The sequence below is a fragment of the Armigeres subalbatus genome, chromosome 3 (genome assembly GCF_024139115.2).
Source record: "Armigeres subalbatus isolate Guangzhou_Male chromosome 3, GZ_Asu_2, whole genome shotgun sequence".
Taxonomy (NCBI): Eukaryota; Metazoa; Arthropoda; class Insecta; order Diptera; family Culicidae; genus Armigeres; species Armigeres subalbatus.
Window position 1 is genome coordinate 121,426,039 of NC_085141.1, and position 71,701 is coordinate 121,497,739.

Here is a 71,701-nt window from a genome sequence, read left to right on the forward strand (position 1 = left end):
ACTACTTTACATTCCGTGGAAGCTTCTACAAACAAACGAAGGGTGCACCTATGGAAATCCGCTATCACCGTTTTTGTGCGAATTATTCATGGCGAATTTGGAGGACAACCTAGAGGAACAAGGAGTACTACCAGAGAAGTGGTGGAGATACGTGGACGACATTTTCAGCATCATCAACCGGAAAGATCTACCCAGGATTTTGGAAGCGATAAACAACGTGCATAAAGACATCAAATTCACCCACGAGGAGGAAAAGGAAGGTAAATTACCTTTCTTGGATCTACTGGTTATCAAGGGAACAAATGCAACATTAGACTTCGAAATCTACAGGAAGCCCACCAACACCATGAGAGTCATCCCATACACATCAAATCATTCGTATCAGCACAAAATGGCAGCTTTTCATCACATGATCCACAGGATGCAGACGATTCCCTGAGCGAAGAAGGAAAAACGAAGGAGCTACAACACATCTTGGAAACAGCGAGGATCAATGGATACAAGGAAAGAACAATACAAGCAATCATCAACAAGAAGCAGAGGAACCTACGGAAAAACGAACTGACAACACTAACACCGATCGATGAACCGCTGAAGAGGGTATCGGTCCCCTATGATCGACACATCACCCACCAGCTACGCCATCGACTGAGGAAATTCGGCATCGATTTAGTATTCTCCAGCAGAAGCAATCAACTGAAGACACTGTTGGGCTCCACAAAGGATAGAGTAGAAATGTTAAATAAGGCCGGGGTTTATCAAATTAATTGTTCACAGTGTGATAAATTATATGTAGGTCAAACAAAAGATCGTTAGATGTAAGGTTCAAAGAACATATTGCAGAAGTAAGTAAGGCTAAGAGGGAAACTGATAAGGGATTAAATTATGAGTTTAGGTCTAAGGTAGCTGAACATGTATATCAGGAAAATCATTCAATTACGACATCAAACATTAAAATTTTAAGAAATGTCTCTTCTCCGTGGAAACTTGATGTTGCTGAGAGCTTGGAAATCTACCGACAGGTACAAACGCGGTTGTTGAATAAAGATCAAGGAAATGGTAGCTCCTGGCTCTTCAAGTTTATACCTAAGCATTAAGCGCATCAAGCGAGTAGAAATAAGCACCGTAGTAAGATAAGTACCTAGATAAATTATTATACCTACGCATAGTATAAATAGTGTAAGCTGCGATCATTTTCTTCAAGTCGAGTCAAGTACAAGACACTGAAGACGGCCTTACTGTTGAGGTCGAAATACGTATCTGTCAGGATACAATTAAGTGGTGGAATTCAATGGGATTGTTTAAACTCGTCTTATGACAGGTAAGATTGATTGATTGAGATAGAGATAGAGATTGATCGATTGATATTGATTAGGATTGATTACTTGATGGATTTAGTGATATTATTTGATTGAGATTGATTGAATGCTTTTGCTTGATTGATTGATTGAGATTGACTGATTGAATGATTTTATTGATTGAAACTGATATATTAATATTAAATGCTTGATTAGTTGATTGATTGATTGACTGAGCTTGATTGAATGATTGACTGATTGATTGAAATTGATTTATTGATTGATTAAGGTTGATTGATTGAGACAGAGGTTTATTTGTTTTATTGAGATTGATTGATTGATTTATTGATTGTGATGGATTGAATAATTGAGATTGATTAATTGGTTTTATTCATTGATTGAGATTCATTGATTGATCGATTGAGATTGATTATGGTTGATTGAGTGATAATGTTGGATTGAGATTGATTGATTCATTGATTTAGATTGATTGAATTATTAAGATTAATTGATTGATCTATTGAGATTGATTAATACTGATTGATTGGCTGATCGATTAAGATTGATTTTTTGATCGATTGAGATTGATTAAGATTGATTGGTTGAGTGCTATTGTTTTATTGAGATTGATTGATTAAGATTGATTAGTTGAGTTTTTTTTAAGCTTTATTAATGTGTTTTAGATTAGTTGATTGCTTTTGTTTTATTGAGATTGATTGGTTGATTCATTGATTGAGATTGATTAATTGAGGTTGATTTATTGAGAATAATGGATTGCTTTTAAATTTATTTATTAAGATTGATTGATTGATTATTTAGTTGATTAACTGAGCTTGGTTGAATGATTGATGGATTGAGATTGATTGATTGTTTGATTGATGGATTGCGATTGATTGATTAAGATTAATTGATTGGTGAGGATTGTTTGATTGCTTGATTGAGATTGATTAATCGAGATTAATTGATTATTTGAGATTGATTGACTTATGGATTAATTGAGATTGATCTCAAGATTAATTGATTGGTTGAGATTGTTTTTTTTAATATGATTAATTGATTTTAATGAATGAGATTGATGGATTGAGAATGATTAATTGATTTTTTTATTGATTTAGATTGATTGTCTGAGCTTGATTGAATCATTGAGATTAATTGATTTTCGGAATTCATTGACTGAGCTTGATTGAATGATTGAGATTTATCGAGTGTGTTTGATTGATAGATTGAGATTGATTGAATAAGATTTATTTTATTTTATTTATTTTTTATTATCTTTATTACGGAGACTTCCAGCAATCATTGGGTGAAGTTGGTGCCCTCGAAGAACAATTCATTTTCAAAGCTGACCCCTGCCGGTGAAGACAATCGGTAGTCAGAGTCCTTACCGCCAAGATGAGTGTCATCGGCTGCAGACTTTGAAGATGCTATCATCGATTGACAGGATTGACACATCAATAGTACCGCCACCAAGAATGATAAACATAACGTTTTACTCGCTGGTGGTCTTTTCATCCAGATTGTGGACAACGGCAGCTGCTATTAGTTCATCAAAAAGAAGATGTGACTGACTCTGACTTTGCAGGTCATTGGAAGTGAAAGGCAGCATCGAGGGCAGCATCATCCTAACACAACGGCGTTGGACACCGTTTTTAACAAGTGCTTCATGTTCGCCTCGTATCTAAAAAGTCAAACTTGCGATAGACAGGCACTTGATGTTGCGATGTGAGCGATGTTACGATCCAACCGCGGGGAGATGTTACGATCCAACCGCGGTCTGTGCAGTTGATGTTTCTGTTACCGCTGCTGTGTAGCTTATGCTCATCGAAATAATACGAATTCAGGTGTGGGTTTATGTCAGACCAGGAGTACCAAATATGGCGATTCGATCCCGAAAGTTTTGATGACGAGAAGCGTGTTTTCTCTCCGAGTCGATTGATACATGAATGAGGTATCCGGTGCTGGGAATACTGTTGTTGAGATGCGGAATGATCTCGATTATGCTGAGGTTGTTGTACAGGCCACTGTAAATAAAGGATGAAATGTATCAGTTTGTTTGTAATATTTCTGGGGAAACAACAATATCTTATAAATCACGAATACTTACCGCTTTTCGAAACTAGGACTGCCGATTGTCTACTGTACTATCCGGCTGCTGTCGTAGCAGAACGTATTCCCTAAATTTCACCAGAAGACTCATCCTCGTCGTCAATTCTGGTCTTTTCATATTCGAATCCCGGGATGTCGGGCATCTGGTACGAAAAATTGTTTATTTTCAACAGCTCTTGGTTGAGTATTTACTTCTCCAAATGAATAAAGTGTGCGTGATTCCGCTGATTCCGCAGTATTCCTCTCAAAGTGGTTGTGATAGTTTTGCTGCAACTGGATTATCACCCACTTTTGCTTTACACATCCTATACAGTATCATTAGTGTTTGTGATTCCGGTTTTGGAGAAGTCTTTCGGTTGTTTGCTGGATGTTCGGTTGGACCCAATGGCAATGATGAAATCGTCCTCCACTTACTTTATTATCCGATGAGACGACATAAACAACCGGCCATTGTGATTGACCTTTAGTGTCATTGACGTCATTGTTGATGTGACAAAAGACACCATCTATAATTTGAATTAACTAGTAATAAAATAAAAGACTTACCACAAAACAATTAATTTCACCTTATGAAATCTATGAAATGTATTGAACCATCCAGACTATCCCGAAAGCTATCGTTTTTTTATTAATCATTAATTATTTACCAATAAGATTTAAGTTTAAGAATTTAAGAATTAAGATTTTAGGTTTTGGAAATTTTGTCTTGACTTGTGAGAAGAATCAAATGATTTTGTTGTTGCAGTTTGGATTTGACAGTTGGCCCGAAAGTGTGAGAGCGAAACAAACAGACAAAATGTCAAAAGATTGGGAGGGGTCAGTCAATTCGTTGGTGAAATTAAATGTAATTCGTCAACCACGAGGGGTATTTTTCTCAAAATGAAGAAGAAGACATGGTGCCCGAATTTAAAATGATTTGTACCGGACATTGCGGTCTATGTATTAGTCTATGCTTACACTGCGCGGTACAGCGAGCAGACAGGCAGTGTTGAATGCCACCCGGTAGCATTCCTAAAAAGTAACCCATTTCATCTGCAGATAAAACTGGTATCTCGTATACTCTCTTCACAGTCGACCAGAACTATGATGTAAAACTTCACTCTAAAAGTCAACGCCTGTAATCCGTGAGGTGAACCACATTTTATTCCGGAATGGTTTGTACGGCACAAACCATCGTTCGGTTTCGGATTGCGGCCGCTTTGCTTCCATTTATTTTGTCCTTTTTTCTACTGCTGCTGCGGCCGTTGGTGTACATTTCGGCCGGAACTGTAGCCTGATATATTGCCCCGGTAGTTCCAGATGCCGAAGAACCAGTTGATTCAAAGATCACTTTTGTAATTAAAATTCATTTAATGATTCAGCGGACCAAAACCGAGAAGAAAAACACAACTTGAGCAGCGAAACAAAACAAACGGCTTTTTGAATGTTGAGTGTTGACATCGTCAACTTGTCAACATTGACAAACTGTCAAAGCGTCAGAGGGGTGAGCAAAGCATGCAACAAGTCGAATGTAATCTTATGTAATTCGTCACCCACGAGGGGTATTTTTCTCAGAAGGAAGAAGAAGACATGGTGCCCGAATTTAAAATTATTTGTACCGGACATTTCGGTCTATGTATTGGTCTATGGCACCACTTCCGATGTTAGGTTTAACGTACGAATTGTGAGAAAAATCCAACTTTGTTAGCGGCTATAATTCGGATTTGCACTGAATTGATAATAATAAAAATTGTACCGAGTATGCCAGACGTGACATCACATTCGGTGGCCTTCGGCAATCTAGCTGAGAGTTTCTATCTCAACACGCTAACTTTCGCCTACTCAGTGACTGAATAAAATTGTATTGCTCTCTCTTTTTATCCCACGGAAATTTTACTCAATTTCCGTCAAAAGCAGTATTGTCTATCCGGAATAAATTTATAACGCTTTTTATACCGAAGTTGGATTTTTCTCCGGATACAGGCAACTTTCCCAACTTCGGAAGTAGTGCGCTGGATTCGCCTAAAGATGCGCTAAACAACGCATCAATTAGTTTGACAGATAAAACTTCGGAAGAAAGTTCGGTTCGGAAGTCCCGACTTCCGAATTCTAACTTGGTGCTACGCCGACAATACAACTCAATGCTATGAGTAATCCTGCTTTTAACGGAAATTGAGTAAAATTTCAGTGAGAAGAAAAGAGACGGCAATACAATTTTACTCAGTCACTGAGTAGGTGAAAGTTAGAGTGAAAAGAGCGAATTTTCGTTGAACAAATACTACTTTAGGGTTTGGCCCACAGCTGTAGTAAGCACATCGGACCGCACGCGATGCCCGCATAATAAAAAACAACATGTTATATGGTCAGAATCATTATTACGATGTAAGATATAGCTTCACAGTTTACGTTGCGGTTATCGTATACTTTTCGATCGATTCAACCATAACTGCTCGACAACATCACTAAATGTCAACATATAACATGCTGTCTCTAAAATGTTCTTTATTTCCTGCATTATATGTCAACATTTTATCATACTGTTGAGCGAAAATTTTGCACGCGAAAACAGACGATTTTTTATGGTGACATAACTTAACAACCCATTCAACATATTGTTATTTGTCAAATAACCGTACCACAAACTGTTAAAACTTTATATGAGATTGTTCATTTACAGTTGTCAACAGTAAAGGATACTGTTGTCGACCGCACGGGAAAATATCCATGTACAGTTTGTAATTATGCGGGTGTGCTTTACTACAGGTGTGGGCCAAACCCTAAAATAGTATTTGATCAACGAAAATTCGCTCTTTTGAGAGAGAAACTCTCGGCTAGATTGCCGAATATGTCCGAAGGCGACCGAATGTGACGTCACCTCTGGCATACTCATTACAATTTTTATAACAGACGTGACATTTACCTCCGTCCGCCCACTGTGGGTGGCGTTGTTTTCATCATTTTTCAAAATTCAAAATTCAAAAATCCGTGTAAAAAAGTTTTATAATTTCTCGACGAATCATGGCAAATGGAGCAACTTTGCAAAAATTTTGAATGGGATTTTTTTTACACGGCCGTGTAAAAACAGAATCGGGTGTACAGACATAGAGGACTTTGACCCTCACCTTTACTGAAGCACATCGGACCGCACGGAACTGAAGGAAGGCCCAAAACAAAATCAACTGTGGTAATTGTTATTGTCTCGTTCGCCTAACTTTTTATGTGCGTAAACAAATACATTATTTGTTTTTAGAAAATTGGAGTGCTTGTATTAATTAAAATATAGTGGATTTGCTGCCGGAATTGTACATTTTTATAATTTCATTTCCACCGGTTCGGATAACAGTGAATGAAGTAAAATCTCGATCGATTCCTGTTCAATCCTGTCAGCAATCGGTAAGTACTCTATATACTATAATGTCACTTTCTAAAACGCATTAGTTAAATATTCAAATATATTCGGTTGTGTTTCCGGTTTCTATTGCCCATAATCGTAAACAAAGTTCGGTACATCTATCACCTTTGCTGGCGAAGTAATCGAATTTGTCGTAAGAAAATTATGTTCCCGTTAAAGGTACCATACTGGAGTGGTGTTAGCAAACTCCTGACTTTTGTCTCGCGGAACGTTACCCGGATTCCTGTAAAGACGTATGAAATAGTTTTGAATCCATCGGTGACATCCGCTTCGGCTGTAATGGGAATCAACGCTAGCCGCTCCTCAAAGCTTCATACATCTGCTTCCAGCAGACAAGGTGGGCATTGCTTTAATTCAATACCTGTAGGTATGTGTGGTTCAGTTTTACGCTTCAATGCACAACATCAATCAGTATAATACGAAATGTTGAGATTCAAATCAATGGGACAGAGTAGAATAACTTATTACCTCTTATTACATAATATGTATAGGCTATGTTGGATCAGTTTCATTTGTATCATAGGTGATGGTTTCCATTTATTTCCAATCATTATTAAATTTATTAATTAATATTATTTTTTAAACGAAATTCACTAGGTAATTGTTTTATTAAAAATTCATTCAATGGATGATGTCGATGAGGTCGATGCCGTCCGCAAAGCCATATGAGGCCATCCAACCAGTCGGGAGGCAGTTCTTCATCCTCCTATATTTTCTGGATAATGTGGATCGATTGATGCAGCTGCTCACTTGCGTGTTTGAGAAGCTCGACCGGGATCTAATCCTTTCCAGCAGCTTTACTGTTTTCAGCTTGTTTAGAGCCTTCTTTACCTCTTTCAGCTTTGGTGGTTCCGTCGCCAGCTCCTTAATGGTTCTATGACACTAACCCGAAAGGTCACTACCCCGAATATGTACCCCACTACCCAGAAAAGTCATTACCCCGAAAATCATTCAAATATATCACGCAATAATTTTAATTATTACTTTTGCATATGCTAACAATTATCCTAGGGGCTGTCCATATACCAACCACGTGGACAGGTTTTGGTCAGTTTAAGATACCCCCCTCCCCCAGCATGGACAATTGTTCATGTATTTTTTTAAAAATTTGTGTGAACCGTGCACATTTACCATACCCCCTCCCTTCTTAACTGTCCACGTGGTATATGGACAGCTCCCTAATATTATCTACCCGGAACAAAGTTAGAACGCTTTTTATACCGAAGTTGGATTTTTCTCCAGATACATGCAACTTTCACAACTTCGGAAGTAGTGCGCTGGATTCGCCTAAAGATGCGCTAAACAACGCATCAATTAGTTATGCGTGGCGCCGGGAGTGGGTGGGACATGTCCTACGCATGAATTTGCCATATGAAGTCGTTGACTGGCAAGAATCTGTGTGTTACCAAATGGTGGTTTCAAAGGTTATTGGAGTTAATCATAGGATTTAATCATAGAGTACTGACTGTTCTTCAGAACTTTAGGCACTTTATAATCCTGATAGTGCTCAGGATGTCCAGAGCAAGTATGTTTTTGATTATTTAGTAATCTAGGCTCGATCTTCTTTTAGTTTGTCGATATTCCACAGGCTAAACTTCAAAATGTGTCGTACGCTGAACTTTCAGCGTGAATGTTTTGTCATGCTTTGAATTCAACTAATAACGAAGTTAAAGCGCTAGTTGCAGTAGCTTATAAAAGATGATAAGCAAATATCAATCATTTAGTTTTATTTGCTGCAACTAGTGCAAACAACGAACAAAGTAGTAGAAAACCTTCGCACTAGAAGCTCACGATACTACAGATTTTGGAATTCAGCCTCTGGAATGAGTAATTGACAAACTACTAAATGATGGTCTACTGGTCTAAAAATTTTCCAGGGGTAAAAAAATAGTTGCTGAAATCAGCAAATGCGATTAATTAAAAATTTAAAAACCCATGATAAATAAAGTAAGTTTAAATGGATTATTAGAAGCCTGAAACTGAAGAGCCATACACGTCATCAATTCTGAGCTTTCATAAAGATTCTTAGACAATCATACGATTTATTGGATGTTTGCTTGAATCGGTAGTTCCATTACCATTTCTGATAAATTGATTGAACCCATTGAATATTCATACAAATTTCTGTGATCAATGACTTGTACTGGAAGCTGGTAAAAATGTTCGATAATCGTAAGAATTATAAGATGTATGCCATGCTTCGAAGCAATCCTTAAACAATATTGGAAAAAATATTTGACCTGAAAATCGTAAAAAATTTCTCAAATTATTCTGTTCGTAAAGATCTTTTCAAGTCCTTATAATTTTTAGAACTGGTTAAGTTGCTGCCGCAAGCATATCTGTATCATATTGATATGGATGGATGGATATGGCACAGTAACTGTCATGCTTTTAGTGTCAATATTGGCAAAATGTGCATCGATTTCGGAGACATACTCAGTGATCTAGTCTATAAGCAGGAGGTTGTGAGTTCGATCGCAATCTCGTTCGTTTCCAAATCTGTATGTTTGTATGTCTAAACCTCCCGTGGCACCAAAGTTCAGGCTTGTAACACCCACGAATTATGCGAATAGATAATGATAATACCAGAAATCGACATTTCCTATTTGTCCTACCCACGACTTGGAACGTGGATACGCCTCTGAGTTTGACAGATAAAACTTCGGAAGAAAGTTCGGTTCGGAAGTCCCGACTTGCAAATTCTAAGTTGGTGCTACGCCGACAATATTTGAGCCTGGGAGCGCTCGGGATAATGCGAATTCCAGAGACGGTGCTTAAATAGAGACCAGCGGAGAGAATGAAAGCAAGTCTGGCTTCACGAGAAATTTGTTAAAACGTGATGTGACTTTCAGTATAAGCAATTATTTCTTTTACTTTAATACATGTCCTGGCCATGAAACGGATATCCAGCTTTCCACGCTCGGTAATGGCGGCTTGTCGGTGTGTAAAAATCAATCAGTCACTGTACTTTTTGACACTAGCTGGAGGAAAACTCACTGGCGAAAAGGCCTTTTTTCCCTTCCCCTCACCCAGAAACGCCAGTGAGCTTTCCTCCAGCTAGTGTCAAACAGTACAGTGACTGATTGATTTTTACACAGCAGCAAGCCGCCATTACCGAGCGTGGAAAGCTGGATACATATCTTCAGCAATAAATAATGTCAATGCGCTAAATACAATACACGCACTTACCCGGGACAAGGCGAGAGAGTAAATTATTGGTTTCTTTCAAATTATGCACTTACCCGGAATAGGATTAGAGTGTAAATGTCACCTTCTTGTAAAGCGTGCTTGCCCAGAATAATGCGAGGGATTGAATGCCTCCTTCATTTGAAGCACGCATCTGCCCGGAAAAAGGAGGGAGAATGAATGACACCTTCTTTGAAAGCACGCGCTTGCCTGGAATAATGCGAAAGAATGTATTTCTCCTTCTTTTAAAGCACGCATCTGCCCGGAATACGGTGGGAGAGTAAATGACTCCCTTTAAAACACGTACAAGCCCAGAATAAAGAGGCCGGCACATGGGGTACGCTTGCGTTGCGTTTGGCGCATTTCCCATGGGGAAGCTGTCAAACGTAACGCAAACGAATTCTATGTGCGGGCCTCTTAATGTCTCCTCCTTTTAAAGCACACATTTGCCCGAACTAATGCAAAAGAGTAAATGACACCTTCTTTTATTTAAAGCATCCGCTAATGCTTCCTTCTTTTAAAGCACGCACTGTAGCATTCAGTAATTTTGTATATAGTTTTGTAAATAGATTTTGTAAATAAATTAGATTGTAAATATACAAATCTTTCAATCGCCAATAAACTTAGATATAATTTTCCCTTGACATAGGCAAGCGAGCATTAATCAAACAGCCAAGCTCTCCAAGGCCGAGGCCATTTGTTTTCTGGATAAGGTGGGAAAGGGATAGCAGCGCGACTATATTGTCTAGATATCAATCGTGCCGATAAAGTCCCGATTGTACACAAAGGGGTCGGGAAATGACGATTCACAGACACGATCATTTCGTCCGTGATTCTCCAAGGAGTTGGAAGTACGCGTTTGTTGTTAGTGTTTCGTTTGTTACAAGTATGAATATTTCAAGTGGCGTTAAATATAGTTAATTTAACAAATTATTTTGTTCGTTTCGTAGTTACTGTAGCCAAGTAAAGTGTGCGTGTAATTTGTGTGCGGTTGTGACCAAAAAAGCTAGATCAAAAGGTAAAATGTGCGTGCTCTAAATGTGTTGAATTATGCCTGTGCTCACCATGTGTCCGTCTAGCCAGATTGGCTTTAATTTCCCATCCGCAGCGAATTCCGCGCACCCAAGCGCGCACTTCATCCCCTACGGACGGAATTTTCCTGGCATTCGCCAACCGGCCAGAAGCGGACGATCCGTCATCATATCGGTCCGAGGAGGCCGGGGACCTCTAAGTGGACGGAGTCCACCAGCCGGTCGTCAAGCTACCGGCCATAGCGATTCATCGACACGCTTCATTGACCTCGCCCAACGGTCATCGACAGTAAGTCTTATCGAACGGTGAGTCAAGCCTTTTTTGTACGGAATGCGGCGTCCAAGGAGGGCGAAGCGGAGGAATTTGTTGTCCAGTCGTAGACTGAAGGATGTGTCGCTAAAGCCATCACGCCGTTTTTTCTTTGTCGCGAATTGAAAACCCATCGACAATAATTGAGTCCGCCATCACGGCCCCGTGAACACGCGTGCGTGAGCCTTTTTTTGCCACCACCGAAAGTTACGTTGCGTAACGGGAGCGCAGTCCCGCCAAGAGCGGGAATATGTAGTGGTGACGTCATCGACCAGTATTAGCCACTTCGACTGTCATCGCAATACGAGCTGTTACCCGGAGCGCAGATCGTTAAGGAGATGCGCTTCAATAAATCGTGACGTCACGTTAGAAGTTTAGAGCACAGAGCACGAACGATTATAGATAGGAGATAGGAAAAAACCGCACACAGCTAGGGAAAGAGAGACAAACGAACACCAATACCCAATTACAGTCCCCTGCGACTATGCCCCAATCAACATGTATTCCCATAAGCATTAAGGAATAAATGTGTTTCGCTTAATAAAATCGTCCTTTATGTAGTCCCTAGCCAATTTGTTAATTTGATTGTATTTTTCGACACATCGCGTTAATGAAAGCTTCTAGTCCCGTCCTCTGTGTCTATTGCGTTTGATTGGGTATGTTGCATGCTTCCAACTCTTTGTAGAAGAGCAGGCGAGCGGAGAGAGTCTGCCGATGATGATAGGCGCACTCACGCTTAGAGTGTATTAGGTGTGGTGGGCTCTCACCGTCTCTCTGAGTGGCTTCGTGGCTGTAAAACATGTTGTGATAGATAGGGTGATATCGTTTGGCAAGATTTAGTTCGTAGCCAGTTGGAACGATCCGTAAATCTTATCTGGGAAATGAATGGACTCGCCCTTTGGGAGTCTCATCCGGGCAAATTAACTTGGGCCGTGGTCTCCTTAATGGGGTGGCGCTTAATCCACGTGCTTTTTAAGACGAATCGCTCCGTGCCGGCTGTAGCACTTGCCCGGATTAATGCGAAAGAGTGAATACCTCTTGAATGAAATTTGTATGTGAATGTAAATTTTTCCTTCTTTTAAACAACGCGGTAGCCCGGAATAAGACGAGTGAGTAAATGACTCATACTTTAATTATTTTGAATATGCCACTTTTGACTGATTAGTTTCTATTTTCAACTTCATTGTTGAAACACAATCTAATAAAGATAGCAAGAAAGTGACACTGAGGAAAATGGACGTATGACTTTCAATCAAACGCCTTATAAAAATTTGCCACAAGGAATCGGTATGAATTTCAATATGTTGCCTTATGAATGACGATTTTCATATAAAAAAAGTAAAGTGCGGCAGACTGGGTTCGAATCATGGACGTCGGAGTCGGCAGGCCGATATGTAGACCACACACCCATCGACGCTTGATTACTCGGGAAGTTAACTGCGTATAAGAATCACTGCTGGTGGAATAATTGGTCGAAGATTCATAAGGCGCCAGTTATGAATTTCGTTCGTCCAGTTCGCTAAGTGGAGTACATGTTTTTTTATTTTAATTTTTGGCAAATTCGGAGTAATGGTCATTCGGAGTAGTGACCATTCGGAGTAACGGGTTATTCGGGGCAATAGCCTTTCGGGGTACTGGCGTTCGGGTTAGTGACATTCTAGGCAGAATCCTCCTTAATACACACCATAGTCTTGTTTGTCAGCAAATTCCCCTCTCGGTCATTGCACATGGCAGGCACTGGCGCAGTCTTATGTCGCGCGCCATTGACAGTTGCGTAAAACCTCCGCATATCGTTTCTGTCCATGTTCACCTGCGCTTCAGTTATCACACTGTCTTCGTGTTGACTTTTTCTGCAGTGGATTCGTTTCTCTTCTGCGCTTGCTACACTGTACCTGTTAGAACGGGTACGAGCCACTAGCTTTCGACTCCTAGTAGCATTTTTTTTGTCCATCATTCGCTAGCACTCCTCATCAAACCAACCATTTCATTGGCGTCGCTGTGCAGTACCTAACACTTCCTGCGCTGTTGTAGTCACAGCTTTGTGGATATTTTCCCACAATCTGTTGACGTCGCCAGATCCGGTAGCATCTCCTATCTGCTCATCCAGATTTTCGTGGTACTGTACAGCAACTCCTTCAACTGACAAGCGTTGGATATTGAAACGGATCGTGCGGATGTTTCGTGAGTTCGTGAAAAAGTCGCGCCGAATCAGGCTTATCATTTGTTGGGAGTTGGAATACGCGTTTAAGAGTTATACCCATTTATTAAGTAGTCCCAGAAAGAAAAGCGTATTTTGTACTAATTGTTAAGTATTTTGTGTGGTAGTTATCCGTTCATCTAATGGACGAAAGCAGGGCCCTCATTGCGCAATGAGCTAGACTTTACTAAGGGGGCGTAGATCAGCGCTGCGTGTCACCAGTTCTCTCTTTTACTCTCCCGCTGATCTTATGCAACGCAAATAGTGACGTCACTATTTGCGTTGCATAAGAACAACGGGAGAGAGAAAGAGACAACTAGTGGCGACGCATTCGACGGGGAATCTTATATAAATATTGTTTCGCCTTGGAAATCGACCAGATCGGAACAAAATGAATACACCACTAGGTGGTGGTGGATTTTAGTATGGAAGAGCCAGCGAGTTTGTTTACGTTTTGCACTGGAAATGATTTTTTCACCAGAAATTTGGCAGATTGGAACACCTAGTAGTGTCTTCTTCTTCTTCTTCTTCTTCTTCTTATTGGCATTACATCCCCACACTGGGACAGAGCCGCCTCGCAGCTTAGTGTTCATTAAGTGTTCATTAAGTTCATTAAGCAGCTTAGTGTTCAATTTCCAATCCGAAAATTGCCTAGACCGGCATCGGGAATCGAACCCAGCCACCCTCAGCATGGTCTTGCTTTGTAGCCGCGCGTCTTACCGCACGGCTAAGGAGGTAGTGTATTCACCTTGGATCGGACTGTGGGCTCAAAAGCAAAATCGCAAAATACTTGTTTTTATATTGCAAACAAGAAAGGCGATATTGCCACTAGATGGATTGATTGTGTTTTTGAAGATTTATCCTTCAATAATATTTAGCACTAGCAGACCCGACAAACATCGTTTCGCCTGAAATTGATTTATTTTCTGATTAGTTCTTGAGTTATGCCGAAATTTATTATTCATTTGTATGGGAGCCCCCCTTTCCAAAGAAAGGAGGGGTCTTAAATGCTAAGAACGTTCCCCTGCCCTAAAAACCTCTGCATACAAATTTTTACGCCGATCGGTTCAGTCGTTTCTAAGTCTGTAAGGGTAAGACAGACAGAAATTCACTTTATGTAGATTAGCATTCCGCAATAACTTCAGCATGTAATAACTGATAAAAGTCAATTTTCAATCTCCTAAATTCATTTATTTTGATACGATGAGTATGGAGTATGATAACACACAATTCTCCGGACGTTTCTACCAAAATTTTGTTTTTAGTGCACCAACAAGGCAAACATATGATGAAGAACCATAACAATCGTGGGTCATCACACATCTCGGCCTTGCGATAAACTGTTTCGCGGCGTTGAATGGAAACGTGTGCACTCTTCACCAATGCGCATCAGAGCGGTTCTCGCGCTCTCGTTGCTCATCAAACATATGCGTCCAATGCTACTACCACTGACTGACCACATGCGGTCAATCAGTACTCAATCGAAAGCCGTCGCGTGAGCAGTGCGCGTCCCTTAACAGGTAGCCGGTTTGGTGCCCTATCCGAGCGTCGTTTGGTTGCGTCTCGCGTCTTGCGAATTTCATGATCAAGTGTGTTTTTTCTCCTTCGTCGTAACGTGCGAGATTCTGAAGGAATCTAAAAATATCTTGTTGAGGAAACCACAACACCACCCGCCAGTCAGCATTGCTTTGTGAGGCGTGGGATTCAGTGTAAGTTCGGTGTCGTAAACATCATCGTGAGAATCTACATCTGTCTCTTAATGTTGCTTGTGTTGAAAACATGTCCTAATTTAGTATAGTGACTTTAGGTTCAGGTTAGCAAGGGTATCCGAACTGCACAACGCAACCGTTTTTTTTTCTTTCGATATTCGTGTTCCTTTTACGGATCTGCTAGGTGCCTACTCAAGGTGCCGCGGTAGACTGTGTGTTAATTGGATTATGCTTGAGACGGATATGTCGGATATAGTGTGTGTACTAAAGCGAAATACAATCAGTAAACCAATAAAAGAACTGTCGAAATCTATCCGTTGGCAAACGGGAAAGTGAAAGAAGAAGTTGCGTGTTTCGCATATATTACTTCTCATTGGAGATTTGCGATTATTCGGTGGAGTCGACTGCGGCAGTTTCATTGTAGCTATACGACAATATACAGCTGAAACCTGCAAAATAGCCGTTGATAGTATACATACCTATATTAAGTGTGTCATCGGTGCTGCTAAATTTAAAACAATCCGAATATTTGGCGCTATGTACTTATTCGTTTTCATTTTGCGCGCGGCTGCATACTTCCGTTTAGATTGTTGGCAGCTAAGGTACATCACTTCTACACGCGCCGTCAATTATAGCCAAAGGGTCAACGACAGTATTATAAAATATTATTGTCGAACAGTTTTATGTTATAAAATAGAAGATATAAGCAATGTTTTATTTAATGATTCACCAGCAGACAACAAATGTCGATTAGGTCCTTCTTCATCTGGAATATTAAACTTAGCCACATAAATAAAAGTCTTGCTACTGCATATATATACACCCAACCAGCGGATGGCTGATTTTAATACAGTTCTGCATAAGAACCTTACAGAAACTGTATAATAATTGGGCATATACAATTTCGGAAGATTTTAATACAATTGTTGTATTGAAATAATACAGATTTGTATTATTTTAATACAATATTTGTATAAAAAGCTTAAAGATTTGTATATGCCCAGATTTTATACAATATTTGTCAGATTTGTTTTTTGGGTGTAGCAAGTTTGATTGAAAATTTACAAAAATCACAAATCAGAAAATCGGTGGTCCCAGATAGCTGCCTCGCGGTATTCTTGAAGTTGTTAGAAAAATGTCATCCATCTGGCATTCAATGGTGTGCGGATTTGTGATGTGCGGCGGCTCCAGGACAGTTACACTGTTGTAATTTAAAATTGTATAAAACACGTTGACCTAATATGGAATATCTTTTCTGTCAGGGAATCAGTTGGCACCAAACCACCAAAATAGTACTTCATTCATTGAGGAGTTTATCGATAGGCTGAAAGATACGTGTAAATGTGATTAAATAAAGGGCTCAGAATGCTACCAGAAGAGTGATTAACCCGTAAAAGCCCAGGACGAACTTATAATTTTGAAAACCATGTATCTCGGAGGTTTTTGTTTAGAATTTTCACTAGAATCAAAAGGAATAATTTTACTTTTATGTATATGCAAATCCAACCCTCCACACCCTCCCCCTTTTTATATTTCTGAACAATTATTTTTATAGAGCATCAAAACCAGCGTGTCCTGATAAGATCGTGAAGACCTTGTGAATGCTTCACCATTCAAATAAATCCAATGCATATGTTCTAGGGTCTCCAAATTGTCCGGAAGTTAAGTTCAATTGATCTACCAGGTCAACTACGCCTGACATCAAACCGATAGCAACCCAGCGTGTCCATATACAGCGATTCCACGGGAAAAGAATAGAGTTGAAAAAAAAGTTGTCCAATTTTGCTCAAAATCGCTTGATATGTTCTTCATCGAAAATAATTAGAACCGTATTTTTTTTAAATTAGGGTGACCATGTTCGATATATGGTTTCCAGAAAAATTGCTATATTTCGCGTTTTTTTATTTTTTAAAAATCATAATTTTTGAACCACTGGATCGATTTGCAATGTTCGCCTTTATCTTCCGATGGATTTTTGAGATTTATATATCAATCGATTCGGAAATTCTCTACCAATTTAACAATTATATTGAAACTTTGGGTTATGAATGTTAAAATAGGGTATCGGATCATTTTGGCAGCACCCTCTTTTCTTGTCCGCAAGATTCTCGTTACGGCCGTCGCCGTTCAGTGCGGTTGGCTTTTGGACTCTCCTTTTTGTGCGGTGTTTCGCACAAAAAGTAGAACAATGGAGCCGGACCAGTGACCGCGGTCGAAACAAATGTAACAAAATGCGTAATGTAGTGCATGGTGTATAAAAAGTGATCCAGATAGGGGCATGTTTTTGCAGGCATGAGACGATCAATTGTTATCAATGCCAATGCCCTTGTTAGTAATGCAATCAATTTATATTAAAAACGACTTTGGAAAATGTATTTTTTTGCAAACTGAAAACTAATAAGGCCGTTACACATATTTATTAAAAATTATGGTCTCCGCAAAGTCAAGGGGGAGGAGGTAATCTTCTTTTTCTTCTACTGAATCGAGCGGCATGAAAATTTGAATGCAGAGGTTTTTGGGGCCGGGGAAGGTTCTTAAGATGGTTAGAGACCCCTCTCCTCTTTGAAACCTGGCTCATATACAAATGAAACACCAATTTCATCATAACTCGAGATCAAGCAAATGGAAACAAATCTGGCGTGTGGAGGTTTTGGAAGAGAAGACATGTTTCTGTGGCGGTTTGCAACGCCTCCCCCTTCTGGAAAGGGGGGCTCCCATACAAATGAACCAAAAATTTCTGCATAACTCGAGAATTAATCAGAGAATAAAGCAATTCTTTATTGAAAGTTCTCAAAATTTACCGGAATTTTTTTTTTTGTTGCTCCTGAAGTTGTTATTTTTGAGCAAAATAACAATGTGGGTGAGACATATTTAAAAAATATTTATATCGACCTAATAATATTTTGTCCAATTAAATGCCCGCCTGAATCAGAAGGATTTAACTTTGATTCAGGAAGTGTGAATGCACTTAAGATATTTTTATAATACGTGGATGCAATAATGCGGTACTTATTGTACACGACAAAAGCTTCGGAACGCATACGTTCTTGAAACAGGCTATATGAGATACAATAGAGCTATCACCTTCTTGTTCCCTGATTCAAAAGTCTTGCAATGATATTAATAAAATGTTTGCACGAATATGTTATCCATAATGGTAGAATCATACTCATATCTGAAACATCGAGGTTTCATGCACGAGCTAACTCGCCTGCGATTCTGTAGGGGAAGCATCGCGCTTGAGTTTTTCAGGCAGAATCGCATCGCTTCGCTCACTCACCGAAAAATGATTTCGTTCTTAAAAGCGTCGAAACGCAATCGAGACGTATGTTTTGTTTATATATAATTATTAGCCATTGTTTTAGACGAAAAATAGTTAATTCAATGCATTCAACAATGAAGAACACGTAAATATCATGCAATGATGAAAATTGCGATTCAAATCATGAGCAAATCTCTCGGTCATAATTCTGATGGGATTTGACTCACGCATGGTTTGAATCGCCGATGAGATTTAAGATTTTGAGATTTTACCAACACTGCCTGACAGTAGGAGTTAGAATGTAATAACACACACACTATCTTTTCCCGTCCGCAACGTTTACTACTCGCGCGCACCACAACCAAATTAATTGGGTTTTGGTACATGATTGACATTTTATGATTTCTCGTGATGCACGGAAAACAAGATATGCCTATGATTGGAATGTTTCTGAATAATAAATGTTGCAAACGGAAAAGAGAATGCTTCCCTAGGGCTTCTTCTATTGAAATATTTCATCAAATGCTTCAAAACCCAAATGTAGGCAATTCGGATCCAAGAAAGGCATCATTACCACTGAGGACTGAATTTGGGTTTTCATAGTAAATTTTTTAAACAATTGTCGTATCCAACAATTTTCATATCTTAAGATACGCTAGTTTTGTTGGAAACCAGTGACATAAGTAATCAAATGAATTTTCTAAAAATATTCATGCATGATGGCACTACAATCCTCAATGAACAAAACTGCCTTACGTAGTTTACGTTGGGCGGTTGTGTCTTGTACATAACACTTCTGATTTTTTTAGGATAGAAAGCTTATTACTTCTAGTTCTTATTATTTTTTTTATTTGGTAAACTCAAATTTGCTAAAATGGTCAAAATATTCGTTTTTTAAGATTTTTGATATGTTGGACCACAGCGACTATATATTTTTATATTTTTCTAATGAAAATTCAAACATTTTTACATAACATATCAAAAAATTAGAGGCCATCTGCGAGTTGTGGCCTAGGATGTGGTGGGGTTTGACAGTGGGCCCTGTTAAACCTCTATAAAAAGCTGCATGAATCCGCAAGTAGGCTCCGCCAAAGCGACCGTGTGCCGCTCAAAGCGCACAAGCCCAAGTCCTGGTGTAAGGTGGGACGCTAAACAGCCCTGACACGACGGCCCTCCGACGAGACAGGAGGTTTGCGCAGGCCCAATTAGCCGCCTTTAAAAACAACTATTATAAACGACATAGAAGATAATTCGACTCGATACAATCGGCAACGACCTAGGCGACGAATAAAGGATCACGATTGGAAGCTTGGAACATGGAACTGCAAGTCGCTAGGCTTCGCAAGTTGCGACAGGATAATCTATGATGAATTACATCCCCGCAACTTCGATGTCGTAGCGCTGCAGGAAATCTGCTGGACAGGACAGAAAGTGTGGAAAAGCGGGCATCGAGCGGCTACCTTCTACCAAAGCTGTGGCACCACCAACGAGCTGGGAACCGGCTTCATAGTGCTGGGAAAGATGCGCCAACGCGTGATTGGGTGCCAGCCAATCAACGCAAGGATGTGCAAGCTGAGGATAAAAGGCCGTTTCTTCAACTATAGCATCATCAACGTGCACTGCCCACACGAAGGGAGATCCGACGACGAGAAAGAAGTGTTCTATGCGCAGCTGGAGCAGACATACGATGGATGCCCACTGCGGGACGTCAAAATCGTCATCGGTGACATGAACGCTCAGGTAGGAAGGGAGGAAATATATAGACCGGTCATCGGACCGGATAGTCTGCATACCGTATCGAACGACAACGGCCAACGATGCATAAACTTTGCAGCCTCCCGCGGAATGGTAGTCCGAAGCACTTTCTTCCCCCACAAGAATATCCACAAGGCCACATGGAAATCACCTAATCAAGTAACAGAAAACCAAATCGACCACGTTCTAATCGACGGTAAATTCTTCTCCGACATCACGAACGTACGCACTTACCGCAGTGCGAATATTGAATCCGACCACTACCTCGTTGCAGTATGTCTGCGCTCAAAACTCTCGAAGGTGATCAACACGCGTCGGAGTCGTCCACCGCGGCTAAACATTGGGCGGGTACAAGACGGTAGACTAGCCCAAGACTACGCGCAGCAGCTGGAAGTGGCACTCCCAACGGAAGAGCAGCATCTCTTGAAGATGGCTGCAAAGAGCACCTGAATGGCGATATGGCAGACAACGGTGGCGGTATGGTAATGAACCTAGGAGCACGCGCGCAGAACATGCGACTTCCGGCTCCAAATCTCCAGGAAATCCAGGAGGAGATCGGCCGGCTGAAAAACAACAAAGCCCCTGGAGTTGACCAACTACCAGGAGAGCTATTTAAACACGGTGGTGAGGCACTGGCTAGAGCGCTGCACTGGGTGATTACCAAAGTTTGGGAGGATGGAGGTTCTGCCGCAGGAGTGGATGGAAGGTGTCGTGTGTCCCATCTACAAAAAGGGCGATAAGCTGGATTGTAGCAACATTGCTGAACGCCGCCTACAAGATACGCTCCCAAATTTTATGCCGCCGACTAACACCAATTGCAAGAGAGTTCGTGGGGCAGTACCAGGCGGGATTTATGGGTGAACGCTCTACCACAGACCAGGAGTTCGCCATACGTCATGTATTGCAGAAATGCCGCGAATACAACGTGCCAACACATCATCTATTTATCGACTTCAAAGCCGCATATGATACAATCGATCGGGACCAGCTAATGCACGAAAACGGATTTCCGGATAAACTGATACGGTTGATCAAGGCGACGATGGATCGGGTGATGTGCGTAGTTCGAGTTTCAGGGGCATTCTCGAGTCCCTTCGAAATGCGTAGAGGGTTACGGCAAGGTGATGGTCTCTCGTGTCTGCTATTCAACATCGCTTTGGAGGGGGTAATACGAAGGGCAGGGATTGACACGAGTGGTACGATTTTCACGAAGTCCGTCCAGTTATTTGGTTTCGCCGACGACATTGATATCATGGCACGTAACTTTGAGAGGATGGAGGAAGCCTACATCAGACTGAAAAGCGAAGCTAAACGGATTGGACTAGTCATCAACACGTCGAAGACGAAGTACATGATAGGAAGAGGCTTAAGGGAGGACAATGTACACACTTAAAATAAATCGCCGAATTTGGTAAAATTTTACCGAAATCTCAACAGCAGAACTGTTCGGTAAATAATTTAACCGATTTTCGGTGATTTTGACAGTTGAGCAATGGAAAAAATTACAAAAAATCTGTAAAATAAATTACCGAACAGTTCTGCTGTTGAGATTTCGGTAAAATTTACCGAATACGGTGAAATGAGTTAAGTGTGTAAGCCACCCATCACGAGTTTCTATCGGTGGTGACGAAATCGAGGTGGTTGAAGAATTCGTGTACTTGGGCTTACTGGTGACCGCCGATAACGATACCAGCAGAGAAATTCGGAGGCGCATAGTGGCTGGAAATCGTACGTACTTTGGACGCTCTGATCGAATAGAGTTCGTTGCCGTACCAAACTGACTATCTACAAAACGCTTATAAGACCGGTAGTTCTCTACGGACACGAGACCTGGACGATGCTCGTGGAGGACCAACGCGCACTGGGAGTTTTTGAAAGGAAAGTGTTGCGTACCATCTATGGTGGTGTGCAGATGGCGGACGGCACGTGGAGGAGGCGAATGAACCACGAGTTGCGTCAGCTGTTGGGAGAACCATCCATCGTTCACACCGCGAAAATCGGAAGACTGCGGTGGGCCGGGCACGTAGCCAGAATGTCGGACAGTAATCCGGTGAAAATGGTTCTCGACAACGATCCGACGGGAACAAGAAGGCGAGGTGCACATCGGGCAAGGTAGATCGATCAGGTGGAGGACGATTTGCGGACCTTCCGCAGACTGCGTGGTTGGCGAAGTGCAGCCATGGACCGAGCTGAATGGAGAAGACTTTTATGTGCAGCACAGGCCACTCCGGCCTTAGTCTGAATAAATAATAATAATAAATCGTCAAATATGGCCAGTTCTAAATAGAGGTGTACGCTGCCGCCGCCGACAGTTTTCGGCACGCCGCCGCCGTCGACATTTTTGCATCTGCGCGCCGCCATTTCAAATTTGTCACGCCGGTGGTCTATAATTTTCCACGCCGATTCAAATTTGAAGAAGTCCACAGAATTTCCCGTTGAAATTCTGAAGATTCAGCGGAATTTTCGTAGATTTTCCCAATTAATCCCTAGAATTCCAGAGATTTTTTTATGGAAATACCAATGATTTCCTTAAACATTCCATACAATTTCCCTTCGAAATTTAGAAAATCTCTTCGTAAAAACTAAGAAAAAATTCGAGTGTAGATTTTGATAGATTTCCCGATGAAATAAAAAAAAATCTCGTTGCAATAGAATTTTTGAACGGAGAAAGCCATTTTGCCGAAGGCCACAACCCAACAAACATTGGAGATACTGATACTGAGGGTCGTGGGTTCGAGTCCCATCGAAGGGAAAGTGATTACCTCCAATACATTTTTCAAATCAATATCTTCCACATACTCACATATGAGTTTTCAGAACATTGTAAATTAATGTCCAAGTCGGGTAGTTCAACCCCCGGATTATACGCATTAACTTTGATTGAACTGATTGGAGATAAATAAAGCGCTTATATGACCAAAAATAGTCCTCTAGCTTATATAGCTAAAATTGTTTGTTGGTAAGGCTGAAAGTTGTTTTACCTAATATGTGCTGAAGCAGTTTCCTTTGGCTGAAAAAATAACAGTTGGCCGAAATGAACAGCATTTTCGGTCAAATGACTTTTCCGGCCAGCCGACCATTTTGGTCAAATGATTGATAGGGTAAACAACCTTTTCGTTCAAATTACTAGTTCGGCTGAATGTGCCTTTATGCTGAATTCGGCTAATATTTTTTCGGACAAACGTTTAATTCGGCCTAATGGAATTTGACGAAATGACTTTCGGCCTACCGTGTTATTCAATCAAGTGGCATTCGAATAAATGGTTTTTTGCTTGGTTTTTTGCCGAATCACATTTGGCTAAACGACAGGTAGGGTCATTTGGTCAACAGCCACAGGGCCGAAAGGTGTTTGGCCGAGCAAACCATTAGGCCAAAATCTATCTGACGACAATTTTATTTAGCTAAAATGGACAAATGGCCGAAAATGTCGTTCTGCAGACAGGCCACTTGGCCGAAAATGTCGTTCTTCCGACAGGCCATTGGGCCGAAATGGTCGTTTGGCCATTTAGTCCATTTGGTCGAAAATGTTATTTGGTCAAACGGGTGGATATTTTTGACCATATTACTCCTTCAGTCATTAACATTTGACCGTTGGACCAAATGACAGTTTCAGCGAAATTATTCTTTCTGTCAAACAACCATTTCGTACAAACGACATTACCGGCCTTATCACCTATTCGGCCAAACGACCATTTCAGCAAAACAACGTGTTAGGAAAGAGTGCTTTTTCGGCCAAACTACAAATTTGCGGTTCAAATTCAAAACAATCTCCTGCGGAAAATCAGAAAAAAAATCTGTGTAAATTTCGAAAAGTACTCAACACAAACTTTCCGTACATTTCCCGAACACTTCCTGCGAAACAATTTTTAAAATTCTGAAGAATTTCCCACGGCAATACCAATTTTTTTATTCTTTATGAAAAATTCTTCCTTTATAATTGCAATTTTTGCATTTATAAGAACTAAAATGTTTTCTGGATTTTTTTTCATTGCTTATTTTGCATTATTTATGAAAATATTATAATTGTTTATTGCTTACTTTTTTGGGAATTTCCTAGTTTTTATATGGAAATTTTTTATTTCTTTATCGGAATATAATGTTGCCATATTTCAAAGTAGTTGCCATGGGAAAACCGAAAATAATTTTCAAATTAATATTTTCGAAAAGCTCAGAGAATTTTCTGGAAAAGTTCATCAGATTTGCAGAAACAAATTTGACAAACGCCGGCCACCGCTTATTCTTGGACCGGTACACACCTCTAGTTCTATATCATTGCCTAAAATTGTACTTTTGGGTCATCTAGTTTTTAGAACCATAAAAAGGGGGAGGGTGCGGAGGGGGGGGTTTGCATGTACATTAAAGTATGACTATTCCCATTGATTCTAGTGAAAATTCTAAATAAAAACCTCCGAGATACATGGTTTTTAAAATTAACGGGTTAATTCATAGATTTTTTCAACATTTCAGATAATTCGAAATTTTGGATAGCTCGTTCCAACATTTTCAGCTGGCTACGAAATATGTTTCGGGTGCGTCAAAGTGAAGGCGAGCTTATCCGTAGGCACACATATTGAATACAGGTGGGGTAAGATTGGTCACGGGCGTAAGATGGGTCAGGGTCGTTTTTGAACAGCGTACACATTTAAACGCAAAGTTTATACCTTTGTTAGGAGAATATTTTGGTACTACATATTCTACAAACAAAGAAAACTTACGCATTCAAACAGATTATGGTCCAGTTTGTCCGCATCTCTTAAAAGACGATATCCAACAAATGTTTCCATGCCACTCTAATTAACATTAAATCAATGGAGCGTATACTTCAGAGAGGTTTTACTTTTTGGTGTGTTGTCATATCATGTCCAATGTGACTTGTCACTGGGGCACTTCAATTTCTACAAATCTTGCTCACGATATAAAAGAAAGCGTGATTTATGATCTGTGGAATGCGAAGCCGGAAATACTCTTATGCCGTACGCCCCCTCGTACATAGCACTCACTGACTAACCGTGCCGTAGCCATAGTTTGGTCCAGCTTATTTACTCTTAATTAAAAAAACCAAAACAATTCACATCAACCAATCAACTTATCAACGCAATCAACCAATGAACTTATCCTAGACCTACAAACACACCATCTATTTGCTTCAAAAGTGCAGCTGGCCGTTAAATAGATCCAACAGTGTGCATTAACCATTGATGGAGTGGAGCAGCATATCTACCTTTCAATACCTACCCAGCCAGAAACGAATTGAAGAATAAATCACCATCATTGGAAGGTGTGTGGGCCCTCAATTGGAACATCAATCAATTATGCTGGCTAAACGAGCCGGGCAATCCGTCTGTCAGATATTAAACTTCTGAATGAATAACCTACAAGCCAACAAACAGCGTGGTTGCATTGCTTCTGCATTTATTTTGTAGTTTTTTATACCGTGAAGCACCCTAATTTCGCGCACTTAAGATCTGACAAAGTTAAAACGTTCATTAAAAAACATATAGTGGCCTTTTGGAAACATTTGCTACTGCATCACGTAGTAGAAAGATTCTAGGTTCTCAAAAAAATGTGACTTGCAAATTTTGCTGCTATTAAAAAAAAAGGGATATGAATCCGAGACCGTTGTATGCTCCTTATATCGCGCAAAAAAATAGGATAGTTCCTAATTTCGCGCAAAAGTGTTCCTAACTTCGCTCACGTTTGGAATTGAAAATCGTTATTGATTTGATGAAATATAATCAATTAACCAATAGAAGCATGCATCCATTGATCAAAATATGCAGATAACGGTATCAGACAGCCGTCAGTGACCTATTTTTTAGTCGAAATGGTATGTGCCTATATTTCGACCCTGGAGCTTTGCTCTGATTTTACTTCATGAATTTTAGTTGACACAAGTCATAATTCCTAAAATATCGTTTTCTTCTGAAATATAAACCATATAAAGGCATTGTATGAGCAATGTTTACTGCCCCTATTCGCATAAGCGTCCCATGTCAGTTTTCTTCAACTTGAGAAATATGCCGTTGAACTTTTCAAACCCGTTTTACACGGAGAAATTAAAAAATTCTAATTAATCGATAAAACCAGCAATCTTTCTGAAAATTTGGCATGATATTCTTTATCTGTATACATTGCTATGGAACTATTAAATGGATCATAATTACATTGATGTTTTGTGCGAGAGTGTATCAAAATCTAGAATGTGACTGTTATGCGAATAAATAGCAAGATGGGACAACACAAGCGGTTTAGATTTTCAAATTTCTAGAACAAAGCCTATTATTTTATCAGCTTTTCTTAAAGATAAGTTCATTTACAGCTTATTTCTGAAATAAAATCAAAATCGCCCAAAATCGACATGGGACTCTTATGCGAATCGCGGCAGTTTAGCTGGTGTCTAAAAAAGTTTAAATTTTCGAGACGTCATGAAAGAAAGTCTTAAATTCCGCTATCTCTTACATAGGACATCTTCAAATATGTGTTTTATACAAGGCAACTTCAATATTATATACATTATCGAAAATGCTGCTGTAGTTTTATCTTAAGTTTAGCATCATTTTACACATCGCACATTTTAGCATCATTTTACACATCGGCTTTGATAGCTATTGCAGGCACTGATCTATAAGATTTTTCAAGTCAACATTAGTCGATGTCGGTGGTTATCCGCCTGAAAATTAGATAAAAAGCGTATGGGAATGAACTCTTCGGTTTCTTCGGTTCTTCTAGTGTAAAACTGTTCTGTGTATTATTATTGCTTTTGTTTCATTAGAATGTTGCTAATGAAACTACGCAACAACAATAAACGAAATTAGGCACCATAATTACTCTCATATACCGTCAACTGGGGGGAAGATGATCATTTTTAAGACAAAACATGCAATAACAATGTGTGTTTACATTTTAAATCGAAACAAATATTTTCAAAACATGTACTGCTATACGTTGCAATAATCAACAACTTTAGTTTTCTGAAATGCGTTCGCATTTATTAAAATAAATTAAATTATCACACATTTTTGAATAATCTGGTTTGGGGTGAAGTTGATCAAGACAGCTCTACTAAAACCATTATGACCTAGTAGTCAAAATACACTAGGTTATTTGTATGAATGTTGAATTTACTACGTAAAGAAGTCTAAGAAGTCAATATTTGAAACGAAAATAGCGTCATTTATGACTATCTCTCTCTTTCTTCCACAAAATACATTTTCATGATTATAATCGAAAAACTCGGATTTCTACCTAGCGGTAACATTACATGAACGGAGAATATTGTTGACTACCGTTTCTTAAAAAAATTTGGCACTTTTGACTGACACATCAACTGATCATCTTCACCTCAATGATCATCTTCCCCCCAGTTGACGGTACCTAATTTCGCGCACAAAGCGAAAGTCTACATAAACCCAAAATACATAAAATTTTACACTTTTCAATAGTAATGATGGATAAACATATCCAACAGAGCATAATGGATACAAATATTTCCAAAAAGTAGCCAGTTTTGTACAGGAAAATCATTTGTTTTCCTGGGTCATGTTCTTCGTCGCTGTGCTAAGCTCATGCAAATATGGCGGTCGATGGGAGGATCAAATTGAAATAATTTTATTTGGTGTACTAAACCAAGTTTGTTTTTCAAATTTTTTCGTGAAAAACATTCAAAAACAATGATATTTTGTAATCCTCCAGATTTTTCAATTTAGACTGGCACCTAAAAATTGAAAAATATAAATGATTTGATAATGCGCGAAGTTAGGGCGCGCGCGAAATTAGGGCACATCACGGTATATACAAACACTACTGGGAGATTGAAATATGAAGACAAGCGACATTTTTACACAGAATGATTAAGTTTGAAGATTAAAATTTCGATTCACAGTCTTTTGACGTAGGACTACGTCTGTGTTTTCTATATTGGGGTACACTTTACGATTGCGAAAATCGGGGACCGTCACGAAAATATGATAAACTTTAAACTTTAATATCTAAGCCGTTTCTCGATGGATTTTCATTTTTTTTTGACCATTCGATCAAGGACGAGTCAACGCTTCTTTGTATTTATTTGTAAATACTGATTTTCAACTATTTATTATCGATAATTGATGAAAAGTTTAGAAATAGGTAAACTAACCAATCACGTTCATGCATCACTAGCACAGACATCAAAAATCAATCACTTGCGGATTTGGATCTAATCCTCAGTTTGAACAAGGTTTCACGCAGAGCAGACGCATCAAAGCGATCGCTTCGGAGCGAACACAGCATCACGGAGGCGCTAATAACATTTTCAAAGGAAATCAATCGCATTGGTGGTGGTCCTCGATGTGTTGCTGCAGATCATTCAACCTCAACGAACCAGAATTTCATATGAAGAAAAGGTTGACTATAAAAATAGCACTGTTGCGATTCCGCATCGCCAGTGCCGATGCTGAAAATTGATTACAAATTGTGGTGTCAGTTAGTTGGAAACAGAGCATAAAATATTCATCTTCATGAAGCAACTTCGGTCCGAATTTTGACAAACATCGCATGAATATTCAAAACATAGAATGACATAGTCAGACGACTACTCCACGAATTCATTCATTCGACTGTCACTGAATGTGTTTACTATGTGCAGAAAAAACATAATTATCGTTGTTTATGTTGATGTTTACCGCTGAAAGTGCCTCGCGAATGAAAATCGGATTCAGTCCTTTGTGATAAATCACTTTACTTATTTGAAACGTGTTCAGATTTCAGATAATTTATCAATTTGTGAAATGTGCATAAATATTCAATGACTAATATTCAACTGAATATTGACTGTCCAGAGCCGACTATGAATGTGTCGGAAGTGAACTGACAAATGAAGAAAAATGGACTTCACTAAAAAAAATCGATTATTTTACACTCTGGTTGGAAAGGAACATTGGGAAAAAAAATTGATTCTTCTCAGGACCAACATTTTATAAAAAGAGAGATGAAAATTGCGAAAAAAGACTGTTTCGGTGGCATCGGGTTTGGCGTGGTAGTTTGGTTGCTGTTAGTGATTCCATCCATTAAAATTCACTACATCATCTCCCTCCGACGCGCTATCAAATTCGCTATTTACGATTGAGTTTTACACTTTGAAGAAAGTTTATTTCGGATAGTCGGATCAACCTTCTTTTGTATACAATCAATGAAGACGCCATCTCAGTGGAAACTATCTACAGCAACCACCCATCGGTGAACGTCGCTCGGACAGACAGATGCCGAAAGAAAATGTTTTGTAATATGAAGAAACTTCGTTCTGAGTCAAACTTCTGTTGTCATTCCTCGCAACAATCTTGTGAAAAAGTTTCATAGGATTCTTAGAATTTATTATTCTCCGAACGGTCCGTTGTCTGGGGAAACCCGATCGAAATGGCTCGCGCGCGCCGAAAAGCAGCTTTCTTATATCTAATGAAGTAATTTCATTAGTCCCGCCCCTTCATTAATCGTTATGAGTGCACATTATATTTACAACCATATCAGCTCACAAAGGGGCGGGGCTAACGGACTTAATTTATTGAATACAAGAAAGCTGCTTTCTAGCGCGCGCGAGCCATTTTGATAGGGATTTCGCAGAGAGCGGTTAAATAAGATTTTACGCAGAGCCGACGCAGCGGAGCGAACACAGCAGCACGAAGGCGCTCTGATAGTATTTTCAAAGGAAAATCATCGAATTGGTGGTGGAAGTCTGCGTTGGTGGTCGTCATTCAACCTCAACAAACCAGCATTTTATGTGAAGAAAGAGTTGATTACAAAATGACGTCTGTTTCGATCCCGTGCGATGCAGTGGCGATGCTGAAAATTTATTCCAAATGGTGGCGTCTTAGCGAAAACTCATCGAGTGGTCGTCGAACAATAACAACACGAAGTGGAATTCTAACCCTAACGTTTCGACAAGCATTGGGTTGCAGTTAGTTATTGGAAACGTGCATTGGGGACACAAAATTGGTCCTTCTCAGGACCAGCATCTTCTGAACAGAAAGGGTTGATTGCAAAATGGACTGTTTCGGTGGAATTGGCGTTTGGCGTGATAGTTCGGTTGCTGTAAGCGATTCCATTCATTCGAACAAATTTGTTGCGTTGTCACTCACCGACGCGCGCTTTTCATTCTGCTATCGAAGAAAAACCTTCTGTTTATTAAACTACCCTTGTGTAAAATAATGGTACTGTAAAGAACCGATATTTTTCAAATAATGGAGCTTTTCAATCCTCAACTACAACAAAACATAATCAAAATCTTGTGAGGAAATTCCATTTGACTGCTACTGACGCCATCCATTTGAACAAACTCATTGCATCATCTCCCTCCGAAGTGCGCTTGTGGTTGTGCTACCAAAGGGCAACTTTCTGTCGTTGCCAAACGATGGTAACCCGAAAAAAATCGATATCATTTCTAATGACTAACGAAACAAAACCAAAGAATCTTGGCAGAAAATTTCACTTTCCGTCGACGACGGCCAAATCGATGAAGACGCCACCTTAGTGAAAAATGTCGTTTAGCTGCCTTAGTTTTTCAAATGGCGCATTATTAAAACAACAAATCTTTCCAAAATCGTCATTGTCGTTTAAACAGCCGAACAGTCTGTTTGTCTGGGTAAACAATTTTCCTAGCGGTCAAAACCTCTTCTTGGATAAATAGTTTAAGTCCTGAAAAGGACTGTTTGTAATTTATTCTTGAAGTCCTGCTCACGTTGCCACCAGCGCTATAGAAAACGATGCATGTACGCTTCCATCGCGGGCGGAAGTCGAACGTTGCAAATTAATATATTTGTGTTTTGTTTCGCGCCACCTCCGATTCTGCGTATTTTTTTCCTTTCGTCCGGACATTTGTGAGCATAATGTCTCTAGGATTCTGATGATATCCACTGAAAGATAGACGAATGCCTTCAGTGGCGATGCGGCCGATGAGTCGTTCCTTTTCCACGGCTGGTTCATCCAACTGGGAGCTACCTTCAGTTTCTTGATTCGGTTGACCTCCGAGCAGTTTGCACAATGCTAATAAATTTACACAAATTATGATGAAAAATACCCTCCATTTCGTATAGCTACGTAGTCATACGTCACCTTTGCGTACAACCCGATTGGGCTGCACCTTTGAGTTTTTGAAAGAGATTTATAGTATAGCCGAATTTGAGAAAATTTGAAATAATTTTATAAATTACTAGCTGATTTTTTTTTGCAGATTAGATTAGAAATTCAATAAACAATCAAAATATTACCTTTTCCGGGATCAATTCGAGAAAAACATTTTTATCATGAACAATTAAATAAATATATGTACAATGTAGAGAACCAAAAGTCTAACCCGGTATGGTGAAGAGTTTTCTAGATGTTCCAATAAGTATATGTTCACCTATATATCAATTTCATTGATGTCGTTATACACCGCTCAATTGTATAATAATGAAAATCCATACCTACCTATGTTATTATATCAAAGTCGCTTTCAATGCGTTTTACAGATACTGGCCCTCGATTCCAATTTAACAATAAACAATGAGAACTAAACAGTTCAAAGCCAAATCATGCAGTTTTCAAAAGCCGTAAAAATCTGGTAGACGGAACCAATCCAATCGCGTAAAAAGCGACTTTGGTATTTGACGAAATGCTGCAACATAACTTATGAGTAATGTCACTCTCCGGCATGTTTATATTGCAGATAGTAAGAAGCCTCCCGGTGCCGAAGCTCCCGGCCAAGGCGAACACGACACCATGAGCGTGGAGAACAAGGCCGAACTGCTCGCCAAACTTAGCCCGCTGCAGTACCACGTGACGCAGGAGGCCGGCACCGAGCGACCCTTCACTGGAAAGTACAACAAATTCTACGAGCAGGGAACCTACGTCTGTGTGGTATGCTACCAGGAGCTGTTCAGCTCGGACACGAAATACGACTCCGGTTGCGGTTGGCCGGCCTTCAATGATGTGCTCGACAAGGGCAAGGTGACGCTGCACGCCGACGCTAGTCTAGCCGGTAAGCTATCAGTGGAGCGATGTTGTGTGTTTGTGTCTTTTCGTGTTTTGTTGCGAGGATGCGAGAGATGTTCGTAGTGAGCTTAGTTAAATACTGATGCTAGCGAATGGGTGATAACGTTTGGGTTACTCGTTGTTTGCATGATTTATCTAATTATTTTAAGCAATCTTTTTTTAGGTTATACAATATAATTTTGTGACTAATAGAAGCTACTCTCAAGGTTAAATGAAATAATGATTATCACCCATCACTCATAATTCATATCTAAATCATTGGGTAACAGAAATTTGACAACGCAAGTGACAATTTTATTTCGTAGGTCGTCGAACTGAACTATCGAAAATCATAACTAGCGCCTTATGAATCTTCGACTGATTATTTCACCAACAGTGTTTCATTTACGCCTGCCATGTTTCAAGTCCAGTCAGTCTGTCGCACTTTACTTGTTTTTAAATGATAATCATCGGTCATAAGGCAACCCTTTGGAATACATAAGACGTTTGATTTGAAACTCTTATGCCCATTCACTCAGGTCAAGACTGTTTAATTACAGTAGCCTAGATTTCACGATGAATCAAGAACTATTGACAAAATTGTAATGTTGTAATAATATGTTGTCGTCACTGTTTAAATGCATAATATATTTTTCAAATGCATACTAAATCATCACTGACTGAGCTCAAGCTCGTGATCAATCAATGTACCAATAATCCTGGTTGTCATTTTGGAAAACCGAGTGTTGGTGTCCATCGACTCGGTTCGCTAAATCAGGACAATGTTTGTATGTGTGTACAGTCATCCTTTGTCATCAAACTAATCAACAGCAATATATCTACCAGCTTCACATTTTATTTCATTTCAGCTATTCATTTAAATCATATTGCTATGTCAAAGAACAATAACGTTCGTTTCGCACAATCATTGATTGTATTACCTAATAGTATCTTTACAGCTTTCGATGTCACTTCGCTTTTATCAATTATCGCAAAGTCGCACTTCATCGCGCACTTCATGACACGCATTTTTATCTCTTCTGCTCGTTCTTATTGGTTTGGAATAAGGCATTTTATGAGACAGATCGAAACAGCTGTTTTTCTCGTGTTTATCTACTTTGACAATTATTAGTGGAAGCCCGTTTGTTTGTTAATTTCACGCTGAACATTCCGATGGGTCCCATCATCAATTCTGCCTGTTTTACTTTTCGTCTACCAGGGTTTTAAAACAAAGTTTTTCATACGATTCTTAAAACGTGTCGTTAGATTATTCATAGCATTGCATTCTAAGCATTAAATGCTGAAGAAAACACGAATGAAAAGTAAAACGTTACAAACATTATTTTGTGTTCGGACCTAACGGAATGTTCACGCAGAATCATACAAAAACAAAACACTATAAGTAAATAATCGGGCCACCACGAAACGTCTCATAAAATGCCTTATTGTGTTGATATTTTGTTAAGTGAGTTGGCTTAGTTTATTTTCCATAGATTTATGATAAAATATTATTTATCATATAGATGCTTGGATATTTATTTAGAGAAAAACGGTACCGGTGTCGGTTCTAATAAAGTGTTGTTTCTCTTTTTCTTTCTCTCTTCTCTTTTATTCTCACATGCAAAATTGATTATCAATTAAAACAATTACTTCCAATTCAATTATCTCGGCGAATCGTTACTATCGGCTGAACGCTCGTATCGCGCTCTACCTTGTACATGGGATTCATTTCCCACTGATGGGCGACGAAATTGAATCACGTTCGAAATCGTTTTCATCGTTGATTTTATTATTTTTATTGTTTACATACTAATTGGAAATATATTTTTTGCTTTTTCATCATCTCAACATCTGTTACGTTCTTCACACATTCATCGCTTTAATTTATTCAAAATTCTCAAACTACCAAAACCACGAACAATTTTTCACGTTTATTTTTATTCTTTAAAATCCCCCTCAAATCCCAAATAATCTGCTTAACACACTCACACTAAGGTGGCAATCTCCTATTGTTAATTACACAACCAGGCCGCGTGCGGACCGAGGTCAGGTGCTCCAAATGTAGCGCCCACATGGGCCACGTGTTCGAAGATGGACCGGCGCCGACGCGCAAAAGGTATTGTATAAACTCGGCGTCCATAGAATTCATGCCGGCGGGATCGGAACGCAAGGATCCGCCAAAGTCTAGTTAGGAGCCTAGGAACTAAACACAGCATTGTGACGAGAATCGGAAGCGATGATGGACATCTGTAGACGCTAGTCGCGTTTGTATGATAAACTGATGCGTATAAAGTGTCAAATACAAGTTCTACCAATGATGGAAAGTCGAACTAATTGAGCAAAACAGTTGAATGATAATTATATCAACATTGCATTCTCACTGAAAACCGTTTAAAACAGTTGTGCAGTTCATCTCATACTTCAACAATTGCCATTTTTATGTTATTTAGTGTTGTATAGGTTTTCTTAAATACTGAAGCAATTTCTTCAACCTTGTGTTATAAATCAGATAACTTAAGAGCTGTACAGATTTATCCCGTTCCTCAATGTATATTTAGCGACACTCGTACACTTTTTCAATGCGATCAATATCGAGACCCATTGTAGTTATTTATTGAAATATTGTAAAGATTATCAGAATGATTAACAAACCGAACTTACGGTCGAAAGTGGCAAGCAATGGTAAAATCAATATTCAGCTATTTGGCAAGCTTATCCAACAAATTTTAAGGAAAACGAACATTGATAATAAATAACCAAATTAATTCCTGTGATAGTTGCCTTGATTAATAGAGAAAATCCTTATATTTAATGTCAAACGAATGATGTGATGTGAACTATATTTCCATTGTTAGGTAAATACAACATTCTACTTCATGTTAAACAGTATTATAACCGGCAAGAGTGACTGAAGTAGACGGAACCGAACGGAGAATACTCGCGGAGGAACGATTGATTAATAGAGATATAATAATACTTGAAAGGGTTTCTTTTTTTTTCTTCCTAAGCAATGGAGGGGAATCTGCTCAACAGACATCCTGGGTTGTCCAGGAAGTGCGGGGTTAAGGACCACCTCCAACAGCAAACGAGGGAGGCAGGACTACATCCCCGACTTGCTAAACCGTTTCCATTGCCGCCAAGCCCATAGTCCCTTCGGTACAACCAAAAAGTAATGCTTCAAAGGGGGGCCAGTGCACAACGCACCATCGAGGTTAGCTGCGTGTCCTTGCAGCACCGAACATCGTTTTTTTAGAACACCATGGTATCGTGCCAGCGCATTGCCGGCTTTCCAGGTGGCCTTACCACGCCCTATGTCCTCGGAAGGTGGGAAGGGTCGACTTCGCGCCTGCTTCCCTCTGCACGACTGGTATCAAGAATGATGATGCCGCGTGCACCCCAAATTGACCTCTCTGCGTTAGGGTCTATTCGCCAACACACAGAGGGACTTGCCGACGCCTGCCCCAGCCTTGACGAGGATCCCTTTCTGTCCTCATGCTCGGTACCCGCCCGGTTGACCGACGCCGCGAAAGCGACGATACCATGTTGTTCTTCGCAAGGCCACTTGTTCGATAAAAGGATCGAGTTCGACCACAGAGCATGATCACCGGTATGATCCATGAAGCCGACTCCGATCCCTTGGACCACCTCTTATTTGCGCCTGAACTAGCCATCCTTGAGTCCACGCGCCACCTTCTGTGTAGCTCCGAGACGATTTGGTCGATAGCCGATAAAACGGCGTTCCAGCCAACTTCATCTTTACACATCCTCCGAACTAGGTTGTCCGAATTATTGTCCAGACCACATGTGGCAAGCATGTGGTCACGCATTGCGCGAAAACGTGAGCACACGAACAACACGTGTTCGGCCGTTTCCTCTAAACCTGCGCACACCAAACACTCGGGCGAGGCCGAGCAAGCCAGCTGCGTTACCTGCACTGTGATTTTGCAGCACGCTGGGCACTGAGAACCCCCATGGGGTGCTTGCTGTGCACAGCTTTGCTGGAACAAATATAACAATTGGGAGGGTTCGTGCAGCATTGTGCCTTATGTCCCTCCAATCCGCAGCGTTGGCAGAAATTGCTTCTGTCAGGGCCTTTGCAGTCCCATTGCTTGTGCCCCGGTTCCAGGCACTTGAAGCAAACTTCGGGTTGCTCGTATATGCCCACACGGCATACCGACCATCCCACCTTGACGCTCCCTAACTTGACTACCTTGGAGGCGTCCGCTGCAGATAGCCGAACCAATGCTAGCTGCGTCCCTGCCGGACCTTTCCGTAGCCGAACGGCTGCGGTGGGCGTCTCCACTTCACACTGTCGCCGCAGTGCCGTGACGAGCTCTTCGACTTCGGTGATCTCGTCCAGGTCTTTAACCCCTAGATTCACCTCCGTCGTGAGTGCCCTCACCTTGACCATCTCGCCTAGGACTTCCTCCGCCAACTTCTTGTAGGCGGCGCCCTTTGGTGAGACGCCCCGCTTCAGCTCGAGGATCATCTCGCCCATCCGGGTACGTCTTATTCGACGTACGTCGGCGCCGAGTTCACCGAGCTTGACGTCACTCCTCATCGCCTTCAAGACGTCCGAGTACTTAGCCTCGTCCGTTTTGATGACTAGGGCATCGCCCCTGGAGCGATTGGCGCCTACCCTAGACTTCTTGCTACCCTCATTCGCCTGGGCCTTCTCTTCGGCCCTTGACGTCTTCGGTTTCCTCTTGTTCTTGACCAGAGTCCAGGAGGCGTCATCCCTCTCTATTTCCCTGGTCTGGTGCGGCTGAGAGCTCTCAGCTTGCCGTAACTCCTTACCACCGTCTTTCCTGGGTGGACGGACCTTTTCAGGTCCTTCCGCCTCTGGTTCTGGAGGTACCTGGCCGGGGTTCAGCTTCCCAGCCCCACTACCCTTGTTCGGGGTAGTAACCCTCCGCGCTTTGGAGCGGCCCCCAGGGAGCTCATCCCCTGGAGACTGTCTCCCCCGTTTTTGTGTCTGCTCCGTTGGAGCACTCACCCCCGACGTGCCGGCGAATACTTGAGCCTCAGTCTGGGTAGACTTTGGCACCACCGTCTTCGCTGGCACGCCCTCGGTCGATTCGATCTTGCCCGAGTCCGCGAATCCTTGAACCTCAGTCTGGGTAGACCTCGACTCCACGGATTTCACGGGTTTAGACTTGGCCGTCCCGACCGCCCTCTCCAGCTTGGCGTCCAACATCGACTTTCGAAGTTTCAGCAAGCTCCTCTTGAGGTCCTTACTGATATTATGCTTCAATGACGCAAAGTCGATGATGGCGTTCAGCTGTTCCGTCGCCACCTCGAAGGCCGAAAGCCCATCGCGTTTGCGGTTCATCGCCTCCACAAGCCATGGGCCGTCAATAACCTCTACCGGCGTTTTTTTAGGCGAGATGAGGGTTAAGTGACCCACGCTGGCGCTGCGCACTGAGCTGCCGACTATTGCCTCTGGCCTCCTAGGCGGAGACCTGAAAACCCCACCTCTTGCGAAGGGGTTGTCGCCTACCACTAATTGAAGAATTGACTTGGTTTTCCATTTTGGTCCCACGAGTTGCTCGGGAAAAGAGGTCCACCACGCCAGAGCCCAGCATGACGCGGTAAGGGACAATTACTGTGGAGGGTGCCCAGGTACCCCACAGGCTCCGTTAAAGGCTTAGCTCATTATTTCACCCCCCTGGCCATGCATCCCCTCGGCACGGGTCGCTTAACGCCTTGGGATTAGGGGTTAGGGATGATTAGGTCTAACTCGCAGTGGCCATGGGGAGGGGTCGTCAAGCCCTTGGACAAAGTCCCTGCTGCCCCTTGTGTGAGTCTGACTTGTGTGCTCACCTCTATCATGCCATGTGAGTCTGACTTGTGTGCTCACCCTTCTGATGCCATGTGGGTCTGACTTGAATGCCCACCTTTATCATGCCATGTGAGTCTGACTTGGATGCTCACCTCTTTCATTCGGTTCGCGCTAACACATACTACTCTAGTCATTCGACCTAACTCTCGCTCTGGCATCCCTTATGGGACATTTTACTTAGGTTCCCACTTCTGACATACCATGTGGGTCTGACTTGGGTGCTCACCTCGCTCATACCATATGAGACTAGCTCAACTCAAGCATACCGTGTGAGACTGATTTTTGTGCTCATTCCTTTCATGCCATGTGAGACTTACTTGGATGCTCACCCACACTCCTCTGTCACGCCGCGGGGTACCAGTAGTCAAAGGAACCAACATTCCTACGCTACTTCCAGCACGGCGTGTGCAGTCCATGCATACACCTATTCATTCACACTTCTGCCATGCTTCGAGGTGACGATCTCGGTTGCCACCCGCTGCGCTATTACCTCTGCATGGGCAGACCGCGTTCGGAACTCCGGATTCTCCAATCACAAGTTAGTACTGCTTGTCGATTGCTGCTCGGCGCGCTAGATTCCCTGCAAGCTGCAGGCAATCTGAGTGACTGCAGTCGAGACTGCATTCCACTTCTCCACCACTTGACACAACCTCTGGATAAGGTTATCCGGAGTTGTGTCCCGGCCTCAAACGTCTAGCATTGCTCTTCTTTCGACGTCGAAGAGAGGACATACGAACAATATGTGCCACGTAGCTTAAAACACTCCTCATCTTCCCAGATGACCAGCCCGACTGGCATCATACTCGCTATCACGCAGGATACATCGTGCGATACCGTGCGGTAGGCCACTCTAAGACACATCAAGCGGTATGTGCTCTCCAGTTTCTGCAGGTAACTGGTTACCCCCAGTGCTTTTGCCCAGGACGGGCCGCCGTACCTAAGGATAGATACGGCAAAGCCTGCCAGTAGCCTACGTCTACTGGCGCACACCTTGGAGCTGTTGGACATCACCCTCGATAATGCCGCCACAGCAGTGGAAGCCTTCTTGCACGCATATTCGACACGGCTGCCGAAGGTAAGCTTGTCGTCTATGATGACCCCAAGAATCTTCAGACTCCGTTTTTAAGTGATCGCGACGTCTCCCACGTGAACAACTGCATGTTGTGCCTACTTACGGTTATTGACGATAACCACCTCCGTCTTATGTTGAGCGAGCTCAAGGCCTCTCGCACTCATTCAGTCCGCCATAGTGCTGATCGCGTGTTCTGCGGTTAGTTCTACTTCGGGGATTGACTCCTCGTAGACCTCTAGGGTTACATCGTCAGCAAAGCCGACGATCTTCACACCAGGAGGGAACTTTAGCTTCAGAACCCCGTCATATAACAGGTTCCATATTACCGGGCCCAGGATTGACCCTTGCGGGACTCCTGAGGTAATGGGAACACTTCTGACCGGCATCGGTCTCGTATAGCAGCACACGGTTCTGGAAGTAGCTTTCCAAGATCCGGTACAGTCCCACCGGCAGGCTAAGCCGGTGTAACGAGAGCGCGATGGCATCCCAGCTTGCGCTATTGAATGCGTTCTTCACGTCCAGTGTCACCAACGCACAGTATCGAATTACTCGCCTTTTCCGTTGGATCTCTACCTCTCCAGTCTTTAGCACTGAGTTGATAGCGTCCACCCTGGACTTACCCTTCCGAAAACCAAACTGGTTGCTCGACAGGTCATCCGTACCCTCTGCGTACGGGGTGAGCCTGTTGAGGATGATCCTCTCGAGCAGTTTACCCGTCGTGTCGATCAGGCAAATTGGTCTGTACGCCGATGGGTCACCCGGAGGCTTCCAGCCTTCGGCAGCAGTACCAACTTCTGCCTTTTCCATCTCTCAGGGAAACAACACTCATCCAGGCATCTCTGCATAGCTAGCCTGAACATGTTCGGGTTCGCTATGATCGCTGCCTTGAGTGCACTGTTTGGAACTCCATCGGGGCCTGGAGCTTTGTTCATCGCAAGGGTGTTAGCCACTGCGAGTAACTCTTCGTTCGTCACCGTAGCCACCATTTCGGCCACACTCCCAGCGCCTTGCAACGCAGGAGGAGGCCAGGGACTTGTGGCTCGGGATGGGAAGAGTACTTCGATAGTCCTCGCCAACCGGTCCGGTGACAGTTCGGGGGGTGAAGAGCCCCCTTTGTCTTGGCCATAACGATCCTATAGGCGCCACCCCACGGATTCGCGTTAGCACTCTCGCACAGGTTCGCGAAGCACGCTCTCTTGCTGCTCTTAATGGCCTTGTTAAGGGCCAGTCTCGCAGCTCGAAACACTTCACGGCGGACCGCTCTTTCCTCATCGGTGCGGGCTCGTTGCGTCCTACGTCTACCCTTGAGGCAGGCTGATCGTAGGGCTGCAATTTCGGCACTCTTCCACCCACAGAGCTGACAGGGATCACCCGCCCTCGGATGCTGCACACCATAGTTGATCTTGAAGCGAATTGCTAAGTGATCACTATGGGTGTAGCCCTCATCTACCCTCCCTCGTAGCAGCTGCAATAGAACACACCATTGATCTTGGCTACCGCGACACTCTCCGCGGAGGAGTGTACAACCTCTTGAACCGGGTACCTTCCCGTTGTGCAGATTGCCGCCGACCTAGACCCGTCCGCCACCCAGTTGCCATTGTCGGCAGGGACGTTGTACGGGTCGGACAGGAGGGCGACATCGGTCCTCGACTCCGAGACCGACTGCCACAGCAGTTGCTGGGCAGACGCACAGTGGTTCAGGTTCAGCTGTGTTACTTGCACGGCTTTTTCCTATTGGCATCTCCGAAGGGACACGCAGGCCCGCCCATAGCATGGTTCCGGGTCTACTTCTTACTGGCGCAGATGAGGCACTTAGGTGCCTTGTCGCATTTCTGCGCCTTGTGTCCCTCCTCGCTACAGCGACGGCACATATTGCTTCGGTCTGGGCCCTTGCAGTGAGCGCCGTCACCCAAGACCTCCTGGGCAAGCTTTTTGTACACTACACCGCTGGATTGCGCGCCACGCTTCAGTACCAAGATCATTTCACCGTTCTTGATATGTCTCACGCTGCGCACATCCTGACCCATGGCCGATAGGCTATCGGCCGCTCGCAGCGATTTGAGGACATCGGCATACTTGTCCTTGTCGGTTTTCACCAGCAAGGCCTCGCCTCTGTCCCTCACCTTCTTCGCAGGTCGAGGGGTGTTCGACTTCCGCACCCTACTGACCAGCTGCCAAGGATTTGCATCCCCTTGGGCGGATACCAATGGCTGACTGGGGCCAGCTTGTGGCTCAGCAACTTGAGCCTGTTTGGTGCCTTTCACCTTGGGAAAACGCCCTTCAGGCTTCGGTGCACCATCCAGACGACGTTTTGCCTTTATGGTAGCGCGTCTGGACCGCTTCGAGTTTTGCGTTTTCTTGCCCTCGCTGGCCGTAAGGGCGGAGTCGGTCGCCTATTTGGCCGCAGTAACACCGCTAGGGGATGAGAGGGCCTTAGTTTGGATACCTTTGGCTACCTTCTCTGCTGCCGCTACACGCCTTGCGACGCGAACAGCTTACCGAAGCACCAGCAGGCTGTGTTTAAGCTCCTTTTCGGTGTTCTGCTTACCGCTTATGAACTCGATGATGTCATCGAGTTTCTCGGCTACCACCCGTATCCCTCATTAGGCGTGCAAGCAGGGCTACTCCCCACCACCACTGGAGACTCTTCGGTACTGCAGGTTGCAGCAACCGTCACTCCGCTCTCCCCCTCTCTAATAGGGGATCTCGCTAGACCCCTTTTATCAAAGGGGTCCACCACCCCCATCTCCAAAGATTTTTGCCTTTCAAGACTCATTGCTATATGGATCCCCTTGCGGCTGCCGCCGAATTCTACTGGAGTAGTCGCCTTTAGTGATCCCATGGTTATCTTAGGGTGGTTCAAAAAATTGATTTTGCTCCACAGTGTTCATCTGATTCTTTACCATGTTCTGAGTCTCCTCTGAAAATTTGAGCTCATTTGGATCAAAACTGATTTAGCACAAGCCGTTTCAAGTTTGCATGCAAATTAGTATGGGGAAAATTATTTTTTCGTTGTACTGGTAATGACGCTTCCCCATCAGGCGCAGGTTAAAAGAAAACCTACATAGCTAAAAGGAATACCGTGGACCCCCGGTAATATGACCGCTTTTAATCTGAACACTTTTTAATTTGAACCCCGTTCGTTTGAACATCGTTCAAATTAAAAATGGTTCAAACGTCATTTAACACGTGGAATCGAGAAAAGAAAAATGGAACATCGTGAAACGGAATGCAGAATCAAAACAAACCAGCCAAGAGAGCAGCCAGAAACCAGTTTTTCTGATGCAAATAGAGTAACCAGAAGTTCAAATTAAAAATGAACCCCGTTAATTTGAATGAGGTACCGTTCAAATTATCGGGGGTCCACGGTACTTACTCAACAGCTTTCACTCAGTGAAAACCGCATCTCAATTAATCGTTCCAATAATTAGTAATCGAATTTAATCCATACCGTGGTTTTTTGGAGCTAATTGCATAACTCATCAACAGGCAATATTGCTGCTCGTGGCGCGAAAGATAGCACACACAAATTCAGGCTACTATGTTGCACTGCACTTTTCAGTGATGCCCTCAAAGAAGTTTAATGATCATGACTAAAGATTCGCAATCTGTCTTAAAATCGATTACTAATTATGGGGAAGCGTCATTACCAGTACAACGAAAAAATAATTTTCCCCATACTAATTTGCATGCAAACTTGAAACGGCTTGTGCTAAATCAGTTTCAATCCAGAAGAATCAGAAAAGCACTGTGGAGCAAAATTGATTTTTTGAACCACCCTATTATCTATGCTTGCCTTGCGGCAAGCAGGGAAGCCATGCGAGGGTTGACACTTGCGTGTTCAGAGCCAGATCAGGAAAGGGCATCTGAACCTACTCCCACCCAGTACGCAAAACTGGATGGCAGGATTTGGCAGCGTGCTAGAAGGTCCGCCATGGTTTTATGGGACGGAAGACAGCCCAGCCATTAGCCCACTCGCCGTTTCGAGTCGGTGTCACCCGGCCCTACTAAGAGAGTAGAATGTCAGACTGCCAGCCCTCGCTTCACAATATTACAATATACTATACACATAGCCATGACGTGCTTGTCAGAACCATAATTGAGACCTTACTGGCGTCAGCCTCAATGCGCTACCGCGCTCCCTCGTTCGTAGCTCATTTAGCCGACTGGTCATGTCAACTAGTGTTGACCGACCATCGTTTCCAGTGGGTACCGCGCGGAGGCGAACTACACTGCCCACCACGTACCGTCCGCCATCTGCACCGCAGCACTTTCCTTTCGAAAACTCCAAGTGCGCATTGGTCCTCCAAGAGCATCGTCCGTCTCATGTCCGTAGAAGACTACCGATCTAATGAGCGTTTTGTAGATTGTCTGTTTGGTACGGCGGCGAACTCTATTCGATCGGAGCGTCTTGCGGAGTCCAAAGTACGTACGATTTCCAGCCACTAATGCGTCTCCGAATTTCTCTGCTGGTATCGATTTCGTCACCACCGACGCAAACTCGCGGTGGGTGGCTCACATTGTCTTGAACCTTTTCCTATCATGTACATCGCCTTCGACGTGTTGATGATTAGTCCGATCCGCTTAGCTTCCCTCTTCAGTCTGATGTAGGCTTCCTCCATCTTCTCAAAGTTACGTGCCATAATATCTTTGTCGTCGGCGAAGCCAAATAGACGGTCTTATTGAAAATTGTACCACTTGTGTTAATCCCTGCTCTTCGTATTACCCCTTCCAAAGCGATGTTGAATAGCAGACACGAAAGACCATCACCTTGCCGTAACCCTCTGCGGGTTTCGAAGGGACTCGAGAATGCCCCTGAAACGGCTATCCTTTGCGGACGATCTGAAGATATTTCTTCGCATCTGCTCAATAGCCGATTGCCAATCCCTCCAAAACCAGATCACTGTGTTTGCCAACTGGTGTACTCTGAACCGACTTGTGGTCAATCCGGCGAAATGTTCGGTAATTACTTTTACACGAAAGAAGGAGCCGATCCGGTTTAGTTACTCTCTTCTCGACACGACCATTAACCGAGTGCATTGCGTGAAAGATTTGGGAGTTCTTCTGGATTCGCAACTTACATTTACCCAGCACATATCCTTTGTCGTCGATAAAGCGGCCAGAACGCTTGGCTTTGTGTTCAGGGTGGCGAAAAATTTCACCGACGTACATTGCTTGAAGGCACTCTACTGCTCTCTCGTCCGGTCGACGTTGGAATACTGCTCGGTGGTCTGGTGTCCTTACTACAACAACGGATCGGAACGCATCGAATCAATACAACGCCGCTTTGTTCGTTTTGCATTACGCAAACTACCATGGAGAGATCCATTTCGCCTCCCTAGTTACGAGGATCGCTGCCAGTTGATCGACCTTCTTGCGTTGCGTATCCGTAGGGACTTAAGCAGAACACTGACCGTCGCTGACATTATACAAGGAAAGATCGATTGTCCAGACATTCTGCAACAAATTAACCTTAACGTGCAACATCGGCCATTGCGGAATAGCATAATGTTGAGACTTCCCCTTCGCCGCACCCTATGGTCTGGGCAATACACTGAACGGGCTACAGAGAGTTTTTAATAGGGTGGCATTAGTATTTGACTACCACTTGACAAGAGATGCGCTTCGCCGTAGTTTTGTAAATGTTTTTCGTCGTAGTAGCTGACGCGCATATGCTAGATAAGTGTATTTAAGTCCCATGACAAGTTGATTTTTCGGTGTGTTTTTACTGTTTTGTTAATTAGTTATTATTGTAATGACCATACTAGTTTTAAATCATCATTAGGGTTACGAACAATCTGTTGATGTACACCATAAATAAATAAATAAATAATGAAACTCGAGGGCCCTCCTTAGTCGTGCGGTAAGACGCGCGGCTACAAAGGAAGACCATGCTGAGGGTGGCTGGGTTCGATTCCCGCTGCCGGTCTAGGCAATTTTCGGTTTGGAAATTGTCTCGACTTCCCTGGGCATAAAAATATCATCGTGCTAGCCTCATGATATACGAATGCAAAAATGGTAACCTGGCTTAGAAACCTCGCAGTTAATAACTGTGGAAATGCTTAATGAACACTAAGCTGCGAGGCGGCTCTGTTCCAGTGTGGGGATGTAATGCCAATAAGAAGAAGAAGAAGAAGAAGAAGAAATAATGGAACTCGAACTACGCATATTACCCGACCCATCGTCGCTTTGATCAACCGTGTCAGTTTATCCGGCAATCCGTGTTCGTCCATTAGCTGCCATAGCTGGTCCCAATCGATTCTATCATATGCGGCTTTGAAGTGAATAGATGAACAGATGATGTGTATGCACGTTGTATTCACGGCATTTCTGCAGTACTTGCCGAATGGCGAACACCTGGTCCGTGGTGGAGCGTTCGCCCATAAAACCAGCCCCACGAACTCCCGCAATAGGAGGTCGTCAGTTGCATTCTAACAAAAATTCCGCTTGAGGCCCTTTCAAAACATTTTAACAACAGCCACTACACCGGATGGTTTAATTGCAATATTTCCATTATCAGGCGACAGGTGGTGTTGCTGCGTGTTTGTATCAATGTAATATTGTATATATACTAGTGACATCTGCTGTTCGATATTGTAAGCTTTCAATGTTCCTTCCACACACACGAGGTGGAGAACAGTCTTGAAGAAATTGAAAGTATAAAGCTAGAATTTAGTATGGAGGTTGTTCCATCCCAGCAATTAAATGTGTAATTTTGAATCGTAGCAATCACTGACTGTGATGAGGGGAAAAGAAAATTCATTCGATGTGTAACCGTCAACAAGAATAAATGTAATTGTTAATTCTCTACAAATTGTATTCAATTTCCTGCAAGTAGAAGAACACATCAATTGCCGACGAGGAAAGTTCTGGAATTTTCAAGAGCTCCAGAACTGAACCTGAAGGATGGCGACAACAAACAGCAACGATCAACTCCAAGAAGCGATTCTGCAGATGACCCAGCTTCTCCAGCGGTTAGCCGTTCATCAAGCAACGAACCCAGAGCAAGTATTAGAGTCATTGTCAACGAACATCAGCGAGTTCAATTTTGATCCGGAGAATGGCACCACTTTTGAAAAATGGTTCGCCCGCTATACGGATTTGTTTGAAAGCGACGCACGAAATCTTGATGACGCAGCAAAAGTACGGCTTCTACTCCGGAAGTTGGACACTGCTTCTCATAGTCGCTACGTCAACTACATCCTTCCAAAGCTTCCAAAAGACGTCACGTTTGCCGATACCGTTACGACACTCAAGAAAATCTTCGGCAAGCAGACGTCCGTGTTTCACAAGCGCTACCAGTGTCTGCAGCTATTGAAAACCGAATCGGATGATATCATCAGTTACGGAGGCAAAGTCAACAGGGCGTGTGAGGAATTCGAGTTTCAAGATTTAAAAATCGATCATTTCAAGTGTTTGATTTTCGTTTGCGGTCTCAAAGCACCGAGGTACGCAGACATCAGAGCGAGACTTCTTTCTCGCATCGAAAGTGAAACGGTACAAGCACCAGTGACGATTCAAACTTTAATTGACGAATTCCAGCGGCTCAAGTCAGACACTACAATGATCGAACATCCATCAAGTTTGAAAAACTCGGTCCACAAAATTTCAGAGAAGAAACCAAACAATATGCAACGTCCACTGAAAAACGAAAACAAGTCAGGACCTCGTACACCCTGCTGGCAGTGCGGTCAGATGCTATGTTCGCGACTGCATGTTTTCTGACCATCTCTGCAAGGTGTGCAATCGCGTAGGTCATAAAGAAGGCTACTGTGGCTGCATGAAAAAGTCTTCAAGAGATTGTTCAACTCAATCCCGAGAAAAGAAGCAGTTTCAGAAGAAGAAGACGGGTTTCAAATCACAATCTAGAGGAATTTTCGTAAATCATATCGCAAACACCACTGGCAAGCGCAAGTATGTGACTATCATCATCAACGACGTCGCTATTTCGCTCCAACTAGATTCAGCAAGTGATATCACAGTTATTTCCAAGACAACGTGGCAACAACTTGGACGACCAAAGCTTTATCCACCATCAGTTCAAGCATCCAACGCATCCGGCGGATCACTCGCTCTCAAAGGCGAATTTAATTGTAAAATCACTCTCAACGGTATGGTCAAACGTGGCCAGTGTTTCGTGACGTCATCACCGGATCTCAACGTTCTGGGCATTGATTGGATTGACACATTCAACCTGTGGTCAATTCCCTTCGATAAGCTCTGCAACCAAGTTGCAACAGTCTCCACACCGTGTTCCGATGAAGTAACAGCTCAGCTTCAAGCCGAACATCCGGCGGTTTTCAATCAATCGTTGGGTCACTGCAATAAAACAAAGGTAAAGCTATTCCTCAAGCCTAACGCTAAGCCCGTTTTCTGTTCGAAGCGACCAGTTCCGTTCAACACGATATCACTGGTGGATGAAGAGCTGACCCGTCTTCAGTCCCTAGGAATCATCACGCCGATTGATTTCTCGGAGTGGGCCGCTCCGATTGTAGCAGTACGCAAGCCAAACGGTAAAGTTCGTATCTGTGCGGATTATTCCACCGGACTCAACGAACCGCTGGAGGGCAACCACTACCCTCTACCTACGCCGGAGGAAATTTTTGCCCAGCTCAATGGAAGCGTCGTATTCAGCATCATCGATCTCTCCGACGCGTACCTGCAGGTGGAAGTAGATGAAGAATCAAAAAAGCTTCTCACCATAAACACACATAGAGGATTCTTTCAGTTCAACCGCCTGGCACCAGGGGTGAAGTCGGCACCTGGGGCGTTTCAAAGATTAGTCGATAGCATGATTGCTGACATTCCCGGTGTTAGAACGTTTATAGACGATGCTATAGTATTTGGTCCAAATTGGGAAGCTCACAAGGCGTCGTTAGACATGCTATTGCAGCGTCTGGAAGAATATGGATTCCACGTCAAGCTGGAAAATGCCGGTTCTTTCAAACAGAAATCAGCTACTTAGGTCACATCGCCGATCGCAACGGCATTCGTCCGGATCCAGAGAAGATCCAAGCCATCGCCTCCATTCCTGCACCAACCAACGTATCCGAGCTGCGATCGTTTCTAGGAGCCGTAAACTTCTACGGCAGATTCGTTCGCAACATCCATGAGCTACGGCATCCGCACGACATGCTACTCAAGAAAAATGCGAAATGGCAGTGGAATTCCGATTGTCAAAAATCTTTTGAACGATTCAAGCAAGTTCTGCAGTCCGATATGTTGCTGACGCACTATGATCCAAAACTACCAATCATCGTAGCAGCGGACGCTTCAAGCACGGGCATCGGTGCAGTAATCTTCCATGAATTTCCTAACGGACACCTGAAGGCAATCCAACATGCATCAAGATCCCTTACACCTGCGGAACAAGGATACGGCCAACCAGAAAAAGAAGCTTTAGCTCTTATTTAGGGCGTAACGAAATTTCACAAATACCTTCTGGGGCGGCGATTCACTCTTCTCACGGACCACAAACCACTTTTATCCATTTTTGGTTCGAAGAAGGGCATACCCTTACATACAGCAAATCGTCTTCAGCGATGGGCTCTGATGCTCCTCAATTATGATTTCAATATCCGTCACGTGTCAACAAACGACTTCGGATGCGCCGACATGTTGTCTAGATTGATCGACCGTTCCAAGCAACCAGATGAAGATTACATCGTAGCAGCGATTTCCTTGGAAGAAGATTTGGTAAGCATAATCCAGGACACTATCGATCAGGTACCAGTCTCATTTGCAGCCATTCAAAGAGAGACAAAAGCAGATAAAGCACTACAAGCGGTGCTAAAGTTCATTCGTGAGGGTTGGCCAAACGATGCAAGGTCAATCACAAATCCAGATGTCCGCTCATACTTTAGCAGGCGGGAATCCCTCACCAATGTCGATGGATGTATATTGTTTCACGATAGGGTTGTCGTTCCGAGCAAATTTCGAGGGCAGATTTTGAAGCAATTTCATCGTGGACATCCCGGCATGGTACGCATGAAGTCAATTGCACGTAGTTTCGTTTATTGGCCGGGAATCGATAACGACATCGAGGATTGCGTCCGGCGCTGCACACCATGCTGCACTGTTGGAAAATCACCTGTAAAAACAACGCTTGAATCATGGCCAGTCCCGAACCAGCCATGGTCACGCATCCATGTGGACTATGCAGGACCAGTGGATGGCGTAGTTTTTCTGGTGGTAGTCGACCCGTACACCAAGTGGCCTGAAGTGTACGCAACAAAAACTACTACGACCAAAACAACAATAAAACTACTCACTCAATCATTTTCAACCTTTGGATTACCAGAAACCATCGTTTCGGATAATGGGACCCAGTTCACCAGTCATGAGTTCAAAGCATTCTGTGAAAGGCTTGGCATCCGCCACGTTCGCACTGCACCGTTCCACCCACAGTCAAATGGATTGGCGGAACGATTCGTGGACACCCTTAAGCGCACCCTTCGAAAAATTCGTTCGGGGGGAGAAACATTGGAGGAAGCACTACAGACGTTTTTGCAAGTTTATCGATCAACTCCAAACACTGGTCTCGGTGAAAAATCTCCTGCCGAAGTGATGTTTAGACGACGGATCCGTACAGTTTCATCGATGATACTACCACCAAACCATTCAACAACAGATCTACAATCTCAATTGAAAAGGCAAAACGAGCGTTTTAACAAGAAACACGGAGCAGTTGCAAGGCAATTTTTAACCGGTGATAAAGTTTATGCTCAAGTTCACCAAGGAAATTCTTGGCAGTGGCAGGCCGCCACGATAATCGAGCGCATTGGAAAGGTGAATTATAACGTGCTCCTAGAAGATAAGCAACGGCTCATTCGTTCGCACAGCAATCAACTCAAGCATCGTGCGGTCGAATCTGTTCCTGATCCTGTTCTAAATCAACGTATAAGTCCTCTATCAATATTCTTCGACGGATTTGGATTAGATGTATCTTCGCCGGTACTGCCAACAATTGCAGAGAATCCGTTGCCCGCAGACGCTGATCCGCCTATCCTTGAAATAGGATCAGACGAGTCCGAATATTTTTCAGAAAGTAGCGATGAAGAACAACCTCAACAACATCCTGTATCAGTTCCGACTCCTGTAAGGGAACTACGGCAGATCCGGGTACCAGCTAGGTTCAAACCATATTGGATGGCTTAAGGGGGGAGATGTTCCATCCCAGCAATTAAATGTGTAATTTTGAATCGTAGCAATCACTGACTGCGATGAGGGGAAAAGAAAATTCATTCGATGTGTAACCGTCAACAAGAATAAATGTAATTGTTAATTCTCTACAAATTGTATTCAATTTCCTGCAAGTAGAAGAACACATCAGAGGTATTTTATTGCTTAGAACTGTAAAACAAGTCGTGGGTACAAAAAATCTAAAAAATATTTGTTGCTTTTTGACCTAGCTTTCATATTGATGCGATGCGTAGTTGATGAGAACGGATGATTTGTCCATACAAGGAAATTCATTTTACTTTAAATGTTGTGGCGCCATCTCGTTCAAACAGCACCTTTGTCTTTGCCCTTATTGGTGCTAGTCGACGGCATAAAATTTGGGAGAGTACCTTGTAGGCGGAGTTCAGCAATGTGATTGCGCGGTAGTTGCTACAATCCAGCTTATCGCCCTTTTAAGTGATGAACTTCTTATATTGTCGAAAAAATCACTTTAATAAAGAAATAAAAAAAAATTATCGCCCTTTTGGAGATGGGACACACGACACCTTCCATCCACTCCTGCGGCAAAACTTCCTCCTCCCAAATCTTGGTAATGACCCAGTGCAGCGCTCTAGCCAGTGCCTCACCACCGTGTTTAAATAGCTCTCCTGGTAGTTTGTCAACCCCAGGGGCTTTGTTGTTCTTCAGCCGGCCAATCTCCTCCTGGATTTCCTGGAGATCCGGAGCCGGTAAAATTATGTCCTGCGCGCGTTCTCCCAGGCCCATCACCATACCGCCATCTTCGTCTGCCACATCGCCATTCAGGTGTTCTTCGTAGTGCTGCCGCCACTTTTGGATCACCTCACACTCGTTCGTAAGGAGGTTCCCGTTTATGTCCTTACACATATCAGGCTGTGGCACGTGGCCCTTACGTGAACGGTTCAACTTCTTATAGAACTTTCGTGTGTTATTAGCGCGGTACAGTTGCTCCGTCTCTTCACGGTTTTGATCTTCCTGCTTCCTTCTTTGTCTGTTCCGCACCCGTTTACATCGTGTCTCGTTTGCCCTCGTGCGGTGTTGCACCAATTACGCCAATGCTGCATTCTTCTCTTCCACTAACTGCTCACATTCGCCGTCATACCAGTCGTTTCTCTGATCTGGGGGCACCGTGCCAAGTGCAGCGGTTGCGGTACTACCGATGGCTGATCGAACATCTCTCCAGCCATCTTCAAGAGACGCTGCTCTTCCGTTGGGAGTGCCACTTCCTGTTGTGGATATTTTTGCGGGGAAAGAAGGTGCTTCGGACTACCATTCCGCGGCCGTTGCATCGTTGGCCGTTGTCATTCAATACGGTGTGCAGACTATCTGGTCCGATGACCGGTCTATACATTTCCTCTCTTCCTACCTGTGCGTTCATGTCGCCGATGACGATTTTGACGTCCCGCATCCATCGTATGTCTGCTCCAGCTGTGCGTAGAACGCTTCTTTCTCGTCGTCGGGTCTCCCTTCGTGTGGGCAGTGCACGTTGATGATGCTATAGTTGAAGAAACGGCCTTTTATCCTCAGCTTGCACATATTTGCGTTGATTGGCTGCCACCCAATCACACGATGGCGCATCTTACCCAACACTATAAAGCCGGTTACTAGCTCGTTGATGGTGCCACAGCTTTGGTAGAAGGTAGCCGATCGATGCCCGCTTTTCCACACTTTTTGTCCTGTCCAGCAAATCTCCAGCAGCGCCACGACTTCGAAGTTGGGGGGATGTAATTCGTCGTAGATCATCCTGTCGCCTAGCGACTTGCTCTTATATTGTTCGTAATTATTGGTTTTCCAGGCGGCTTATTGGGCCTGCGCGAATCTCCTGTCTCGTCGGAGGGTCATCGTGTCAGGGCTGTTAAGCGTCTCACCTAACACCAGGACTTGGGCTTAAATTATGTAACTAAAAAATTATAGGAAATTCGAATTTCAACTAAACCATCTTCAAATCAATATTACAAGAACAAGTAAGGTTGGCAAAGCGCGTTTTTCAGTTGTATAATAGCCCTTTTAAATTATTGTGAACCATTGTAATAATAATGTGAATATAATGCTTACTTAAGTCATAATTAACGTTGGCTGTCTTGCCCCATATGGCGATCATACCCCACCTACCTTCCTTTTCCTCCTGGTAGGAAAAATTGATGTTCTTATGCACGTTGTTTATCGCTTCCAAAATCCTGAATAGATCCTGTCGGTCGATGATCATACACATTAGCACATTCAGCTCAATATTAAGTACACATGTTCAGAATATGAATCAGAACGGTGCAAGGCTAGCACTCGAGGATTTATAACCACCATTGTCATAGACAATGGATGTGGTGAAAACCTTGCGGGTTTCGAAGTGAAAAACTATAAACAATCAACTCTCGTTTGTATCGTATTTATTACATTATTTAACGCTCGAAAATAGATTAGAGTACTCACTCATAAGTCACTTCTCTCGAAAGAATTCGTTTATCAGTATGAAAAGAAGAATGTCACAGTCACTAACAGCACAACTTCAAATGGCAATGAAAGATCATAAAATACTACAGATTAACACGCCTCTCACTTTTCTATTTCGACCCGACGTGCAGCGCAATCCAGGGATGTTTTGCAACATGCTCCAATGGTAGGCGCTGCTCCGGTTGTCTAACTAACAGTCGCGAAATCAAATGTGCTGCCGGGCGGGACATCTCTGGAGGGACCACGTAGCGTGCCTTCATTATTTTGTTGTACGTTTCATCATAGCTGGTGGCATGGAACGGAGCCCGACCCACGAGCAACTCATATGCCAACACACCCAGACTCCACAGATCGACGTTTTTCGTGTGAGGCAGTCCCTGCACCATTTCCGGTGAGAGATAGTCCAAAGTTCCACAGAGTGTAGTTCTGGTTGAAGTTGGCTCATGAACCGACCATCCAAAATCGGCTATTTTTAGCTCTCCTCCGTGACCCAATAGTAGATTCTCCGGTTTGATGTCTCTGTGAATGACGTTCCGCTCGTGCAGGTATATCAGAGCCGATACCAACATATTAACGTAGATTGCACACTGCTCTTCAGGGAATTTATTACCGGGCTGTGTTTGTAATTTGCTGAACAGCGTTCCTCCCGGTGCATATTCCAGAATGAGATAAATTCTGGTTTCATCGTGGAAGTATCCGTACATACGGAGAATGTTCGAGTGCCGCAGATGAGATTGGATCTCAATTTCACGCCGCACCTTAGTATAATGAAATTTAATTTTAATTGTCTATTTTAAGGTGTAAACATTTAACAACTTTACCTGATGTTCAATTCCCTGAGCGTGGACTTCTTTTTTGAAGAGCACTTTCAGTGCGATCACATATTTGGTTTCCTTCTCACGAGCCAGATAAACATTACCAAACTTTCCTCTTCCCAATGGTTTTCCTATATCAAAGTTACTGAGTGTCCAGCTCTTCTTCTCCTTGTTCGACACCACAGCACTGCTGGTGCCGGATTGCTGCTGCTGTTGCGGTTGTGCCGATGTGGTTCCCGCAGAGCTTTGTTGCGAGCTTGGGATTTTAGACAAATCTGGTTTGCAGTTATTCTTTCCTGTCACTGGTGGTGCTGACGGTACTTTGAACTGCGGATCATCTTTAGGTTGAGTTACAATAATCTGCGGTTTTGTAACAAGCTGCGGGGGTTCCTGTGATATAAGTTATGAATGAAATCTGAGACAATCTCAAATGAGTCAAATACCTTTTTTGGTGCGTTATTTGGAGGTGGTGGTAATTTGAATACGCCCCGAGATTTGGATTCAACTGCAGCCGAGCCACCAGCAGAGGAAGGATTAACTGGTTTCAGCGATCGGGAAGGCACGTTCCCAACCGTTACTGCACTCGGGCCTGTCAGAGGTTTGCCGTTTACTTGGGGCTGCAAAAATAACTTTCGGTTTTCTTTATTTAGCTGCGACATACTCGTAATTAAGGCACTTTAGTAAAATAAGATAAAGGTTTTTCGTGTTCGTTGTTTCACCAAACCATTGAATTAAACCGACCAAGTTCAGTATAACTGATTTTTTAGGAAAGAATGCTGATGGCCTGTGGAAAGTGCAACGAACGTTTCTTCGCAGTTTCTTGTTTTTGCGCTCCCTGCTTTCAAAAGAGTTCGAAAGGTTTGACATAAGAAATGAATTTTCGGAAAAAAATAATTTTTGAATCGAATGAACACAATGACATTTGAGCGGTGCGCTGTTTACTTAAAATGAACACTCATACATTTCATATTAGGTACTTTTCACTCAAATCGGGGGTTCGGTGTGGGAACCTAAAATTAAGTAATAATTCAAGCTCTATCTGGTAAAAGGGCGAATGTCGCAAGAGAGGATTCTCTTCGTCGACTTCCCCTCTTTTAAATAAAAGTGACAAGCAAAGGATTTCTTCTCGGTTTAACACCTCAGAATGCAAGTTTTCATTGTTTTCTTGAAATTAAATAAAATTCACTTAATATTAAGTAAAATTAACTTAATTTTAAATATAAACTAACTAAATGTTAGGTAAATTTCACTCAACTTTTGTAAACATCCCGCATAATCATGGACCATACGTAGACTGCATCTGTTATAATTGAAGAGAATAAGTGTTATTGTAGCGATGGTCTCACTAATAGTTAGGGTAAAACGACCTATTATGGAGGGGTTAAGCAACGTGTCAAAACAAAATTGATTACAAAAATTCTTCAAAAATTACCTGTTGGTCGATTTCCACATTGTAGTATGGATTTTCCTTCTTTGATATTTAGCTCCCCTACACGGTAACTGGCTACACAGCAAAAACAGTTGTTGAATATTACATTCGAAACAGATGCACATAGGCTATTCCATCAGTGCTGTGATATTACACTCTTTCGATGTACTCGAAGGCTTGCTGTGAATACACAGAAGCAGTGTAATTTATTTCGACGTAATACAATAGACGACGTAATCCGAGCAATGTAAAATAATGTGATGTAAAATAGTGCCTGGAAATCTGAATTGAGTGTTTATAGAAATTTTCTTTCATATTTAAATAGAATTATCCTTAAATTTGTATCATATCAATAATTTTATTATAAATGTATGCTCTGATTTTTTTGTCTATATCATATCTGTCCATATTTATATACATTAAAAAAGCTTAATATTAAATTGACGGTAACGATTTTGCCACACCAACGCGCAACCACGGTTCCATTCTGCATTCTGATCTATTGATATTTGGATGTTTTTGGAATAGGTGATAGTCATGACTTGACTTGTATACCGTGCGCCAATTCACCGTCAATTGTCCTGGGATGCTGGGTAAATCGCATAGCATGTCAGAAATATTGCGCAGCAGTTGCTGCCAGCCTCGGTCTGGGCATCGCAAACCTACAAGAAAGAAGTTGATTACAGTTAAACTGGATTTGGATATTAGGATTCCGGAGGGAACCTTTTGATAATTTCGATGAGAATTCCGGGGAGAACCTCCAGGATTCTAGAAGGAATAGTTTTTAAATTCCAGTGGAATACTTTTAGGATGCCGGAGGAAATGCATTTAGGATGCCGGATGGAATTCGTTTAGAATCCCGGAATGAATGCTTTTAGGATGCTGAAAAGAAACCTGTTGGAGTTTCGAATGGAATCCTTCTGATTGTTCAAAATTAATACTCTTGTGATTTCAAAAGAAATGCTACTGAAATTTCAAAGGAAATGATTCTGAGATTCAAAAGGGGTTACTTTTCGAGAATTCATCCAGATTTTGCTTCAGTTATTCCTCCAAGCTAACTTTCGATTTTTTCAAATAGAATTTCGTTCGGGATTACCTTCAAGAATTCACCTGGAATTATTCCAAGAATTCCTTCTGAAATTCCTCCAGGTTTTTTTTACCGAGATTTCCTCAATGAACAATGTTCTTCCTGGAATTCAATTAGTAATTCGATCAAACATCCCTTCAAGCATTTTTTTAGAAATTGTTTAGATTTTTTCCCAAAAATTTCCTCGGTTATTCTTTTAGCAATTCCTTTGTGATTTTTTTACAGGTATTTCTTCTAGGATTCCTCCACAATTTTGTTCGCAAATGGATTAGGCAGTTTTATTTTGCGTCTCGTGTGAGGTGAGGCGTTTTGTTTGAATGGAGTGAGAATTGTCGATACCTTCCATTTGAATTACATGGTCGTCTCACGTGAGACGTGTCGAAATCTACAATTCTCGATTTATTCAAGACGTAGAATAAGCACAAGTAGCATTTCCATGATAGAAATTTGGATTCCTATATGGATTTCGCCAGGAGTAATTTTCCTGAAAATTTTTTCGAGGATATTTCACAGATTTCCGCGGAAAAATTCTGATTACCGTGGAAGCACCATATTTGACGCAGGTCCAAACTTGGCGCACTTTCATATCAAATGATTCATAAAACTTATTTTTGCCAAAAATACATCAACGAATCAAGCTGGATGGCTTTATTTGCTTTTCTTCTATGCATATATGGCATAAAAAGCATATTATTGATGAAGAATCAACGTACCCGAATAAAATATATGGAGGTCATACTCATAATGCGTCAAATTTTCGCTTTCTTAGCCATAATGCTAAGGTTCGAATGATCTTTTTTTCGCGCAAAATAACTTTTGTGAGAATCTTTGACCCCTACCTACCAACAGCTCAGCATTATTGGTAAGCTTTCCCTTTTGAGCTGAACATTGCAACATTCGAACGCATTTTTCAACCCAAAATGTTCTGCGTCAAATTAGGCTCACAATGCATTGTGATGTTCCTAATTAATCTTATCAGACGAATAGAGAAGGCAGTGTATAAACCTCAATTAGGAAAAGCAATATGTATTCATTTAGTTTTAACTAACTCTCTACTACTTAGAATATTAGTCAACATTGGATTATTCCACTAAGTGTCCAGCCCATGATAGTATGTCTTATGCTGTTCGATTTTGATGCGTTTTTTGACGCGTTCCTTACACGGTATTTGGTAATTATGCAGTTTTTGTTTGCTGGTTTTGAATTTTTGCTAGAATTTAGTATCATATATTATAATTCAATTTAATTTCTAATAAGCCAAAAAAATGAACACATTTTCAATTTGTTATTCTGTCGCTATCCAAGCCATATATGACCATGATATGGCTATCCATGAGCATGAGCATGAGCAGGATAACCGTACAATTCGTAGTTGCTACTCCGTGATTGACTAGAACTTGCGAAATTGCACAGGGAACCAATTGAATGCAGCTTGGGTTTAGCTATCATTCTCAATGTGCAAATTTCGGAAATTCAATGCATTTTACTAAGTCAATTACGGCGCCGGCCACGTCCTTACGGTCATCAAGGGAAGGAAGGATTATTAGTTCAACTCTCGTTGCTACTAGAGACCGAGTATACCTCTGCATCTCCACGATAGTCTTAGGATAGGATATTGTGTTAGTATGAAGGGATATATTATCTGGATTCACTTTGGTAAGTGATGCGATCTATGGGATAGGAATATATGAATGAGAATTAGAAGTACTAGAAGTACAGCGCTCTAGCCAGTGCCTCACCACCGTGTTTAAATAGCTCTCCTGGTAGTTGGTCAACCCCGGAGGCTTTGTTGTTCTTCAGCCGGCAAATCTTCTCCTGGTTTCCTGGAGATCCGGAGCCGGTAAAATTATGTCCTGCGCGCGTTCTCGATCGTCAAGGTCCATTACCATACCGCCATCTTCGTCTGCCTCACGCTCGTTCGTAAGAAGGTTCCCGTTTATGTCCTTACACATATCAGGCTGTGGCACGTGGCCCTTACGTGAACGGTTTAGCTTCTCATAGAACTTTCGTGTGTTATTAGCGCGGTACAGTTGCTCCGTCTCTTCACGGTCTCGATTTTCCTGCTAGCGCCTTTTCCTCCGGAATCTAATCGAGTTTTGTCTGTTCCGCACCCGTTTATATCGTGCCTCGTTCGCCCTCGTGCGGTGTTGCAGCTATCTTGCCCATGCTACATTTTTCTCTTCCACTAACTGCTCACATTCGCCGTCATACCAGTCGTTTCTCTGATCCGGGGGCACCGTGCCAAGTGCAGCAGTTGCGGTGCTACAAATGGCGGATCGAATATCTCTCCAGCCATCTTCAAGAGACGCTGTGCCTAGCTGGTCTTCCGTTGGGAGTGCCACTTCCAGCTGTTGCGCGTATTCTTGGGCTAGTCTACCGTACTTGTAGCCGCCCAATGTTAAGCCGCGTCGTCCGACTTCGATGCGTGTTGTACACTGTCGAAAGTTTTGAGCGCAGGCATACTGCAACGAGGTAGTTGTCGGATTCAATATTCGCACTGCGGTAAGTGCGAACGTTCGTGATGTCCGAGAAGAATTTACCGTCGATTAGAACGTGGTCGATTTGGTTTTCCGTTTCTTGGTTAGGTGATCTCCATGTGACCTTGTGGATATTTTTGCGGGGAAAGAAGGTGCTTCAGACTACCATTCCGCGGGAGGCTGCGAAGTTTATGCATCGTTGGCAGTTGTCATTCGATACAGTGTGCAGACTATCCGGTCCGATGACCGGTCTATACATTTCCTCCCTTCCTACCTGCGCGTTCATGTCACCGATGACGATTTTGACGTCCCGCAGTGGGCATCCATCGTATGTCTGCACGTTGATGATGCTATAGTTGAAGAAACGACCTTTAATCCTCAGCTTGCACATCCTTGCGTTGATTGGCTACCACCCAATCATGCGTTGTCGCATCTTGCCCAGCACTATGAAGCCGCTTCCCAGTTCGTTGGTGGTGCCACAGCTTTGGTAGAAGGTTAGGACCATCTTCGGCGGTGTGCAAGAGCACGGTGTGTGGCGGCGAAGGATGAACCACAAGTTCCCTCAACTCTACGGCGAACCCAGTATCCAGAATGTAGCTAAAGCTGTAAGGGTACGATGGGCAGGACATGTTGCAAGAATTCCGGACAGCAACCCTGCAAAGATGGTGTTCGCTTCCGACCCGGCAGGTACAATAAGGCGTGGAGCACAGCGAGCGAGGTGGGCTGACCAGTTACAGAAAGACTTGACGAGCGTGAGGCGCAACCGAGGTTGGATAGATGCGGCCTCGAACCGTGTATTGTGGCGTCAAATTGTTGATTCAGTGTTTGTTTAGATGTAAGCACTCGTTACACTGACTTAGCTTAGTGGGCCTGTACTGGATTCTGCAAATCTATTTCTAGAACCGTGTACTATTATACGAGACCGATGCCGGTCACAGAAGCGTCCCTATTACCGCAGGAGTTCCGCAAGATTCAATACTGGGTCTGGTATTTTGGAACCATATAACAGGGTTTTGAAACTGAAGTTCCCTCCTGGTGTTAAGATAATCGGCTTCGCCGATGACGTAACCTTCTAGGTCTACGGGGAGTAAACTGACCACAGCACACGCGATCAGTACAGTGGCGAAATGAATTAGCGCTAGGAGGCCTGGAGCTCGCTCAACAACCGCAAGTCTGTACAACATGCAGTGATTCATGTGGCTGAAATCGTGATCACATCAAAGCGGAGTTTGAAGCACCCCAGGGCCATAACAGACGATAAGCTGACCTTTGGCAGCCAACCATTGATGTCCAACCATTCTGAGTTGTGCGCCAGTAGACATAAGCTGCTGGCAGGCGTTGCCGTATATATTCTTAGGTACGTCCTGGGCAAGTTCACTGCGGGTAACCAGTTACCTGCGTAAGCACTTACCGCTTGCAGAGCACTTACCGCTGGAGAGCACTTACCGCTTGATCTGTCTCAGAGTGATATCCACCTACAGCACGATATCACACGATGTAGCCTGCGTGACAGCAAGCACGATGCCAGTTGGGTTGGTCATCCGGGAAGAAGAGAAGTGTTAGATACCAGATACCAGAGTAGCCCGCAAGCGTACCAGGTTGGCTTCGGTTGGCAAATGGCAGCGCGAGTGGGATAACTCCTTGAAAGGTAGGTGGACCCGCCGACTGATACCTAACATATCGAGCTGTGTGGGGAGACCCCATGGGGAATTTCACTGCCATCTAACACAATTCTTATCAGGTCATAGCTGTTCCCGGCAGTACCTCCACAGGTTTGGACACGCAGTGGTCCCCGTCTGCCCTGACTGCTCAGGTGTTGACGAAACTGCAGAGCACATACTAGCCCTCGTTTCGACGTCGCAAGAAGAGCTATGCTAGACGTTTGCGGCTGGGACACAACCTCGGATACCCTTATCCAGAGCATGTGCCAAGCGTTGAAGAAGTGGATCACAGTTTCGACTGCAACCACTGAGATTACCTGCAGCTTGCAGAGAATCTGGTCGAGCACTGCTCTCTGCAAGCTGCAGGTAATCTCAGTGGTTGCAGTCGAAACTGTGATGCACTTCTCCAACGCTTGGCACATGCTCTGGATAAGGGTATCCGGGGTTGTGTCCCAGCCGCAAATGTCTAGCATAGCTCTTCTTGCGACGTCGACAAGCATAACTAACTTGTGATTGGTTAGTTAGGGCTGAGCACGGGTGAGCGAATTGACTGCATATACTGAGGTAGGAGAGTTTTAGCGTAGAACCGTTGGTACCTATCGCTATCAACATATCGACGCATGGCAGAGGAGTGTAGAGTGAGCGTCAAAGGCCGACTCACATGGTATGTTAGAGGTGAGCACCCAAGTCAAGTCTTGGGAAAACGATGACAGAGCCCAAGGAGAGTTTAGTTGGTGGGACCACTCATGGCTAGGAGTCCCACACTCGGTACACTAGTGTAAACATGTGTTATTGTCAGTCCATAAAGCATTACTCCATGTAAAAAAAAAAACAAAAACAAAAAGAAGTTCCATTCGGAATACATGGCAGATTCTATGAGGAATTCTTGGTGGATTCCTTTTGGAATCTCTGGAGGATTATATATTTACATCCTGGAGGATTTATTCAGAACCCCAGATTGAATGCGTTTGAAATCTTAGAAGGATTCTATTTATAATCCAAGATAAATTCCATTCGGAATCCCTGCCAGATACCATTCGGAATCCCTGGCGGTGGATTATATTTGGAATCTCTGGCCGGAATCCTTTCTTCCATTCAAAATCCCTGGAGGATTTCATTTCGAGTCCCAGGAGAAGCCCATTTGGAATTACAGGATTCTATTTAGAAACACAGAAGGAAACCATTTGGAATCCCAGTTCTATCCCTTTTGGAATAACATAAAGCAGTGGCGTAGCCACGGGGGTGGTTTTGGACATAAAACCCCCCCAGAGACAAAATTTTTAGAAGAAATTTTTTTTTCGAAAATAAAAATGTTCGGAAAACCCTCCCCAGACCAATTTTCTGGCTACGCCACTGACATAAAGATTCCATTTGGAATCACAGAAGAATTTCATACAGAATCACAGAATTATTCCAAACAGGCGGACTGCATTCGGAATCCTTGGCGGACTCTATTCGCCTTGAAGGATTCCATTTGAAATCCTTCTGGAAACTTTGGACGATTTTATTTGGAATCCCTAGAGGATTTTATTTAGAATCCCATAAGGATTGCATTTGGAATCACAGAAGGATTCGATTTGGAACCACATAAGGATTCCGTTCGGGATCCAAGAAAGATTACATTTTGAATTACTGATGGATTATATTCGGAATCCCGAAATGATTCCATTTGAAATCTCAGAATTTCTTTCGATTCACTTCTTTCGAAATCTCAATACTGCTGTCGGATTCACAGAACGATTCCATTGGATTCCCGGGTGGTTTCCATTAAGAATATCAAGATAGTTCTATTCGAATCGCAAATGGATTGTATTTGGGAGAATAGAATGATCCCAGGAAAATTCAATTATTTTTCCCAGTAGGATTTCATTGAGAATACCAGGACGATGTTATTCAAAATTCCTAGGGGATTTTATTCGGAAACTCGATTAAATTTTCTAAATGAGTTTAAACAGTTAATTGAGGATTCCGTTAAAAATGAATCTCCTTTTGATTCTCCAAGCCTTCTATAAATGTGGTATAATACAACTTTGATGTAATAGAAAGCCAGCAGAAGACAAATATGCAGAACAACCAATAAAACATTTCAAGGAAAGGTCATAACTCTGGAGCAATATCCTGAAGGAATTTTTAAAAACTTCCTGAACAATTCACTGAAAATATTGTAAATGCAATACCTAATATAAAAAACAAGATTGGCCTTGAGTTTGAGCGATGTTGCCACTACTAATTAGTGTACCTATTGAATAATGCAAATAATTAAACTTATACTGTACCTCTAGTACCTATAACGCACTGATCGATGCAGCGGCCTGACGCTTTTTTTCTGTCTTAGTTGGGTGGGTGCCTCCTAAGCCGACGTTCTGATGGGTGGGAGAACCACCGACTTCGCTTCGGGAAGGAATCTTTCTGTTGGCTTTCATGTTGCTGACAATTTCGGTTAGCCAACATCTGTTGTGATGAAACAAAGCTGCTGGATCTTGGTACAAACTATTCCGCGAATGATTAAATCTGACTTGGAGCTCTTAAGTAGAATGGCTACGTAACGGCATGGTGAAGAAGTCCTTCAAGTGTGGAAGATCGATCGAACCGAGTCTGCAACGTAAAATTTATTTAAAAGTTATAGTTTAAATGCTGTTTTTAGGTCTTCTTACCTTGAATGAATGTTTAAGTCATCAAATATCTAACATGCCTTGTCTGTGCCTCCCGGTAAATGCAGTGATCAGCTTCCAAATTTCTATGAATTCACCCATTTTCATGGTATCCTCTAATTAAATGAACATTCGTAAGCATTCATTAAAACCGTTCTATTGGTTACTCGTGGATTGGTCCTAGGCTCGGTCACGGTTTTGAGAAATTCTTTAAGGAACGAAAGCCACGGTAGTGCATTAGTTATCCTGTAGACTGGCTGCGAATATTCTGTCACGCAACTTAGAAACAATCAAATGTGTGTCGTCAGAAAAAAAAAACGGCAAGTTTCAGCAGTTGTAGCGAGGCCAAACACGATTTGGGTGGCCGGTTTAGTCGACGGATAGAAGCTATACCGAAACCACACTATTGGGAAAGATTCCAACCCGATTCACTTTTTTTGCTCAGCTGCAACATAGCGGCTTCGCACATTTCCGGATTGGATAATTCGTCGATCTATTTGAGCACTTTCTCGCACCTGGCGCAACCTACTGACCGCGGGGCTCTGCTGAAACTTAAAATCACATGGCTGTACGTGGGATTCTTTTCCGTTCAATTTGAATGATAGAGCCTGAAAAATTAAAGGCATACACTATAATCCACTTTGCATGACCACTTACAAACAATACTTACATCGGTTTATGGAACATTCAATCGGAGTCGGTCGTTCCGTTTTTCTCCATCTATCCGATAAGATAGGACGTCCACGAGCTTTTACTTACATGGAGAATAAAAGCGTACTTAACAGCGGTAATCTCGAGGGTAATTTATTTAAATCCAATTATAAATTAAATATTATTGTAAAAATTTAACTTCTCATCAGCAACAAAATCAAGATGGCAAAACGATTTGAAATTGGATTTGAGCAGTGTTGCTAGATTTAAAATCGCATAATCATTAGATGTGATATTACACACATTTTGTTTGTAAAATTACAAAAGTAAATAAGAGTCACTGGTTGCATTCGATTTCTATGCGATATTACGTGTTGTTGTATTCAAATATTACACATATACAACGTAGAGGAAAATGATAAATCTGTTTTGGAGTAATTTTCAGGTGATGTAATATAACATCAGAAACGTTGTAGATGGACATACGAATTTTGGCTCTACATCGGAAATCAGGTACGTCGCCCGAATTACGTGGGTGGATATTACAATTCTTTTTGCTGTGTAGAACCCATTAATGGGTACTATGGTACCCATTTTCGGCAAAACCGCCACTACTCATTTAATGAGTAAAACCGGTTTACTCATTAATGGGTAAATCGACTTTCTGTCAAAAGATGGGTATAATTTTACCCATCATGCCAAAACTGTTTCTTTGCATAATGGGTAAATAAATACCCATTTTTTCAGAATGAATTTTACCACCGGAATTTCGGAATTTTGCGGATTTTTTGCAGTAAAATTAAAAATCAGTAAAAAAACACATTTTTATTAATCTTCTTGTTAATATAAGAGCACAAACAAGTTAAGTCACTATTAAAAATCCAAAAAGTTGTGATGACTGCTTCAGGCTTGATCCGGAGTCCGGATGCTTATGACAGGTGATAATCTTGTCCATGATTGCGATGGTTTGTCTCCGGACGATGATCCGCGTTTTCTGCCGGTCGCGCGTTCCTAGTTCAGATTCATCAACCAGTTTAAAGCATAATTCTAATGATTTATTTCAAATACTTACTGTTACACCTGTTGTGAAATCGGAAACCTGTTGTGATTTCGGTTCAGGCTGGCAAGAACCTGAGACAGCCTGGAAGGAACTATTTTCCTCTGGAACTCCATACTTTCGATGACCTTTGAGTATAATTGAGCAGTTTTATATGGTTTTATCATTAGTATAGTTAATATTGGATAAATAAAATTAAAGTATACTTAAACTATAGTTTAGTTACGTCCATACGAGGGCTTATTGATTCAATTTTTCAATCGGGAGAAAACAGAAAAACAATTTGAAAATATTTGCAACTATTTTTTCACCCATTAATGCACTGACAAAAATCCAATCATATCCATTATGTGTGGCACACATAAATTTTGACTATAGCATTTCCCACATAACGGTTATGTGAATTCGCATAGCATATATGTGGAAAGACACATAACCGTTATTAACTAATAAACTTTATGTGGATTCTCCTATAGCGGGTGGTTATTAACGCACACATAAAATTTATCTGGAAATTTCTTTCAATTTTTGCCAATAAAAATGTGTGGATTTTTATTAGTGTGGGTAAAAAAATGCACATTTTTAAACTTCTTTCTAATTTTGAACATGGGTATTTTTTTACCCATTGAACAACTATTAAAATTACCCCTTTTTAGACAGTTTCATAGATCATCAAAAAATGTATACTTTTTTACCCATTAATGGGTTTTAGCCAGTAACCGTGTATCCTCGCCAGCAAAAGATGTTCCGGACAGCGACGACAGCGACAATCTCTATCTAGTAACTAAAATATCTTTTGGTTTTGCTCTTCATTTTATGACAACAAATGAAAAAGGGAGGGAGATGCAAGAGAAAAAAAGTACTTAAAATTAGGTACTTTTTTCTAACCGTGTGGGTAGATTCACTCATGTTCGAAAATGAATTTCATTCCTACCCCTCAATAAACGAAAACAAAACAGTGTATGATTCACGCACACATTTACAAAATAAAAGTTTGTTGACGTTTCTCTGTTGTTTCGATTCTCTGTTGCACAAAACGGGAGTCAGTCAGTGAAAACGGATCGTACGGGATCGTAAGAAAATTGATTAGAAAGTAATTTATAATTAGGTACATCAATGATCTTCAGCGATCGATGAAAAAACCGTAGATCAAATCGTATAGTGCTGATTTGTGAATCGTTATCGCTGCAAAATAAATTACGGTGGTACCGCGAGAGGTTCCGTCGTCAGCCAAATGAAAATGACCGCCCCGCGACTAGTGGCTCGGGCTAGTCGCAGTAGATTCTTCATAGGCCTTGGGTTGCTGGTACTGATGGCTGGATTCGTGGCAATTTTCCATAGCTCACAGCAACAGTTAGATGAACTGCGACAGCTTGGAATCCGATGCGAGCAGCAGCAAGAAGCCATTTCAGCAAAAATGCAAGGTAAGAAGCGCTGTTTTGAAACAAGTCAATGCCAAAACAACAAAACTTTTTTTTCAGTGGTAGTAGATCAGAAGCTCCGGCTGGAAAACTCGCTAGCTTCCGAGCGAATGATCAACGAACAGAATCGACTAGAGCAGCACCAGAAATCCCAGGGGGAAAAGGAACAGCACAACAAGGCTACGATGGAAGCCAACATTCGGTACGCTTCGCTACAGCAGCACTACAATTTGATTAAGACCCAAAAAGATGATTTGGAAGAAGAATGCTCCGAAATGAAAAAGAAACAGTCTGAGGAGATTAATGCACTGAAGTTGAAGGTCACCGAGTTGCAAGGAAAGGTTTCTCTTTTCCAGAAAGCTTCTGTGACCGACGCAGAACATTTCAAGGTATGTTCCGAATGTGTTGATGCTAACTTTTTTTGTACTACAATATCATGGAATGTACATAATTTTCTTATTTTACGATCAAGTGTCACCCAACTTTGGGCTTAACAGAATAATCGTTTATCAAGTATATACACAATATAAAATATATTTTCAGAATCAAATTGCACAACTCAAACAGGAGAAGGCTAATATGGAAAGCTCCTATCGACAGAAGTTGACATACAAGGACAAAACCATAGATAAGTTGAAGGAACATAATGACAAGATGGAGAAAGAGAATGCTCAATATATTGAGCTTTGCCAAATCCCACCGGAGAAAATGCCCCACCACGTCAAAGCGAGCGATGTCTTCAATCAACTTCCGCCTAGCATTCCCGAATCGGGTCCACTGAGAAACTTCGCCGAACAGATTTCCGTGAGTCAAGATTTGTACAAAATTCCAGTAGTATTGAGCAACCGTACTAACCACATTGGGTCCTTACCCGAAGGTTCTCCCAATGATCAGCAACTAGATGGTCACGGTGTTATTGCTAAGCCTTTTGAAATTAATGATCAGATTAAGCCAAAGCCTGGATCTGCCGTTGATGGTGGTGTGATTAATTCTGTGGAAAATTTTCAGATGATTCCGAAGCCACTGCCGCTCGTTTCAACCAATGAAGAAAACAAAAAACAAATTGCACAAGCCAGCAATGTCCTTCAACAGCCTCAGTTGATGAAAACATCCACATCGATTCCAGCCTCTCTGAATAAGAAAACTTCAGAACGAAACAGCAATTTCCAGGTTCCAATATTAGCTGCTCCGACAGTGATTCCTCCGGATGGTGCCAAATCATCGTCTTCTACTACCAGTACCACAACTCCGAGTAATGGCTCGGTAAGAAAGCCTGCTAGTAAACTTCGTACCAAAACTCTCCCGGTTGGGGTTGTTCCTTTCCCTGACAATATGGAAGATTTGATGAAGGTGGAGGAAAACAATAGCGAAAATGCGATTAACAATCGCTATCTCAATGTGGCGTCTCATCAGAATGCTAATGCCAAAAATGAGAAACGTGCACGTAGTGACAAAGATCTAAACTTCAACAACGCCGACCAGGAGAATGGAGCACATGAAGTTTTGAATGATAATGATTTCAATCTCGGTGGTGGTGGCGGCGGAGCTGCTGGTGCTAATAACAACCAACTGCAACAACCGAATCTCAAAGAAGCGAATCAGAACGGTGAAAATGCCGCCGAGGAAGACACCAATTTGTACGATCAGCGGATATTCGGAAACGGCCATCCGCAGCAGCAGCAGCAACATGGCGACTACAACGATTTGCACCACCATCTGGATGAGCCGCGGAATGGGGTAGCGGGTAAGAACGGAATCGGTGAAAAGTTGATCAACGAAATCGTGCGTGACCATGGCAAGGAAGGTGATAATTACCCAAATGAAATGGAGGAGGATTTACATCTGGATGGGTTACCGGAAGCGGAAGATGAAGGAGATGGTAAGTACTGAGTTCTGCTGAACACATTTATTTGCATTTCCATCGCGTTACGGTTTGATTCCTTAGCCAATGACGTACGAATATTGGACGAAGTTATAGAAAAAACATTGAAATTAAAATTCATCCTCTGGAATAGAATAATTATTATTTATGTCACTTATCATCGAATACCACTACTGATAAATAAACTCTAATGGGCGCCCTCCTTAGCCGTGCGGTAAGACGCGCGGCTACAAAGCAAGACCATGCTGAGGGTGGCTGGGTTCGATTCCCGGTGCCGGTCTAGGCAATTTTCGGATTGGAAATTGTCTCGACTTCTCTGCGCATAAAAGTATCATCGTGCTAGCCTCATGATATACGAATGCAAAAATGGTAACCTGGCTTAGAAACCTCGCAGTTAATAACTGTGGAAGTGCGTAATGACCACTAAGCTGCGAGGTGGCTCTGTCCCAGTGTGGGGATGTAATGCCAATAAGAAGAAGAAGATTGAGTTAATTCGAAGCCGATGCGAACAACCTCGAGCTACTTATAGAGCCCTGTATTTTTGTATGTTTCTGTCAGGTTTACGTTCACGATTCTTTTGCAAACTCATTATTAGCTTTAGATTGCTTATACTATGTTCGCACTAGAGCCTTGTAACATGTTATTTGGCTATCTTGATGAGCTTTCTTTTGCCGATAATTTGAATAATATGTAATTGGAACTTGAAATGAAGGAAGAGCTTCCAGTTTTCATTCTGCGCCGCGCAATTGTCGAGGCAGAATGTTATTTTACGTTTGTTGGAAACATGATGAACGACCCGATGGAAACAGCTGATTATGTCCTTTGCTGACCTGCCTACAATTGCTTCGTTCCATAGGCACGATATTACCGCATTGGAATTGGCGTACTTCCCGACAGGTGCAAACGATTCATTAAATGACAAAAGCCTTTGTGATAACACGATAGCTTTGAAGCCATCTAGACGAGGCTGCTGGTAACGTGAAAATGATGTAAATGAACAGAAAGCATATTCCGGGCCTGTTGGCAAATAAACCCTCAGAAAAATATATTAAGCTCTTTTAGTGGAATGTATTAAACCGTCTAAGACGAATTAAGTACTGTCCATTTAATTCCACCAGTTAATTTTCGTTATCTTTGCAGATACGTATTTCGACCACAACTGTGTGGTCGTCTTCAGTGTCAGTGTCGAAGTCGAGTCAAGTACGAGACACTGAAGACGACCACACAGTTGTGGTCGAAATACGTATCTGCAAAGATAACGAAAATTAACTGGTGGAATTAAATGGACAGTGCTTAATTCGTCTTAAATAAACCCTGTTTGAGGCATGTTCGCGCCGATAGTGGGAAATTGTGGGGTAAGTGACAAATATGCTGGGGGTGGCTGGGTTCAATTCCCAATACCGGTCTAGGCAATTTTCGATTTCGAAATTGTCTCGACTTCCCTCGGCATAAAAGTATCATCGTGTAAGCCTCATGATATATGAATGCAAAAATGGTAACTAAGCTTAGAAACCTCGCGGACAATAACTGTGGAAGTGCTGATTGAACACTGAGTAGCCATGCGGCATTGTCCCAGTGGGGGATGTAATGCCAATAAGAACAAGGAAGAAGAAGAATACACCTGAAGCAGACTGGATGCGGGACGTCAAAATCATTGTCGGCGACATGAACGCTCAGATAGAAAGGGAGGAAATGCAAAGGCCGCGGTGATCGGACCAGACAAAAGATATTTTAGTTACTAGATAAAGATTGTCGCTGTCCGGAACATCTTTTGCTGGCGAGGATAGGGGAGCTAAATGTCAAAGAAGGAAAATCCATACGATTTGACAGCTTGGTACCCAACATGTTCCGGACAGCAGAACAAAGGGAACCGAAGCGACAATCTTTATCTAGTAACTAAAATATCTTTTGACCAGACAGTCTGCATACAGTGAAAAAATGAGTTGAGCGTACAGCTTCGAAAGTATTTTTATAATTTTTCATAATGTTTGAAGTGTCTTTCCTCAAAAGAAGATTGGATGAAAATTGCACGGGGTGCATCATGTCGATCCAATGTCAAATCAAGGATGATTTTTAAATTTGCTTGTAACATGTATGGCGAAGACATGATTTTGTTTTTGCTGATGCTGATTTTTAACTATGTGCACGCAATCGCACCCATGCCAAATTGGGTTTATTTCAAGGCTTATTTATTCAGCATTTCGGGGATATGATTGTTTTGCGCAAATAGCATTTTTCTTCATAGCATTCTTGAAGTAAACTTAAGCATTACCACGCCGAATACAGTGATTAGAAAATCATGGGAACTAAATTTTCAAACAGCTGTATCTCAAGCGTCTTTTGACCGATTTTCACAATTCTTTTACGGATATCTTACCTATCTCATCTAGTTTCACCGTACTGGTGAGATATGTTTCTAGTAAAACTCACTTTTTTCCTAGAGGGGCGTTAGTAACGATGATTTTTTTTTTCAAAATACGGTAAATGAAAACTGCGGAAAGCCATCATGTCCATGTAGGTCAGTGGAGGCCAGGAGAATGATATTCTACTTAGTTTTGCCCAAATCAGATATTCTAGGATCTCCAAACTGTTTAGGAGTTTGGATCAATTGGTCTACCAAGTCAACTGAGCTCGATAGCTATCTGAAATCGACCAGTGATGACCACACAAGTCCTTAGAGCCCACGCGTATGATTTGCAGCACAATTGTACCCATACCAGTTGTTTCAGGTTCTCCAAACTGTTCTGGAGTTTGGATCAATCTGTCTACCTGGTCTACCTGAAATTGACAAGTCGCGTCCACACATATCCGAAAAGCCCACGTGTGTAGTTTGCAACTCAGTTATACTTCAACCAGATGTTCCAGGTTCTCCAAACTAGTCTGGAGTTTGGATCAATTGGTCTACCAGGTCAACTGCGCTCGATAGCTATCTGAAATCGACCAGTCATGTCCACATAAGTTCTTAGAGCTCACGCGTATGATTTGCAGCACAGGTCTACCCAAACAAGATGTTTCAGGTTCTCCAAACTGTTACGGAATTTGAATCATTTGGTCTACCAGGTCAACTGCGCTCGGTAGAAATCTGACAGCAATAAGTCATGTCCATATAAGTAAGTAGAGCCCATGCATACGATTTGGAACTCAGTTATACCAATATCAGATGTTCGAAGTACTCCATACTGCTCTGGACTCTATCAAGTAAACTGCGCTCAATATAACTTTGACATCAACCAGTCATGTCCATACAAGTTCGTAGAGCTCGCGTATATGATTCGCACCTCATTCGCAGTTCAAAAAATTCCAAACTGTGTTGGAGTTCGCATCAATTGGTCTACCAGGAATTCCTAAAGGAACTTCCAGAGGGATTCCTGGAAGAACTAAGGATTTTCCGAAGCAACTTTCGCAGGAATTCCGAAAAAATCTTCCGGAGGAGTTCTAGAAAGAACTTTTGGAGGAGTTCCAAGAGGAACTTGTGGATAAAAAATTTCAAAATAAACTACCGGAGGGATTCTGGAAAGAACTTCTAGAGGAATTCCAGAAGGAACTTCCGGAGGAATTCTAGAAGGAACTTCCGGAGGAAGAAGGAGCCAGGAAAATTCCTGGAGGAATTCCTGGAAGAGTTTTCAGAGGAATTCTGGAGTAACTCCCGGAGGAATTCCTGGAGGAACTCCCGGAGGAATTCCTGGAGGAACTCCCGGGGGAATTTCTGGAGGAACTTCCGTAGGAATTCCTGGATAAACTTCTGGAGGAACATCCGGAGGAATTCCTGGAGGAACTTCCGG

General features: G+C 42.4%; 5 protein-coding genes and 2 long non-coding RNA genes across 17 annotated transcripts in view; 5 read left to right on the plus strand and 2 right to left on the minus strand.

Annotated features, from left to right (window-relative positions):
* Positions 1-3,230: 3,230 nt before the first annotated feature.
* Positions 3,231-4,157, minus strand: LOC134220932 (uncharacterized). Its single transcript, XR_009982122.1, has 3 exons — positions 3,951-4,157; positions 3,403-3,865; positions 3,231-3,319 (listed from the first exon to the last, which is right to left on the minus strand). It is a non-coding gene; the product is annotated as an uncharacterized LOC134220932 (long non-coding RNA).
* Positions 4,158-6,575: 2,418 nt separating this feature from the next.
* LOC134227644 (methionine-R-sulfoxide reductase B1) lies at positions 6,576-34,992 on the plus strand. 9 transcript variants are annotated; one of them, XM_062709282.1, is made up of 4 exons: positions 6,576-6,776; positions 6,955-7,132; positions 31,923-32,234; positions 34,223-34,992. In XM_062709282.1, the coding sequence occupies exons 2-4, from the start codon at positions 7,075-7,077 to the stop codon at positions 34,417-34,419; spliced, it is 567 nt and encodes a 188-aa protein (XP_062565266.1). In that variant the 5' UTR covers positions 6,576-6,776; positions 6,955-7,074; the 3' UTR covers positions 34,420-34,992. The 9 variants fall into 9 exon arrangements, with proteins under 9 accessions (XP_062565266.1, XP_062565268.1, XP_062565264.1 ...); XM_062709284.1 differs by lacking the exon at positions 6,955-7,132 and having other exon boundaries at positions 6,578-6,776; XM_062709280.1 differs by lacking the exon at positions 6,576-6,776 and having other exon boundaries at positions 6,836-7,132.
* On the plus strand, positions 10,639-11,781 carry LOC134225669 (uncharacterized). The gene is made up of 3 exons (XR_009983301.1): positions 10,639-10,867; positions 10,932-10,999; positions 11,065-11,781. It is a non-coding gene; the product is annotated as an uncharacterized LOC134225669 (long non-coding RNA).
* Positions 34,993-45,760: 10,768 nt separating the features above from the next.
* On the plus strand, positions 45,761-48,106 carry LOC134221944 (uncharacterized protein K02A2.6-like). Its single transcript, XM_062701110.1, has one exon. It carries the CDS (start codon positions 46,856-46,858, stop codon positions 48,104-48,106), a length of 1,251 nt encoding a protein of 416 aa, XP_062557094.1. The 5' UTR covers positions 45,761-46,855.
* A 650-nt stretch (positions 48,107-48,756) lies between these two features.
* Positions 48,757-50,298, plus strand: LOC134221945 (uncharacterized protein K02A2.6-like). Its single transcript, XM_062701111.1, has one exon. It carries the CDS (start codon positions 48,757-48,759, stop codon positions 50,296-50,298), a length of 1,542 nt encoding a protein of 513 aa, XP_062557095.1.
* Positions 50,299-52,707: 2,409 nt separating this feature from the next.
* LOC134225783 (aurora kinase C) lies at positions 52,708-54,438 on the minus strand. The gene is made up of 3 exons (XM_062706137.1): positions 54,047-54,438; positions 53,610-53,993; positions 52,708-53,546 (listed from the first exon to the last, which is right to left on the minus strand). The coding sequence occupies exons 1-3, from the start codon at positions 54,260-54,262 to the stop codon at positions 52,899-52,901; spliced, it is 1,248 nt and encodes a 415-aa protein (XP_062562121.1). The 5' UTR covers positions 54,263-54,438; the 3' UTR covers positions 52,708-52,898.
* An 11,189-nt stretch (positions 54,439-65,627) lies between these two features.
* LOC134227578 (uncharacterized protein DDB_G0290685) overlaps positions 65,628-71,701 on the plus strand; it is a 15,554-nt gene continuing 9,480 nt past the window's right edge. For 2 of the 3 annotated variants that reach the window (XM_062709165.1, XM_062709164.1), the window contains exons 1-3: positions 65,628-66,040; positions 66,098-66,426; positions 66,581-67,916. In XM_062709165.1, coding sequence (XP_062565149.1) covers positions 65,851-66,040; positions 66,098-66,426; positions 66,581-67,916 — 1,855 coding nt within the window. In that variant the 5' untranslated portion in view covers positions 65,628-65,850. The remainder of the gene's footprint in view (positions 66,041-66,097; positions 66,427-66,580; positions 67,917-71,701) is intronic. The other variant, XM_062709166.1, reaches the window with a different exon arrangement.

Excerpts from the sequence above, each read along its gene's own strand:
- LOC134227644 (XM_062709280.1), top strand. The coding sequence starts at position 6,940 with ATGTTCCCGTTAAAGGTACCATACTGGAGTGGTGTTAGCAAACTCCTG. Across the intron at positions 7,133-31,922 it reads ATCTGCTTCCAGCAGACAAG|ATAGTAAGAAGCCTCCCGGT; the intron begins GTGGGCATTGCT and ends TTTATATTGCAG. Across the intron at positions 32,235-34,222 it reads CGCCGACGCTAGTCTAGCCG|GTGGCAATCTCCTATTGTTA; the intron begins GTAAGCTATCAG and ends ACTCACACTAAG.
- LOC134221945 (XM_062701111.1), top strand. The coding sequence starts at position 48,757 with ATGTTGTCTAGATTGATCGACCGTTCCAAGCAACCAGATGAAGATTAC.
- LOC134225783 (XM_062706137.1), bottom strand. The coding sequence starts at position 54,262 with ATGTCGCAGCTAAATAAAGAAAACCGAAAGTTATTTTTGCAGCCCCAA. Across the intron at positions 53,994-54,046 it reads CAAATAACGCACCAAAAAAG|GAACCCCCGCAGCTTGTTAC; the intron begins GTATTTGACTCA and ends CTTATATCACAG. Across the intron at positions 53,547-53,609 it reads CTCAGGGAATTGAACATCAG|GTGCGGCGTGAAATTGAGAT; the intron begins GTAAAGTTGTTA and ends CATTATACTAAG.
- LOC134221944 (XM_062701110.1), top strand. The coding sequence starts at position 46,856 with ATGTTTTCTGACCATCTCTGCAAGGTGTGCAATCGCGTAGGTCATAAA.